At 38.7% G+C, this 72,089-nt stretch overlaps 3 protein-coding genes and 2 long non-coding RNA genes across 6 annotated transcripts; 3 read left to right on the top strand and 2 right to left on the bottom strand.

Annotated features, from left to right (window-relative positions):
* The first annotated feature begins 10,643 nt into the window (after positions 1-10,643).
* LOC126621813 (glycolipid transfer protein 3-like) lies at positions 10,644-15,904 on the top strand. 2 transcript variants are annotated; one of them, XM_050290405.1, is made up of 6 exons: positions 10,644-10,975; positions 11,216-11,271; positions 11,697-11,827; positions 14,970-15,105; positions 15,418-15,561; positions 15,665-15,904. In XM_050290405.1, exons 1-6 carry the CDS (start codon positions 10,777-10,779, stop codon positions 15,698-15,700), a joined length of 702 nt encoding a protein of 233 aa, XP_050146362.1. In that variant the 5' UTR covers positions 10,644-10,776; the 3' UTR covers positions 15,701-15,904. The 2 variants fall into 2 exon arrangements, with proteins under 2 accessions (XP_050146362.1, XP_050146361.1); XM_050290404.1 differs by lacking the exon at positions 15,665-15,904 and having other exon boundaries at positions 15,418-15,624.
* An 18,984-nt stretch (positions 15,905-34,888) lies between these two features.
* LOC126621820 (uncharacterized) lies at positions 34,889-36,441 on the bottom strand. Its single transcript, XR_007623201.1, has 3 exons — positions 36,398-36,441; positions 36,142-36,263; positions 34,889-35,375 (listed from the first exon to the last, which is right to left on the bottom strand). It is a non-coding gene; the product is annotated as an uncharacterized LOC126621820 (long non-coding RNA).
* A 9,190-nt stretch (positions 36,442-45,631) lies between these two features.
* LOC126621818 (uncharacterized) lies at positions 45,632-46,336 on the top strand. Its single transcript, XR_007623200.1, has 2 exons — positions 45,632-45,732; positions 46,201-46,336. It is a non-coding gene; the product is annotated as an uncharacterized LOC126621818 (long non-coding RNA).
* Positions 46,337-50,284: 3,948 nt separating this feature from the next.
* LOC126621814 (pathogen-related protein-like) lies at positions 50,285-59,130 on the bottom strand. Its single transcript, XM_050290406.1, has 4 exons — positions 58,917-59,130; positions 58,576-58,708; positions 58,168-58,469; positions 50,285-50,627 (listed from the first exon to the last, which is right to left on the bottom strand). The coding sequence occupies exons 1-4, from the start codon at positions 59,049-59,051 to the stop codon at positions 50,484-50,486; spliced, it is 714 nt and encodes a 237-aa protein (XP_050146363.1). The 5' UTR covers positions 59,052-59,130; the 3' UTR covers positions 50,285-50,483.
* Positions 59,131-60,516: 1,386 nt separating this feature from the next.
* LOC126621817 (pentatricopeptide repeat-containing protein At1g18485-like) lies at positions 60,517-61,283 on the top strand. Its single transcript, XM_050290409.1, has 2 exons — positions 60,517-60,959; positions 61,048-61,283. Exons 1-2 carry the CDS (start codon positions 60,739-60,741, stop codon positions 61,088-61,090), a joined length of 264 nt encoding a protein of 87 aa, XP_050146366.1. The 5' UTR covers positions 60,517-60,738; the 3' UTR covers positions 61,091-61,283.
* The last annotated feature ends 10,806 nt before the right edge of the window (positions 61,284-72,089 follow it).

Below are 72,089 nucleotides of genomic sequence, written 5' to 3'. Positions count from 1 at the left end.
GCCCCAACCACTAGTTAGGTCCTGTTCCTGGGTCCAAGGGAAGTTGACTAAGGGTGATGGTTAATGGTGATACTCTCCGGAACGACAATTCGTTGTCGAGAACCCCTCGGGTTCTCCTATGGAGTTCTACCCGAATTTGGCTTTAAAACCCTTGATTTTTGGTGGAGATGGAAGATGGAAATTCTAGGGATGGGATTTCACAAATGTAGAGGGAATTGCACATATAGAAATTCAAAAAAGAATCAATTTGATTCAGGTCATAATATATATGGGATTCCCAAGTTATGATGAAATTAGGGTTTCACTATAAAACTAATTGGCAATATGAGGAGTAACCCAAGACCATATAAACCCATAACAAACTTTATCCCTCACCAATGTGGGACAACTTGTCTCTTACATTTCAACTTTCAACACGCCCCCGCACGTGTGGCTGATTTTCAAGCCTACACGTGGACAACAACTGGGTGAAGCGTGAGCATATGTGGCCCTTAGGTTTTCACACGAGGGACAACCTGCTCTAATACCATGATGAAATTGGGATTCCACCATAAAACCAATTAACAATATGAAAAGTAGCTCAATACCATATAAGCCCATAGCAAACTTTATCCCTCATTGATGTGGGACAACTTGTCTGTTACATTTCAACTTTCAACAGTTATCCCCTTGAAATTATGAACTTGCCATTAGAAAGTACTTTTTCTCTGTGAACCTCAACCGAACATTCTTTCTTCTGTGTGAAAGAGGGTTTTAACGCCCAGGTTTGCCACTTTATACAGCACTTATAAATTTTGGGTCATGCATGGTTCATTTGCTGCACAAATTAAATACCCATTATGCTTTCAGACAAACTTCAGTTTGTTGGACATTGGGCAGGCCCAACGGTCTATGATTAGTCCAAACAGTTAATATTGGATTATCTTAATTGTCAAATGCTAGCGTAAGGTTTGATTCCCTTCCATTGCTAACCAAAACCAAAAGGACTGGCAGTTTAAATAATGCTAGAGCCTGGGCCGCTAGGGTTAGCTAAGCTTCCAGAAAGAATTGACATGATAGTGATACGCAGAGCAATATACAAATTTATCTAAAGAGAGTGACGCAGCCTGCTGCTTACAAAACCAGCTAGCAAATAGTCCAGCAACCCGCGAAGTTTTAATTCAGCAGCAGGAGGGGAGGCATTATCTGTGGTTGATGAGTACTGCACCAAATAATTAGAAATTTTATTTCTCCAAATTTAGCTATTTTCTTTGGTTTGGAATGGTTCATATATGTTTGTCCTTATCCACGAGTGTTCATATTGCTATTAACAAAAACTAGAGACCCGCATTAATTTAAGTTTCCCAACGATGTCGAAATCCCTATTTTAGAGTCTAAAGTGAGAGTAACCCTCAACCCTACAATCCTAAACTGGTACCAGTTGGATATGGTGCTATAAAACACACACATACACATAGATATGTATGTCTTGTTAGAATTAGAGCTTGATCTTGTAATTTTGTGCTGAAAATAAGAATGAGAATGGTGATTTTACACTGTTTGGATTTTAGGGGAAACAAAGTTGTAGAAAGAGAGGTATCAGAGAGGAATGTTCATTGCATTACTGCACACAAATCGTGTGGAAATATTTCGTTGTTACAAGCTTGGAGAAGGAGTGAGCTTTTGTCTCTTACATCATCACCTGCACCTAACCATTCAAATGATCTATAGGATGATTACATTTGTCAAGAGTTATAACTCATTAGTCACAACAACAACAACAACAACAAAGCCTTTTCCCACTAAGTGGGGTCGGCTATATGAATCCTAGAACGCCATTGCGCTCGGTTTTGTGTCATGCCCTCCGTTAGATCCAAGTACTCTAAGTCTTTTCTTAGAGTCTCTTCCAAAGTTTTCCTAGGTCTTCCTCTACCCCTTCGGCCCTGAACCTCTGTCCCGTAGTCACATCTTCGAACCGGAGCGTCAGTCGGCCTTCTTTGCACATGTCCAAATCACCAGAGCCAATTTTCTCTCATCTTTCCTACAATTTTGGCTACTCCTACTTTACCTCGGATATCCTCATTCCCAATCTTATCCTTTCTCGTGTGCCCACACATCCCACGAAGCATCCTCATCTCCGCTACACCCATTTTGTGTACGTGTTGATGCTTCACCACCTAACATTCTCTGCCATACAACATCGCTGGCCTTATTGCCGTCCTATAAAATTTTCCCTTGAGCTTCAGTGGCCTACGACGGTCACACAACACGCCGGATGCACTCTTTCCATCCAGCTCGTATTCTATGGTTGAGATCTCCATCTAATTCTCCGTTCTCTTGCAAGATAGATCCTAGGTAACGAAAACGGTCGCTTTTTGTGATCTTCGCTAGATTGCTCCGGTCATTAGTGTGGATAAGTATATAAATGGATAGAGATAGGAAAGCAAACACAAGATGTACGTGGTTCACCCAGATTGGCTACGTCCACGGAATAGAAGAGTTCTCATTAATTGTGAAGGGTTTACACAAGTACATAGGTTCAAGCTCTCCTTTAGTGAGTACGAGTGAATGATTTAGTACAAATGACATTAGGAAATATTGTGGGAGAATGATCTCGTAATCACGAAACTTCTAAGTATCGGAGTGTGGTGTCGTCTTGACTTGCCTTATCTGTCTCATAGGTAGATGTGGCATCTTCTCTGGAAGTACTCTTCCTCCATCCAGGGGTGGTATCTTTAACTGGTGGAGATGCACAAGGTAATGTATCAATTTCACTTGAAGCTTACTTGTAGTTTCAGGCTTGGTCAAGCGCGATACAAACCATGTAGTAGGAGTCCCCCAAGTCGCCGAGCTAGGGGGTCTGCTGAAAGAGGTGACAGACAAGGTAAGCAATCAGAGCTCCGACTGATTGTTCACCTTCTCCCCATCTTGCAGCAGCATGAAGGATAAAGAGAAGAAAAATGAGAAGAGATGATATGAGATACTTTTGCTTTTGAAGAAGTAACTTTCCACAGGCTTATTCTTGAACTGAGCTGGAGGGTTTTCTGGTTTCCTCCAGAGTATAAGGCCGACTGAAGAATTTGAGGGTCAAAACAAGTCCATCAAATCTAGAGTACGTTCCACCCTGCTGATATGGGATACTTTTGCTTTTGACAGAGTAATGGATGTATCGGCACGTGTGCTGTTACGCTTGTCTCCACATGCTTCCTTGTATCCTTCGCACTTGCCCTATCTGTTCCTCAAGCAGATGCGGAATCTTCCCTGGAAACATAAGATGATGAAGATGAGTACTCGAGAGCAATGCCAGGTAAGTAATCAGGTAAGGGGTTCCAGGCAGTCAGTTCCTGGCTGGAAGCTTGATTCCAAGTGCTGACTGATTGCTCTCTTTCTCCTTGTCTTGCAGGTAAAAACAAGGCCAAAAGAAAAAACAGGGAAAAAGCATGATATGGGATACTCTTGCTTTTAACCCTGATGATATGAGATATTCTTGCTCTAGTATAGCTTGTTTGCAGAGGTATTATCGGGGGGAAAGAAAGCTGAATATTTCGAAAGGCTTTGTTGGGAGTGCCCTCTCAGATATGATGAAGGGTTGAGCATTTTTGCAGGTCTGCCTGTCCGTTGGGGATGGAGGTCGACATATATAGGAGTCTCCCTAACAACAAGTAGTAATGCTATTCCTTTACCCTGCTTGGTCATAGCACGGTAGTGGGAGCTGCCAGTTTCACATGTTTTAACTCTGTCAGAGCACTTTGAAAAAGTGGTCTGTGGTATCTGGCTCTCGAGATTCGGAGAACGATGCCTCTTCGATTTTTGAGAAAGCAATCATGCTGGGGGTCTGACTCTCGAGATTCGGAGAGCAGTGTCTCTTCGATTTTTGAGGAAGTAATCATGTTGGGAGTCTGGCTCTCGAGATTCGGAAGGCGGTGCCTCTTCGATTTTGGAGCAAGCAATCTTGTTGGGATTGTTGTCTCGAATGTGAGTAAAGGTTGGACATGTTTGCTAGTCTACCTTGCCACGAAGCACAAAGGTTGACACACAGGGACTTTCCAATTATCCAGCAATGGTACTGTTCCTTTACCCTCTCTTCGATTTTGAGAAAGTAGTCACGTTGGGAGTCTGGCTCTCGAGATTCGGAGGACGGTGCCTCTTCGATTTTGGAGCAAGCAATCTTGTTGGGACTGTTTTCTCGAATGTGAGTAAAGGTTGGGCATGTTTGCTAGTCTACCTTGCCACGAAGCACAGAGGTTTACACACAGGGACTTTCCAATTATCCAGCAGTGGTACTGTTCCTTTACCCTTGTGGGTAATAATATGGTAGCTAGACCTTCAAAATTTATGTGTCTAAACTTTGTTAGTGCTGTTTCTTTGCTATTCTTTTACCTTTCTTGGTCAGAGCGATGTAGTGGGAGCTGCAAGCTTCACGTGCTCAACTTTGGCAGAGAACTTTGGCAAAGTGATCTGTGGTACCCATGAGTTATTGTTGCGTGTGGGAAGTGGGTGATTGAACAGTAAGATTCATGTGCTTTCTACTTCACCAGAAGTCTTCGACAGAATGCCCATAATTTCTGCAAAGCTGAGTGTGCGTGTGACAGGTGCTGACAAGGCTAGAAAAGTAGATGCCTCTTCGATTTCTGAGATCGGCCCTCGTGGTCTCTGAGCAGCCCAGCTTTTGAGAAAGCGAGCGCCTCTTCGATTGATTCGGAGAACGGTGCCTCACCGATTTTTGAGAAAGCAATCATGCTGGGGGTCTGGCTCTCGAGATTCGGGGAGCAGTGTCTCTTCGATTTTTGAGAAAGTAATCATGTTGGGAGAGTGGCTCTCGAGATTCGGAGGGCGGTGCCTCTTCGATTTTGGAGCAAGCAATCTTGTTGGGAGTGTTTTCTCGAATGTGAGTAAAGGTTGGGCATGTTTGCTAGTCTACCTTGCCACGAAGCACAGAGGTTGACACACAGGGACTTTCCAATTATCCAGCAATGGTACTGTTCCTTTACCCTCTCTTCGATTTTTAAGAAAGTAGTCATGTTGGGAGTCTGGCTCTTTAGATTCGGAGGACGGTGCCTCTTCGATTTTGGAGCAAGCAATCTTATTGGGAGTGTTTTCTCGAATGTGAGTAAAGGTTGGGCATGTTTGCTAGTCTACCTTGCCACGAAGCATAGAGGTTGACATACATGGACTTTCCAATTATCCAGCAGTGGTACTGTTCCTTTACCCTTGTGGGTAATAATATGGTCAGAGCGATGTAGTGGGAGCTGCAAGCTTCACGTGCTCAACTTTGGCAGAGAACTTTGGCAAAGTTATCTGTGGTACCCATGAGCTATTGTTGCGTGTGGGAAGTGGGTGATTGAACAGTAAGATTCATGTGTTTTCTACTTCCCCAGAAGTCTTTGACAGAATGCCCATAATTTCCGCAAAGCTGAGTGTGCGTGTGACAGGTGCTGACAAGGCTAGAAAAGTAGGTGCCTCTTCGATTTCTGAGATCGGCCCTCGTGGTCTCTAGGGAGCCCAGCTTTTGAGAAAGCGAGCGCCTCTTCGATTTCTGAGATCGGCCTTCGTGGTCTTTGAGCAGCCCAACTTTTGAGAAAGCAAACGGCTCTTCGATTTCTGAGATCAACCCTCGTGATCTCTAAGCAGCCCAACTTTTGAGAAAGCAAACGCCTCTTCGATTTCTGAGCAGGCGCCTCTTTGATTTCTGAAGCTCCGTCGAGTGCAGATTTTTATAGAGGCTGGCATTAAGTTCCAAAGCACACTTGAATCTCCACCAGTAGAAGCTTCATTCTTGCACTTCTAAGATCTTGATTTGTCCGACCTCTTCTCTCTTCAACACCTTTGAAAATGTCTGGCCCCTCCGACCGTCGTTTTGACTTGAACCTTGTTGAAGAGGCAGCCCCGCCTTCTCCAGACAACATATGGCGCCCATCCTTCGTCTCCCCAACTGGTCCTCTTACCGTTGGGGATTCCGTGATGAAGAATGATATGACCGCTGCGGTGGTGGCCAGGAACCTTCTCACTCCCAAAGATAACAGACTACTTTCCAAACGGTCTGATGAGTTAGCTGTTAAGGATTCGCTGGCTCTCAGTGTTCAGTGTGCAGGTTCTGTGTCTAATATGGCCCAACGCCTATTTGCTCGAACCCGCCAAGTTGAATCATTGGCGGCTGAAGTGATGAGTCTCAAACAAGAGATTAGAGGGCTCAAGCATGAGAATAAACAGTTGCACCGGCTCGCACATGACTATGCTACAAACATGAAGAGGAAGCTTGACCAGATGAAGGAAACTGATGGTCAGGTTTTACTTGATCATCAGAGATTTGTGGGTTTGTTCCAAAGGCATTTATTGCCTTCGTCTTCTGGGGCTGTACCGCGTAATGAAGCTCCAAATGATCAACCTCTGATGCCTCCTCCTTCTAGGGTTCTGTCCAGTACTGAGGCTCCAAATGATCCCCCTCCGGTGCCTTCTCTTTCTGGGGCTCTACCGACTGCTGAGACTTCTCCTAAGCAACCTTTGTGAAGGCTCCCTCTTGTGTGTTTATTTTGACTCATGTATATGTACATATTTGTAGCTTATCGGGGATATCAATAAATAAGCTTTCCTTCATTTCAACGTATTGTGTTAAATACACCAAAGCCTTCTTCGCTAAGTTCTTTGAATTTTCTTTTGTTAAAGCTTGTATGTTGAAGCTTTCTGAGTGGAGCATGTAGGTTGGGGTAGTGTTCCCTTAATTTCCCGAGTGAGGAAAACTTCTTGGTTGGAGACTTGGAAAATCCAAGTCACTGAGTGGGATCGGCTATATGAATCTTAGAACGCCATTGTGCTCGATCCTGTGTCCTGTCCTTCGTTAGATCCAAGTACTCTAAGTCTTTTCTTAGAGTCTCTTCCAAAGTTTTCCTAGGTCTTCCTCTACCCCTTCGGCCCTGAACCTCTGTCCCATAGTCGCATCTTCTAATCGGAGCGTCAGTAGGCCTTCTTTGCACATGTCCAAACCACCGTAACCGATTTTCTCTCATCTTTCCTTCAATTTCGGCTACTCCTACTTTACCCCGGATATCCTCATTCCTAATCTTATCCTTTCTCGTGTGCCCACACATCCAACGAAGCATCCTCATCTCCGCTACACCCATTTTGTGTACGTGTTGATGTTTCACCGCCCAACATTCTGTGCCATACAGCATCGCCGGCCTTATTGCCGTCCTATAAAATTTTCCCTTGAGCTTCAGTGGCATACGGCGGTCACACAACACGCCGGATGCACTCTTCCACTTCATCCATCCAGCTTGTATTCTATGGTTGAGATCTCCATCTAATTCTCCGTTCTTTTGCAAGATAGATCCTAGGTAACGAAAACGGTCGCTCTTTGGTATTTCTTGATCTCCGATCCTCACCCTTAACTCGTTTTGGCCTCCATTTGCACTGAACTTGCACTCCATATATTCTGTCTTTGATCGGCTTAGGCGAAGACCTTTAGATTCCAACACTTCTCTCCAAAGGTTAAGCTTTGCATTTACCCCTTCCTGAGTTTCATCTATCAACACTATATCGTCTGCGAAAAGCATACACCAAGGAATATCATCTTGAATATGTCCTGTTAACTCATCCATTACCAACGCAAAAAGGTAAGGACTTAAGGATGAGCCTTGATGTAATCCTACAGTTATGGGAAAGCTTTCGGTTTGTCCTTCATGAGTTCTTACGGCAGTCTTTGCTCCTTCATACATATCCTTTATAGCTTGGATATATGCTACTCGTACTCCTTTCTTCTCTAAAATCCTCCAAAGAATGTCTCTTGGGACCCTATCATACGCTTTTTCCAAATCTATAAAGACCATGTGTAAATCCTTTTTCCCATCTCTATATCTTTCCATCAATCTTCGTAAGAGATAGATTGCCTCCATGGTTGAGCGCTCTGGCATGAACCCGAATTGGTTGTCCGAAACCCGTGTTTCTTGCCTCAATCTATGCTCAATGACTCTCTCCCAGAGCTTCATTGTATGACTCATTAGCTTAATACCCCTATAGTTCATGCAATTTTGTACGTCGCCCTTATTCTTGTAGATAGGCACCAAAGTGCTCATTCGCCACTCATTTGGCATCTTCTTCGTTTTCAAAATCCTATTGAAAAGGTCAGTGAGCCATGTTATACCTGTCTCTCCCAAAACTTTCCACACTTCGATTGGTATATCGTCTGGGCCTATTGCTTTTCTATGCTTCATCTTCTTCAAAGCTACAACCACTTCTTCCTTCCGGATTCGACGATAAAAGGAGTAGTTTCTACACTATTCTGAGTTACTCAACTCCCCTAAAGAAACACTCCTTTCATGTCCTTCATTGAAAAGATTATGAAAATAACCTCTCCATCTGTCTTTAACCGCGTTCTCTGTAGCAAGAACCTTTCCATCCTCATCCTTGATGCACCTCACTTGGTTTAGGTCCCTTGTCTTCTTTTCCCTTGCTCTAGCTAGTTTATAGATATCCAACTCTCCTTCTTTGGTATCTAGTCGTTTATACATATCGTCGTAAGCCGCTAACTTAGCTTCTCTGACAGCTTTCTTCGCCTCTTGCTTCGCTTTTCTATACCTTTCACCATTTTCATCGGTCATCTCCTTGTATAAGGCTTTACAACATTCCTTCTTAGCCTTCACCTTTGTTTGTACCTCCTCATTCCACCACCAAGATTCCTTTTGGTGTGGGGCAAAGCCCTTGGACTCTCCTAATACCTCTTTTGCTACTTTTCGGATACAACTAGCCATGGAATCCCACATTTGGCTAGCTTCCCCCTCTCTATCCCACACACATTGGGTGATTACCTTCTCTTTGAAAATGGCTTGTTTTTCTTCTTTTAGATTCCACCATCTAGTTCTTGGGCACTTCCAAGTCTTGTTCTTTTGTCTTACTCTTTTGATATGTACATCCATCACCAACAAGCGATGTTGATTAGCCACGCTCTCTCCTGGTATAACTTTGCAATCCTTACAAGTTATACGATCCCCTTTCCTCATTAGAAGAAAATCTATTTGTGTTTTTGACGACCCACTCTTGTAGGTGATCACATGTTCTTCTCTCTTCTTAAAGAAGGTGTTGGCTAAGAAGAGATCATATGCCATTGCAAAATCCAAGATAGCTTCCCCATCCTCGTTTCTCTCCCCAAAACCATGGCCACCATGAAAACCTCCATAGTTGCCTGTCTCCCTGCCCACGTGTCCATTTAAATCTCCTCCTATAAATAACTTCTCCGTCTGAGCAATTCCTTGCACCAAGTCTCCAAGATCTTCCCAAAATTTCTCCTTCGAACTCGTATCCAACCCTACTTGAGGTGCGTACGCACTAATCACATTGATAAGTTCTTGTCCTATTACAATCTTGATTGCCATGATTCTATCTCCTACCCTCTTGACATCTACAACATCTTGTACCAAGGTCTTGTCCACGATGATGCCAACACCGTTTCTCGTTCTATTTGTGCCCGAATACCAAAGTTTAAACCCTGAGTTTTCTAGATCATTTGCCTTACTACCAACCCACTTAGTTTCTTGTAGGCACATAATATTTATCCTTCTCCTCACCATAACTTCCACTACTTCCATAGATTTTCCCGTTAAGGTTCCTATATTCCACGTTCCTAAACGCATTTTGCTCTCTTGAACTCTACCCTTATGTCCTAGCTTCTTCACCCTCCCCCGTCTAATAGGATCAAAGTACTTCTTTTGTGTGTCCCGGGTAAAGTTGATAGGAGCATATGCTCCCAAACAACTTTGAGTGGAGTCGTTCGAAAAGAAGTTTCTATGGCCCCCTTGCTCATTTAACACTGTATCCGGGTGCCGATGGAGATACAGCGACCCTTGCTCACTTATCACTGTGCTCGGGCCACACAGCGCGCCACTTACGGGTGACGCCCTAGCTTTAGCGCGATTTTGTTCTGGATTCATTTTCATAAGGATTCGACGTGATCATGGAGTGCCGGCTGTACACATCAACACTCCCTTCTAAATGTTTTGCCAATTTCACTCCCAAGGCCATCCTCAGATTACTCAAATCAATCCCTTGCTAAAGCCTTTGTAAAAAATGTATGCAATCTGTTCTTCAATTTTGCAATAAATAAGGTCAATTCACCTTCTTCCAGAGCATCCTCTATTATCATCACTATAAAAATTAAACAAATTCAAAATCATTAACATATCCATTGTAATGAAGAATATAGACGAATATCATGCTGCTAAGAACCACTAAAATAACTGCCATTTAAATCAAATTGATTTTGTGATTTTAGCAATTTTTTTGTAAGAGTTATCTATGAGGGAGGACTTAAAATAGATTGGTTAAAATATAATTTGGAATAAGCAGTATAAGAGAGTCAGAAGCTCATTTGAGGAATCACTTGGTTTTATATATAGGGTTTAAGGTATAGGATAACTACAAAGATCAAGCGATGAATAAAATGTTATTTCACAGTCACAGGTCAAAATTAAGGTCGCCATCAATGAGTAATCCATATAAGAGGAGCAATTCAATACACAGAAATACATCTGATACCATAGGATATATAGAAACAAATTAATAATAACAATTATCAATGAAAGCTGGTCATGCTCTCATCAACACTAGTCTATATCCAGTAACAATTAATTAACAAATAATTGGGGGGCATATATGGCGTGACCCATCACCAAGTCCTAATTAAACAAGAAGATTACGTCGACAATGATGCAAACATATAGTTCGAAGCTCTCTCTCTCTCTCTCTCTCTCTATAAATCCAAGATTTCGGCAGCCACTGTGAAGTTGGAACCAAGAAAACCTAATTAGAATGAAAAGGAAGTTAATGGATCAGAATATGGGATCAGAGATTAGATGTGCCATTGAAGAACTCTCCGTTATGGTCAAAGTTAAAGGTGGTATACTGGTCCCAGCGGCTGAAAATGGTGGTGGTGATCATGCTCACGAGGCTGCCCATATTCCCACCAGGCCTTTTCTTTCTCTCTGCACCTTGATTCTTCAAGTTCTTGGTCTCTCTCTCTCTCTCTCTCTCTCTCTCTCTCTCTCTCTCTCTCTCTCTCGTATGATCGGATCAAAGAATATTTGTTCTCTCCTCTTTAGGTTCTAGGGTTTACTTTTAACTTTGAGAATGTATATTCAGTCAGTATAACTTCAATGGAGATTGTCTTTGATGCTTTGAAAAACGCGATCGCACACACGCAACCTGCCATAATCAAATACCACTTACGGTTGTTTTTGCCCTTTTGCAGATAAAATAGGACCAACAATGGCTGTTCTAAGCCAAGATGTCCATCAAAATATTCGGGTAATAATTACAAAGAAAACCAATCTTAGCATTTATATATGTGCATATGTATTGTAGTAAGTGTATTCAGTCAGTATCTATTTACGAACAATTTATACACACGTATAGAATATTGTTCTTATATATGCATTGCAAGAAAACGTGATTTTGTTCCTTCTAGGACCTTCATGTAGTAATAATTACAAAGAAAACCAAGATGCTTCACATGCTTCAAGTGTCTGAATAAAGCATTCTTATCCAATAGCAATGGATTTCCAATGTGAAAATTTCTTTCTTAAGTCCACTCTACCTCCCTTTGACTTTTCATGTAATATTGCTCTCGATTATATCATTACATAATTAATTGGCAATTTGAACTAATTAATCAATCAAGGGATTGATTAATCTTTTTTTAGTAACCATTTTACCAATTCTTATCTGTGTAGAGGTTGGAAACGAAACATGAATCAGATCCTCCAACATATTCAAATATGGTTGACATGTTGAAAAACGAGGCGACAGAAGGCATTGCTAGAAACGTTACCAGTTGTAGTAGAGCCTTTGTTTGGCTCACCAGGTAATTATTTAATTGGCTCATCACCAGGTAATTAAACAAATATATTTAATTACTTTGTTTGCCCTTGACTATGTGAGACATGAATGATATTATTGTTGAGTTTTACAAACACCGAGAACCTTCTCCATTTGGAAGGAGGAATTTAAAAGATATAGTTTCGATTTAACCATAAAGCTAAATGTTTCCCAAAATTTTGAAATTATATAGAATGCAGTTAAAATGACTGTATGAAGGGAATCATTTTGAAATTCATTTTTGTTCTTTATTTCCTTCTTGTCCCAATCTCCATGGATTATATAATCTAAAAAAAATATTATCTTATAACGTCATATATATAATCCCTAGATTTGAAATCGTAAATCCAAATGGGCCCTTATTTATTCCAAATTTAATAGTTCATACCAAGATTTTAGAGAGTTGACTAATAATTAACTCATCGGTAATCAATATTAATATTGTCCTGATCAACTTAAACACATGTGTGATTCAGTATGTGTGAAGTTTTATGATACAAAACCTTTAAGTATTTAAAAATAGAACTACTTGATATAAGTTGTATTACCTACCCTACCGTCTTCCCAACCTGACGATCTTGGATTTCCCGGTTGGTGATATGGTGTTGCTCTGCTGTTGCCTGCCTGATTATTATGTGATAAACAAAACTTATAAGTTGTATTTAATTTTAAGATTAATCTCAGTTTACTATTACGAGGTTTCTTGGTTTTCAACATTTAATACATGAAACTTTTTTTATCTCAGAGTAGTACATATAGTCATAATTTTGAAACATTTTTATACATCCGTTAAGTTTGCTGTTAAATTAACTGTTAAGTGGTGACGTAGCGTTCATGTGGACAGTGACTAGGCGCTACGTGTAATGAAGCCCACATAAATATTAAAAAAATTAAAAAAATTATAAAAAAATTAAAAAAAAAAAAAAAAAAAAGTTTCTGGGCTGTGCTAGACTTCCCGGCGGTGGCGACTCAAATCCCGACAACCCCGAAAGTCTCACCTCCCAGAAACTGTCACTCACCAGTCCTCCCCCAAACCCACAGCCGCTGCCCACCACAACAGCCACCATCACCACCACCTCCACCACCAAGATCCAACAATTTTGCCACCCTCCAACAAAAACTTCAACATCCCACCAATCAAAACCGCCCCACCAACTCGCAACTTCAGTCAACCCTTAGGAAGCGTAGCTCAGATCAGCGGTGCTCATGACCATGAATGGGTATTTGTCGTGTGTTCCTCTGCCCCGTCGGAAATCACAGAGGAGCAATGCTCAGATTCTTCACCCATTCGCAGCTTTCTTTGACTTCCGAGCCCAAACCTTTGCTCAATTCAACAAAATTGGAAATTGATTAAAAAATGGAAATTGAAAGATGGAAGATGGAAATTGATTCAAAAGGTTAGTCTTTTATTATAGATGAACTCCACTTGATTGGCGGTCAGGGTTGTTCCATCTTGGAGGCAAATACAAAGGATCTTGGAGAATGGATATGGCTAGCTTTCATGGCCTTTTCAATTTTCCTCCTGGTGTGCCCGGTGCTCCTGGAATTACACATTCAGAGGGTGGATTTGGCTAACTTCGAAGCCAGGATGCAAGCAAGGGCAAAACCCACATACACTGCAATTGACGGCGATGAAATCCGCCAGGAGGATTATGAGTTAGCGTATTTCGACGGTGAAGAAGAACTGAACGTTGGCTTGGAGGGTGAGGTCGAGTTCTGAGCTGGTGCAGAGGACGAGGTTGGTGAAATCTAGGGCTTGGAGCTTGCGGACGATGATGGAGCCAACGATGCCGTTGTTGCAGCGTGAAATGATGAAAGAGAGAGAAGACATGAGGGGCAGAGAGAGAGAGGGTAAGGAAGAGAGAGAATTAGTGGGTATACAACCCTGAAGTGGGCGCCGGTTGCAGAGGGAAGAAGGAGGGGAGGGGGTTGGGGAGGTAGAAGACGGGGTGGGTTTTTTCTTATTTTGTATTTTTTTAATTTTTTAATATTGAAGTGGGTTCATATTGACATGTAGCTTTCAATTATTGTTTACGTGAGCGTCACGTTATCAGTTAACATAATTTCTAATAGAAAACTTAACGGATGTATGAAACTGTCTCAAAATTAAAACTTGAGATATGACTTTGGAATGAAAAAAATTTCATGTACCAAATATTGAAAGCCATGATATTAACTGAGATTAACCTTTAATTTTAACTTTACTTTACTACTAGCCATTAGATTTTCGGTGATAGGTAAATCAAAATCAACTTAATTTTAACACAAACATCTATTAGTTTCTTACATAAATAAAACTTGTTTGGTAATTGCTTTTAGTTTTTAAATAAAATGAAAACTGAAAACGAAAATCATGTCAACTTTTGGTAACTCACAAAAGAGGATGTCAGTTTTTTGTTTTTATTAAAACTGAAAACAATTACAAAACAAGTTTAATTTTCACAAAAAGAAAAACTAAAACTAAAAATTAAATACAAATTTATTATCAAACTGCTCAATACACACAAATATTGGCTAGTTCTTTTTCTTTCAGAAATAAACAACGATTGGTCTATATAGCTTTAGGTTACATCCATAATATATTTCGCATTGAACATGCTCTCTGCTTTTTGTTCGTAAGTTTATATCAATTACGTGTACGCTTCCAAACTTTAAAGTTAACAATGGTACAAACTATCTCAGCCTCAATGCTCACACTACCCCGGGAACTAAACAACCCCAATAACTTATGTCATTCAGTTGTACAGTTATTTTTTTCTAATACAACAATATATTTATATTAAGTGGTGGAGGAATTAATTGGTTATGAACACGCTATTCACGAGATTTAAATCTTAAATATATTTATTACAAGTGAAGGAATACCACTAAACTTTAATAGTAAACGAGGAATTGTATAAGTATTCAATTATTTAGAATTCACCAAGCGGCCCCACTTTTACATTTTTGAGTTAGACTTTACTTATGCCATCAAAGTTCGCTTTCATTGCTAATGCTAATAACCTTATAGTACCTAAACCCTTGTTTAGGTGCATAATTGGCACTATATATTTCTTGGATGTATCAACTACTTGTTGTATAAGATGCTTCATTTTCGTTATAAATTAATTGGTTTGTTCTACATTCAGATCCCTAGATTTTACAGTGGCCTTATTGCAAAATTTAGTAAGAGATCCCGGGAAAAATATGAAGCAGGCAGTGGAAGAGTCTTATACCATTACTTTGAAGCCATGGCATAGATGGATTTCATCAGCTGCTTCTAAAGTATTATTCTCTTCTTTTTTTTCAAAAGCTAGATAGCTATTCATTATTTATTCCACTATTATTGTCCCAAACTTAAGCAACTTATCTAGCTATTCATTAGGTTCAACAAAAGGATGTTAACACCGCGTGATGCGTTGATGTCTTGTATTAAGTCTAAGACCATGCTTGCCACATGATATAAGCTTGTTTCTTTTAGAAGGACCATGAATAGTTGAAACTTAAAATTTAACAAACCCATGGCACATACGTTATGTTATCACATGGAGCAATATCAAATTCTACTTGGAGTACTAACAAATATACTGTATGCAGGTAGCTCTAATGCTAGTGCCAGACAATGAAACATTCATTAGTAGCCTCATGGCAAAAGATGAAAACTATGACGACTTGAAGCTGGAAATAGAGACCTTAGTTTCCTTACTTGTGCCCTATCTGGAACAAATCCACTCGATTCTGGTAAACTATTCGACAACCCAACGCTTACCCAATGCTGCTGCTTTTTTTCCCTTCTTTGGCTAACGTGTGTGTTTTACATGTTTGATTATACTTTGTTTTGCAGAAAATTTATCACTTGGATAGGTTGAAATCTAACTGAGGTACACACGTAAACAAAGCAGAATTAATGTGTACAGCCATAAGTCAAAGATTCCAGTATTCCTATTTATGTAAATATGTGCAAATTGTATTTGGTTGTTATGATAAGCAAAATTGTCTTCGTGATTCGTATAATTAATTAAGTATTATCTAATGTATCTCAACATGAAGGAACATCTATGATCTATCTAGCTATGTTCTCCTCTGTACAGTTTTAATGGAAAATACTCGTAAATCATAAATATTAGGCTTGACTTCAAGGGCGTGTGGTTTGAAAACTAAGGACCCACAAGTTTAGCAAGAGATCGTATGCATGAAACTCCCTTGTATTTGATTAAAGTTTGGGCTTTAAGAGGCGTTTTGGTGATGTTTCTGTAGTGGTTGTTAAGGCTATGAATATGGTAGTTCAAGCAGCTGCTCATGGTGGTTTTAAAAGTGGTTGTACCAAAGGGAATGGCTCGAGGCTTACAGTGGAAAATGCTTCCAACAACTCGAAAATGGTTGGACTTAAAAAATGGAAAACAAAAAAAACTCCAAACAATATGATGTGGACTCCTCTCCAAACAAATTAACTATATAAAAATAAACTTTGATAGGAATGTTAGACCTAATGGCTATGCTGCTTCTGAAGGAAATTCTAATGTTCATACCTTTAGATAATCGGTTCGTTCCTCTTGGTTTTTATTTCTATTTTGAAGGTTGAGACATTTGCTTTAAGACTACCTCATACGATTCATCATGTTAATTTTGAAGGGAGATATTCAAACGCAGCGATCCAACAGTTAATCATCAAAGTCTAAATAGCTTGGCGTAGTCTCTCAATTATTCAAGATAAAGAGGGCATACATAGCAGGTTACACCATCACGATGGCTTCCCACGCTAATGAAGTAGAGACAAGTATAAGTTTTCATCTTGACCCTAAAAACTACCAAGCCTACGTGGCGTGCAGACCGAGTAATTTATAAGCTAACTACGTCATTTGGTTGAATGCGGGGCGTGCCAACTCGTCAGCCGAGCACGGCCAAGGAGTAAAATTTGTTGATGTTGCGTTGGGTGCTCTGCTGACTTCTAAATCTCGCGACTGCGGCCGAGGAAGGAACACTCTCGGCCTTCAGGTTCTAGAACCTGAAGACAAGGTTACTATTCTTACGAAGCTCACAAATCGTCGTCGTCGGATTCGGTCACAGTGATGGTATTCGTCAGAGTAAACTCACGCCGAATCGACACCAAAGTGTAAGGGCACAAATACTCAAAACGGATATATGTCTTAACAATAAACGTGGTTCGGCCGTCAGAATGCCGAACTCTAAATCCCACTTGAGAGTATCCAATCATAAACTAACTCGGCGTGCAATGTGCCGAGCCTAATAAAATGTAACACCTCACTTCGCCGAGAAGGCTAATAAGATGACCTCAACCAATAAGGATTCGGGAATCCTTTTCGACCGAGACTTGGATAGATAACTAGTCACCCTCGACGTAGTGCTATCTATGCCGACTGAAGATGCTGCGAGACTGGCTGGTTTTACGGTGACAGTGCTATCTATGCCGACTGAAGATATCACCGGTTGCCTTCACAGTGCTGTTTATCCAAACTGAAGGTGTGTTGGCGAAAGAAGAAAAGGAAAAAAAGTCTCAAGGTTGTTGAGAGAATTTGCGCAGGGCAGTTGTGTGTTGAATTGAAGGGGGTTTGAATGATGTATAGCCTCCTCTATTTATAGCATCAGGTATTGTCTAGATCGAGTTAAAACCCTACTTGGATTAGGATTTCTTCTTCTAATCAAACACCATCCTGACCAGTCCTATTTTCACTATGACTTTGAACCCAGTCCTTTATCAAGCCAGATTTACTTCCGGGTTATCAATATCCATATATCGCTGAGACTCCTTATTGCGCCAGGATTCGATTACTCGTCTCGCAGCATGACTTGACTGACCTAGATTAGGAAGCCCATGAATTAAACGATCCACGGTAACCGTTTCGTAAGGCCTTCCGGGCCGAAAATAAATCTCGGCCCAAACAATATCATTGTTTTATTGACATGGAAGGCAGCATGATAGTTTACTCATCCTATTCAAGTTCTTCTCTACTAATTTATATAAGATTCCTTAGTACACTATTGACCATATTAATCTGGCGGTAGATTGATTTTACAAACATAGGTCATAATTATATATGATCATGTTTGTATTTAGTTAGATCATTATATATGGTCATGTTTAGATTTGGTTAACTAACTTTGAACTTTCTTCTTTAAGATTGAGCAGTCTGATTTCTACATGGCATGTTTTTTGTACTGTTATTTTCAGGTTCTTTTTTATTTTCTAAATTTAAAAAAAAAAAAAAAAAAAAAGAAAGAAAGAAAGAAGCAGCACCCAATCTTAATGTTTTTCATGAGCTGAGTCTATTCGAAAGACTTCATTTCAAATAAGGAAACGAAGGTCAGACTGAGAACATTCCAAGTCTATTTGAAAGATTTCATTTCTTCAGCAAGCCAATGTTAACAGAATGGTTAATAGTTCCCCACCGCTGGATTAGTGATCTATCATCTCGCCCTCTTTCAAATGTCTTGTACTTCATGTAATACTTAACTATTCGACCCCAATATGTAGTCTTTCGTTGGTCATTTCCATGCACAACATCGATGCTAGTTGCAAGCCAAGCTTGTATAAGAAGAATATCTTCTAGTGAAACTCTCTCCTCGTTTTTTCTTTGCAGTTTCTGGTTCTCAATAGGAATTTGGGATGAATTCGCAGGTAGGACTTTCTTGCATAGGAAATGGTTGCCTCATGGTGACATTATTGTTTGGGGAATAAGAGCTAGTGTAATGAAGTAGGCTGGCCAAGTTGGGGTGGAGAATTCATGCTAAGGAGTCTTTGGTCTCAAATTTATCAAGTCAAGTATTTGAAAGGTTCTTCCATTTTAAACCTCAAAATTCATCAAAGAACTGAGTGTTCTTATATTTGGAAAGAGATTCTGTATGGAGCTAATCTTCTTAAAAATGCCTGATTTGCAGAATGGTAATGGTGAGAGAGTGAAGTTTTGGAAGGATATATGGATTTTAAATGTCCCTTTAATTGAAACTATTGATGCTGCTAATGTCTCCAATGGTGATTGTGTTGTCTCAGAGTTTTTAAATAATGGTTGGTGGAATTTTAATAACTCAGATATATGTTGCCATAGGATATGGTTCAAAAAATTATGTGTTAGTCTGCTAGTACTACTGGTGCAGGTGTGGATAAAGTTATTTGGATATGTGCTTTTAATGGAATTTCCACAGGCAAGTCAACTTATAACATTTTTCGTAATGGAGAGGATTGGTCTGATACTTGTGGATTCTATTTGGAAAATTAATGTTCGACCTAAGCTAAAAGTTTTTCTTTGGTTGATGAGTAAAGGGAAATTGCTTTATCTTTGAGCAGTAAGTTAGAAGAAATTTAATATCTAATCCTTCTTGTAATACTTGTTGCGGACCAATTGAATCCATTGCTCATATTTTCAAAGGTTGTCCCATACCTGTGTATTTGGAAAGTTATGAGAGTTTCAAGGCAACCGAGGAAAGCCCAGAATCTTGATTTTAGAGCAAGTCCACCCCTAAGGACTTTGTGCCAGCACCCAGCGCATTTATCCACTCAATTAAACAGTAATAGACCCCAGTAAACAGTAATAGGCCAAAGCATCTCCACCCCTAAAAATACGCTGGCACCCAGTCTATCTAATATTATATTATTTTATTCATATCAATTAATATTTTATCATTTTTTTTATTTTTTATTTTTTCTTCTTTCTTCCTTTCCCTCTTCGATCCTTTCTTTCTCTCTCTCTCTCTCTCTCTCTCTCTCCCTCCCTCTCTCTCTCTTTTCCAGCTCACTCCCGTGAGCTCACCTTCTCCTTCCTCTTCAAAACCTTCCATTTCTGCACGCCATCCACCCTTGCATCTCCGACGCCATCCCCCTGCATTTCCGACGCCGTCCACCCCTGCATCTCCGACGCCGTCCACCCCTGCATCTCCGACGCCGTCGACGCCGTCCTCCTGCATCTCCACACCTCCGACGCCGTCGCTTCGTCCTCCCGTCGTTCTCCCTCCGTGGTTCCTTCCCTCGCGACATCCTCTCCCACCTCGACCAGCTCCGCTCCTCAGCCTCCACAACAACTCCCTCTCTGACGTCATATGCCCTCCGACGTCACACTGACGTCAGATAGGCCGGTCCCAAGGTTTGTCGATTTTAGGCCGGCCTGTGGACTGGCTTGGGCTGGGTGCCAGTCGATTTCACAGGCTGGAGTGAATTGACAGGGTGCCAGCCTGGTTTTTTGACTGGGTGCTGGGCTCTCTTCTTCCCGGTGGAATTGCTCTTAAGGACTGGATGCTGGCATATTTGGAAATGGAGAAGTAAGCAAATTTTTTATGTCAATTTTGTCATGCCTGTTGATCCAAAAAAGCGATCATTGTAGGAGATGTGGCTGAATGGATGAAGGCTTTTGTAAATTCTTTCGTTAAACATGTGAAGAGACAAATTTCTCTTTCTTAGTATCATCTTAATATAGGTTGTTGTAAACTTGTAAGCTAAACGTGGATGGATCATAATGGCTTTGGTTAGGAGGCTTTGCTGTTCATTTGGAGCAAGGGCGGGTTTGTGATGTTGAACTATGGAGTTTATACTTTGGTTTACAACTTGCTTTTGATAAGTGTTACTGATCTTAGCATTGAGATGGATTTCAAGGCTATTGTTGTGTTGTTGAAACAAACCCAAGTTGATAATTTTCATTCTCTGGACACAGTTAAGCATATATAGCTTCAAATTAATGATGAGACAATTGAGAAGGTGTGAGTTGAAACACATTTACAGAGAGAAAAATATTGTGGTGGATTCGTCAGGCTAACTGAAATTTTAATATGAATATTAGCGGTTTTGTATTTGATAAGCCTCCTGTTTGGATTAGATTAGCTCTCGTTGAAGACACTGTTAGAGTTTCTCGAACTTGTTTTGTGTCTCTTGCTGTTTTGTGGTTTGCATTTTGGCTTGTATTCCCCGTTCTTGAAGAAAAAAAAAGAACTAACAAGAATCAAGAATTTGTTGTGAAATTGAGGATATGTGTGCAGAGGAACATAAAGTAAATAAGATACAATATTTATGAGGTTTGGCAAGTGTGCCTGCATCCTCAGGGCAACAATAGTATTTTCTCTCATTATCTAAAATAATAGGAGTACAAAGATAACATTCACTATTTTTCTCTCCTCTCTAGCCTTATAGCTTATTGTTATATTTCTCTTTTTTTTTTCTTCCCTTTTCTCTCAATTCTTTCCTGTTCTCTTTTCCGTTTCTTTTTTTTGCTGGTGGCATTGGCCTTCATTATATAGGCAAATGAATAGGTAATGACATCATTGCTTACACATGCATGATGCTATTGCTTGCACATGCATGAAGTCATCTACTCAAACCAAATAATGGACATCCATATTTACACCCTTGGATGACCATATATCAATATCGATCCTCGTTAAAATCTTGATCTGTTTTGGATGCTCCCCCTGATGGGTATCTCCTTCTGATTTCGAATTCTTCAATTTGACTGATTAAAAGGTTGATATAATCTGATACCATGCATGATAGGTGGAGCGTTTTCTTTTGAAAGTGGATCACATGCGCTCCAAATTTTAATGAGTCACAGGTCTTTATCAAACACATGTATTTCGAAGAGATATGAAGATGTAGCAATGAATGCTTGCTTTCTTGATCGTTGTAGGATCAATCTGTTTCCATTTGTAAATACAAATCTTTTCTGAAAGCGATTTGAATGTAGGCTAGAGAGATTTTAAATTTTGTTTGCCCAATAAGACCATGGCTATTAGCAAGTTCTTTGAATACAACAAGCACATTTCCATAATTTCTTAGAGATATCAATAGATAAACTTTACTTCATTCTTAAAACTCATATGTTGGTATTGTGCTTCATTGGAAATATAACATCTCATTTAGTGTACTGTACTAGATATAGTAAGGCACACACTTCACTAAGATGTGGTACTTCTGGATCAAATATCAACTCATCGTTTCCCTCACGAGAATGAATGATCTTTCATAGTGTCTAAATATTGGTTAATCATTTGAGTGTTCAACTTATAATCTTCAATCCATATGGTCCTTTAATATCACAAACATTTTGATTGATATGAATTGAGTTGGGCTTTTTATTCAAAATGGTTCCTGAGATTTGCATCATCCATAAGTTTGGTCCCTGAGATTTAAAATCAATAGAAGTAGTCCCTGAGATTGTCCACCATCCATGATTTTGGTCCTTCCACTGAAACTTTTGGCCAAAAGTTTGGGCAATTTTCAAAGCTTCGTAACTCAATCGTTTTTTAACCAAATTCGACCCGTAATATATCAAAATGAAGATAGGAAAGCATAGAATAAGATTATATTTATTTGGAAGCCTAATGGTTGCCAGAGATGGTCATAAAATAGCCTCAAAATTGACAGGTCCGAGGGAAAACTGGAAAACTCACTAGAAACTGGGTAAACTTTAAACATTTATAACTTCTTCAATACTCAACAAAATTAAGTGATTCAAAAACAAAAATCATACTTCTTGACGAGACGAAGAGAATGATACCTTTTTTCAATAAATCGTCGTGGTTTGGCCGGAAAATGGCTCGAAAGTTGCTGCACTTTCGAGCCATTTTACGGCCAAACCATGGTGAGTTAGCTGTTGAAAAAGGTACCATTCTCTTCTTCTCGTTGAGAAGTATGATTTTTGTTTTTGAATCACTTAATTTCGTTGAGTATTGAAGAAGTTATAAACATTTAAACTTTACTCAATTTTCGGCGAGTTTCCGATAAATTTTCCAGTTTTCCCTCGGATCAGTCAACTTTGAGACTAGTTTCTGACGATCTCCGGCAATCATTGGGCTTCCAAATAGATATAATCTTATTCTACACTTTCCTATCTTCATTTTGATATATTACAAGTCGAATTTGGTTAAGAAACGATTGAGTTACGAAGCTTTGAAAATTGTCCAAACTTCCGGTCAAAAGCTTCAGCAGAAGGACCAAAATCATGGATGGTGGACAATTTCAAGGACTACTTCTATTGATTTTAAATCTCAGGGACCAAACTTATGGATGATGCAAATCTCATGGACCATTTTGAATAAAAAGCCAATCGAGTTGGTATATGGTTCGATCTAAAGCACGAGACAATATTCCTTTCAACACTTTATATTTTTCTAGACTCTTCAGGAGTCTTATCTTAATAGCAACTCTTGCAAGATATTTAGTATGTTGCCACAATATCATAATGATGGTACTTAATAAGACAATTTATACCATCCATTGCTATTGAGTACATAATTTTTGCTTTACCCTTTCAGTGCTTACTTTAAGCAATTTAAATCCTTCAGAGATTTCCTACACTTCATGACATATTCTCCTTTGGAATTTATACAAAGCAATTTGCTTCTATGTATACTTGAGGAATTTGCTTATGGAAATATGCTTATGGTATTTCATAAGCCTTTGTATAATATATAGTTCTCCTCTGAAATGAACAAGTTTTACAATGAAAAATCATGTTTACAAGAGTATTAAGATTTTAGATTTCAACTAGGAACCTTGTGTCATATCATGTGAATGAATTTCACTGTGTTACAAATACCTATATATAACCTTTTGGGTTCAACATCATTTGACGATTTGTACTATAGGTCCATTTTTTCACATTCTTATTAAATAGTAATGGAGTTGTCTCTCCGCATTTTGTCCAGTAATTTACCATAATCCCTGCACAAGCTTGTTTAGTTCCAGCTTGCATCAACATGTACTTTAAAGGAAGGATGTTCAGGAGGTGACCAACCTTTTCTTTGTGTCCCAATATTTTGATTTGATGATTCTCTTCTTAGCCTTCAAATATGTTCCATAAGCACAAGATATAGCCTGTATAACCTGCATTGGCAAAATAGCTTTATGATTGAAAATTAAATTACATCTAGTTTTCCATATTTGCGAACAAGTACAAGCAATTTGGGCCATAATATTTGCTTTCTCCTTTTTGTTTCTCATATCAGCACATAATAAAGTATTTAACCATTCCCCAAAAGTTGTAATCTCATTTTTATTCACCTTATAATTAAGTTGTCCCCAGAACTAGATCTGATCCACTCATGGACAAAGCAGGAACATGTGTTCAACGACCTCCTCCTGCTTATTGCAAGAGGACATATTGGAGCGTTTGATAAGTGTTTTTTTTTTATATTTTTTTTTAAGATTTGCTCTTGTAGCAATAGCCCCTCTCATAACCCTCCAAGTGAAGTTTCTAATTTTGGGGGAGCCTTTAATTTTCAAATTAATTTCCATACTTGATTGCTTATCAGCAATTATGAAGGATGGCGGGGTTTATTCCTGATTTCGTTGTCATGTAGCCATGATACCCCGACTTCACATTCTAATTTTCTTTTTATCTGTAGGCCAGATTAGCCTATCTTCGCTTTGGGTATTCCAATTTGCAGCTCCTTTATCATCACCTGCTTATGGTCTGGAATTTAAGATCTTATTGATTCCAATTGCCACTCTCCCATGTCTTGGCATATTATAGAATTCACTCTGTGGTTTATGTCAATTTCAGTATCTTCAATTGGGGTTGGATGTCTCATTGGTAATGAGGGCAGCCACCAATCTTTCCATAATCTGATTGAATTACCATTCTTCACCTGCCAATTAGCACATTTCAATAATACCTCTTTTCCTTCCATAATGCTTGCCCACTCCTATGATGCATTGCTTCATTTTTTAGCTTTCAAGAATGAGGTATTAGGAAACTATCTATCCTTTAGTACTTTGACCCATAGCGATTCATGTTTATGAATTATACGCCAACATTGCTTTGCAAGCAAAGCAAAATTAAACTCCTGAAGATTTCTGGGGCCATTCCACCTTGTTGTTTAGGTAAGTCCAGAGATTTCCAGCTCACCCAATGAACTTTCCTTTCTTCATCTTTCTGTTCCCACCAAAATTTAGCTAGCATTGATTCAAAATCTCTACATAATTACAATGAGAACTTGAAACTATTCATCGAATACACTGGTACTGTTTGCACTACCGCTTTTATGAGAACCTCCCTTCTTGCTTGTGAGAGCAAATCTTGTTTCTAACTCTGAATTTTCCTCAACATCTTTTCTTTTATCTTTATATATAAGGCGAGAGCACCACAATGGTGAATCATACCAAAATATCAAGAATATCCCTATGTTTCCTTTACAATCAAAATCCAAAAAATGAGGACAAAAATGTAAAAAAGAACTTAACTTATCAGAAATTGCATTGGAAAAAAAAAACATGGTAATTAAAATAAAAAAATCATGATAATTATCCTCTAAAAGTAAGCAGTTGTGGAGAGGAGAGAGAGATAAATGATAAAGCAACAAAAACAAATTAAAAATAAAACAAATAGATAATCCAAACTAAAATGGCAAAACCGTTCGGAATGAGAGAGGATGAATGTGGCGTCATTTTTGAAATTGCTATGAGCAGTTATCGTGTGGTTTTTTAAAGGGTAAATTACACTTTACCACCTTAGGTTTGGGGTCTATTACAATCACATACAATATCTTCAAAACATTTCACTTTCATACCTCACCTACTATTTTATTTCAATATAGTACATCTGTTACATTTTCTATCCATAAATACGTTAAGAGTTGACATGGCTGCCACAGTTGTGCCACGTGGCAAAAAAATAATTTTTTTATTCATTTAAATATTAAAAAAAAAAAACAGAACCCATCTTCCTCCCCTACCCCACCTTCCCTGCAACCTAAACCTCCCATCCCACCCCTGTGACGACCCGTCCCTAATTTTACGTTTTTATTAATTTTAAAAGCATGAATTTACGAAAATGCCCTAGAGGCAAGGACTTTGACTTCCGTTTACCAACGTCTAGAGGAGTGTATGACTTATTCTTTTAGCGTATCCTCGTAGTACTCGTTGGTATGAACACATAGGTGAAAGCCGTTTGCGAGTCAAGATTATAACTGTATAGTTACATACGTTCGAAATTGGTTAAAAAAGTTTAGTTTTAATTAAATTAAACTCCCACCTTGTGGGAAGACTGACCAATCAAGTTAAAAGGTTAAAGGACCAATCAAATTAAAGGACAAGCAACCAATCAAAATTGGAGAAAGAAGGCAGCATCCAATCAGGAAAAAGAAGGATTTCTCCCCTCCATTCCCTTTAGCCTTTCAACCCAAAACAACCTGCGTGATCACCCATTTTCCAAGGCCGATTTCGACCAACTCTGGTGGAGTTTTTCGACGCCACCACCACCATCTTGAAGCTCCTATTCCCCTCTACAAAACCCACCTAAGAACCACCTTGATTAACCACAGTATATGGTGGTTTGAGGCCATGAAATTTGGCGGCTCTCGCGGTGCTCCGACCACCCTTTTCAATTTTCCGGCGAATCGACAAAGCGATAGCCGATGCCACCACTTGGGCTTTGTAGCCCATCATCCCAGGAGAAAATTCTGACCAACCTTGACCCTGTTGGATCACCGTAGACGACTAATCAACGCTGGGAAGCTGTAGGCACCCGCTGGCTTCGTGGGAAAAATTGACCATCTTTCGTCCATTTTTGGACTTCGTGGCAGGTATGAAAGTTGTTCCTCTCTTTGAGATCTTCATTCCTATAAATCTTGGTAATTTTTAGAAATAGTTGGCAAGTCGGGGCGGCCGATCGCCACCTGTGGAGTGGTGGCGCATAGGCCGAGGTACCCCTTGACATTCCTAGGCTAAATTTGATACTCCAATTTCATGTGTAAAGTCCGATTGATGAAATTCAGTCATGTGAACCTAGTTCCATTAAGGTCCACCACTTGAATATTATAGCAACCAACGATCCAACCGTTGGATCGTCACCAAACTTTATTACATTATTGTACGTAATATTTGAGGAGCATAGAAACTTACGGATCAAGAATCCGATGTACGGATATTCCCGAATTAGATTTCTAAGTTAGTAAAATTAATTGTTAACCGCCACCTAATTCTAGCATTTGGCGGAGATCCGACCGTCGGATCACGATGAGATTTTAGTATGTTGTTCTTTGAGCATAATATGGATTTTTAGAAGTTACGAATATGAAATCGTAGATGCAGATCTTCCGGATCGAGTTACGTAGGGTTGTGGACCCTACCCGTTGATCTTTGACCAACGGTTGACTTTTGGTTAATGGGTCTCAAACCATTCTAAAACGTCCTTGGAATGTGTTTTATGTAAGTAACGTGTTCTATTGATAAGAGTTCTGAGACGTGACTGAATATTTGTTCCAGGTGATGATTGTTCGTGACGTCTCAATAGTCGTACTAGGGAGTCATAATGTGGATCTCAGGTGAGTGGGTCTCTTCCTTTTTATCGTGTATATATATATATAATTGATAGTTCCACAAACACTTTTAAATTAATTTATGCAATTTATGCCATGTCGAATATAAAATTTATATATTCTAAAATAATATAATATGGTTGAGTTTTAGATTGCATCATGGCATATCCATATGCATATTACCTACATATAATTGTTGTGAGTGCTTTGAAGTGCTAAGGTGAACGAGGGACGTGCAGGTAAGTTCAGGTGAGTGTATGGTGTTATTTGAAATGATTGAGTTATGGCATGACTATATTTGTGTTTTAGGCAACTCCGACATTGTCGTACATGTTGGAATAATAGGCAACTCCGACACTGTCGTATATGTTGCAATAATAGGCAACTCCGACATTGTGGTACAAATTGTAATAATAGGTAACTTTGACATTGTCGTACAGGTTGCAATAACAGGCAACTTCAACAACTTCGACACTGTCGTACACGTTGCCTATGAGTTGTACAGGTTGCGTTAGGCAACTCTAACTCATGTGTTACCATGGATTGATGAGCACTTGATTTTATTATGCTGCTACCGATATGTAGTGATTAGAATATTCCTGGATTTACTGTTGAATTACATTTGATTTCATACTTATACGTGGTATGATTTTATGGAAACTAAATAGGTATTACCGTGAGGGGTTATAATGTTTAGAAGGTCTTTATTAAAGCTTTATTTTCAGGCCCACTCACTCTTATTTTTTATCCCTCTAGGTTCTAGTAGCAGAGTTTTCGTATCGATGAGGATTTGTGGCAAACCTTGGTATTGGAGATTACCTTCGATGGTATGATTTTCAATCCAATCTACTGTACTTTACTTATGCTCTGACGTTACGTGTGAAATGGATTCATTCTCGCTCACAGTGCACTCTAGTATTTAGGCACTTTTAGGTTTAAATTTATTCACATATTCCACATCAATACACTTTATGGCTTCGTCATCTTCTAGGTGTCGGCCAACACAACTCGATTCGGAGTCCTAGTGGACAATCTGGGTCGGGATATGTAAACCCCACCCCTACCTCCCTCGCAACCCCCCTACCCCACCCAAAACCCATCTTCTTCCCCACGTTTTTTATGATGGGCATGGTAGATTGGCACTATTGGGTTCCTCAGTGCACTTGAAGGGCGTTGCACGGCGAAGCATAGGTGCTTCAGCAATGGAGGGCACGACAAGTGCTGGCAGGGGAAAGCAATGGCTGCAGGTTTGATAGGCTTGGGTCCAGCTCGTTCCAGTCAAAGGAGGTTAAGGCTCTCTTGGAGACACGAGTTATGGCTACCATTAAAGAAGAGCAAAGTGAGAGAACCGGGGTGGGCTCATGGTGGAGAATCCGAGAGATGAGTAGTGCAGCCTTAGACGGAGAAGGTTGCTGCTGCAGTCAGGGGAGGGGGGTTGCGGGGGAGGTGGGGGTGGGGTGGGATGGGGGGTTAGGAAAATGGTCGAGGAAGAAGATGGGTTCTAGGTTTTTTTTTTTAAAATTTATTTTAACTTTTCTTTAATGAATTATTTTTAAATGAATAAAAAATTATTATTTGTGCCATGTGGCACAAATTTGGCAACCGCGTGCCACAACTGTGGCAGCCACGTCAGCTCGTAACGGATCAATGGATGGAAAATGTAACGAAGGTACTATATTGAAATAAAATAGTTGGTGAGATAAGAAAATGAAATGTTTTGAAGATGTTGTATGCGATTGTAATAGACCTCAAACCTGAGGTGGTAGAGTGTAATTTACTGTTTTTTAAATGGATATCCATGGGAAAGCGCCTCAAAAAAATTTTGACTGGCCGGGTTTCTTTTTTAGTTATTTTTCTCTTTTATCCACCTTAATTTCTTGATGCATGATTTTTAACAAATATTACATAGAATGTTTATGCTTCCAATTTGATTAGTACGGTTATTGCTATATTTTAGATTATTAAACAAACAAAAAACAAATAAAAGCAAAGGGACGTGATGGATAACTCCTCCATTTTAGGATGAGATATTAATATCTCACAAAATTATATTAAACACAAAGAAACAAATAAAAGTAAAGGGAAGTGATGAATAACTCTTCCATTTTAAGATGAGATATTAAAGTCAGAGATAATTGTATTGAACATCATTTTAGAAGAGAAATATTAAAAAATTAAGTAAAAACAAGTGACATGGTGAAAAAGTGCTCTCCATTTTAGGAGAGAGAGATATTAAACAGAAAAATTAAACTTTGTTATATTGGAAAAAAAAAAAGGAAACGAAAAAACAAATAAAACAACAGGAACATTGGGAATAACTTATCCTCCATTTTAGGAGGAATTATTAATATCTAACAAAATTATATTAAACAAAAACAACGTAACTGCTCTCCATTTTAGGAGACAGATATTAAATTGAAAATTAAAATTTGTTTTATTGGAAAAAAGGAAAAAAAAGTTAAAAAAAAAAGAACAGTATATTAAAAAAAAAAAACAAAGTGGGAGAAAAGGGATAGAGGTTGTTGTCAGTTAAAAAAAAATGGTGAAGTTCTTCCTCTACCAAGCAGTAATTTCCCAGTTCCCACGTACATTCCCATTTTTTCCGTTTCGGCTACAATATTATTATATGTACTCCCCATCTCCTTGATTATGTGGCCAAATCTTATACTACCCATTTTTTTTGCTCCGCCTTCACTTCTCTAAGTTGTTCTTTTTCTTTGATCTTTTTTATTTTGTGTTTGTAAATGATATGAGCTCAATCCCCATCTCCTTCAATTTTTAGCATGCATGGTGTCATTAATTGACACACTCCGTCCCGAAGGAGGGCATGCTGGCCGTCACGTGAGAGTGACGTAACCATTTACACAGTTCGGAAGCTTTAAAAATATAATTACTAAGATGAAACACCTGAGGGTGAGTCCTACATTTGTGAATTCTGTCAGAACACCGCTGGATTTCCTCGTGGCCACCAAAGCTCTGCAATCTAGAACCTGGAGGGGCGCAAAACAAAATTGAGTGGGTCAGTAAAACATAGTTTTTTTTTTTTTCAAAAACATTTCGCCAAAAATAATTCTAACCCCTCTCTGTAAAACTTGTATACTTTTCCTAGAAAATAGTATAATATCATAATACTTTTCATAAATCTCGAATCATCAATTTTTCTTTAAAACCCGAAAGTATGCCATGTTTTAATTTCGAAAACAAAATGAATGATGCATCAATGTAACAGGTGAAAAGATGAATTAACCGGAGACCCTACAGTTGGTCCTGTACAGTTAATTCCATAGCTCAACATCCAATCCAACCGGAGTCACCTCGGTGACCTGTACGACACTACACTGCAGATAAGTCGGAACTACCTGAAGTAGTCTGTACGACATGAATGGTGTAATAATACGCTCTAGTGCTTCTCTCATCAATCATCTGCGCGCATAACTAAGGTCAACCACTAGTCGGAATCACATCTAGTGATCTATACGACTAGCATGTCGGAACCCTCACATGGTCTGTACGACATCCACCTACTTGGATCCAAGACGAGCGTGCGGTGTGGTGAATAATATAAGCACTAACACCATGATTGCAGGTTATGAGCTATCAACAATATACACATCAATTTAGAAGTAAACCTTGGATCTCGATCAAAAATAATATTCACTGGAACTCTATGATACTTCACAATCTTCGTGATGAACAACTTAGCCAATTTATTCAGAGGATACTTTTCCCTTACCGGAATGAAGTGCGCTGACTTGGTAAGTCGATCCACAATCACCCAAATACCATCGAATCCATTTCGTGTACGAGGAAGTTTATACACGAAATCCATGGTTATATTTTCCCATTTCCACTGGGGAATGGGAAGTGGCTGCATCCGTCCAAAAGGCTTCTTTCTTTCAGCTTTGACTTGCTGGCAAACAATACACCTACTTACGTACTCAGCAATCTCCCTCTTCATACCCGGCCAATAATAAAATGGGCGAATGGTATGATACATCTTGGTTCCTCCTGGGTGCATCGCATAAGCCGAACAATGTGCTTCATCCAAAATTTCCTTCTTTAATTCCTCATTATTCGGCACATACATCTTGTTCTCCTGCATAAGCATGCCATCTGATTCTCGAATCCGGAGGTCTTTCTTTTTCCCTTCATTTCTTAATTGAACCATTTCTTGAATTTCCTCATCCACCATCTGAGCTTCGAGTATACTATCCACCAGCCTGACTTGAAAACTAGCAAGAAAGGCTTCGCTTCGATCTTCCAACTCCAACTTCACTCCAGTTGTCATCAGTTCAGCAAGAAGAGGAACACGGCTAGCATATAAGGCATTGAGTCGACCCTGAAGTTTCCTACTTAGTGCATCAGCTACCACATTAGCATGACCCGGATGATACTCAATAGTGCATTCATAATCACTTAATAATTCCATCCATCTTCGTTGACGAAGATTAAGATCATGCTGAGTAAATAGATACTGAAGACTCTTGTGATCAGTGAAGATCGTACACTTCTCGCCATATAAATAATGCCTCCAAATCTTCAAAGCAAAGACAATGGCTGCCAATTCAAGATCGTGAGTAGGATAATTCCTTTCATGATTTTTCAACTGTCGAGAAGTATAAGCAATCACTCTATTATGCTGCATCAAAACACATCCCAAACCATTCAAGGAAGCATCACTATAAATCTCAAAATTACCACTATCATCAGGAAGTACCAAAACTGGAGCATAAGTGAGGCAATATTTCAACTGCTGGAAACTTTGCTCACAATTCTCATCCCACTCAAATTTAACATCCTTCCTGGTCAACTTCGTTAGTGGTAAGGCAATCATAAAAAAATCTTGAACTAACCGTCGATAATAACCTGCCAAACCAAGAAAACTTCGTACCTCAGTGACGGTTCGAGGTTGTTCCCAATTCTCCACTGCTGCTATCTTTTGAGGATCTACCTGAATTCCTTGTGCCGATACCACATGCCCCAAAAATGCCACTTCAGTCAACCAAAACTGACATTTACTAAACTTGGCATACAACTGATGCTCCCTCAATTTCTTTAATACCAAGTTAAGATGTCGAATATGGTCTGATTTCGACTTAGAGTATACCAGAATATCATCGATAAAAACAATGACAAATCTATCAAGATATTACTGGAATACTTCGTTCATCAGCCTCATGAAAGCTGCAGGTGCATTAGTAAACCCAAATGGCATAACCAGAAATTCATAATGTCCGTAACGGGTTCGGAAAGCCGTCTTAGGTACATCATCCTCTTTAATCTTCAACTGATAATAACCAGACCTCAAGTCAATCTTAGAGAACACACGTGCACCTTTAAGTTGATCAAACAAATCATCGATGCGAGGCAATGGATAACGGTTTTTAATCGTTACCCGGTTCAATTGCCTATAATCAATACACAATCTCAGGGTTCCATCTTTCTTTCTCACAAATAATACTGGGGCTCCCCAAGGTGACGAACTAGGTTGAATGAAACATTTATCAAGTAATTCATGTAACCGAATTTCCGATTCCCTTAACTCATCATAAACCAATCTCTAACATAAAATTTGTACCTGGAGACCAATCAACATTGAACTCCATAACTCCGCCCGACGGCAATCCAGGTAATTCCTCAGGGAAAACATCAAGAAAATGTCTAACCACCTTTACATTTTCCAAAATACTAGAAGCAACATCATTTAGCACCACTTGAGCTAAGTATCCCTGTGTAGCCTTTCGATGTCTATATCTTGTTCTCCTAGCACAAATAACGGCCTAACTCAATCCACTTTGCATACCCACAAAAGTAACCTCTAGTCAAACAGATTGGTGGAAGGTGACTGGTTTCCGGTAACAATCTATCTTGTCATGATTATAACGCAACAAATCTGTGCCTAAAATCACATCCAAGTCCACGATATCCAACGAAATAAAATTCACTGGTATAACTATATCTTCCACCATCACTGAACACCCTGGATAACACCAAACCAAGGTAGGGCAACTTACCTGTTTACTTGCTTAACGAATCCAACAAATAAGTTATAAATATTACTGTCTGCAGCCCGCAATTCTAATAAATCATCATTGTCTCGATAAGTAAGCAACAATTCCAAAGAGTGTAACATTACCATCTTACTCCTCACAAGAGCAAATACATATTCACGCCTCAATCTGTCCACATGAACACATTCACTGTTTCCCACACTCTCCAAAGTGTCTAATATGGTACCTACTGCGCAAAGGTACATTCCCTCATTCAAATCACCTTGTCTCTGAGATTTGGGATTCACCAATAAATCTATCATTTCGCCTCTGATCGTTGGCATTACAACCTCAGCTGGAAGAATTAGTTCTAACTTCACTTCTTTTGAAGCTCTGAGTCTTTCGATGTCCCTAACATGACTGATCTTAAACTTTATCGTCTTTCTTCTGATTCCTATTCTTTTCTTATTCTTCTTTACTCTTGCGAATCATGTTCTCAGAGTCCTCAATTCTCAACAACATCTCGTAAATTCTTGGTAAATAGTACAATGGGTAGTGGTCGCCAAAGAACGCCACCTCTACTTAACACCCAACTTAAAATGACTTAACATTCCCACCGGATTAGCAACAACATCCGATTAGCAACGAGGCAAATTTGTAAACTTTCTATAATACTCATTCACCGTCATTTTCCTTGTTTCACCTGAGCAAATTCTTGCTTACTACCATCACAATATGCCAGAGGAATGAACTTTTTCTTAAACGATTCTTTACACAACTTCCAAATAGCTGTTCCTCCGATAACATCGGATAACATTCCTATTTCCATCAAAATGCATATTCGACACTCAGAAACTAGGTAGTCATCTCGACCCACATATCGGGAGGAAGATTCCCTTGATTTGCATAATCCGAAACGCCTTTTCCCAAATGATTAAGCCATTAATCTGCTCCCTTAGGTCCTTCATATCCCTAAAGTGATTCAAATTTAACTTATAACCAGTCTCAAATGTTCCTTTAGATAATAGACTGAATCACAATGGCAATAATTCCCCCCCAAACTACTATATCAGGGAAATTAGGTTCATCCGAACTACGTGGCTCGCTACGAGGCGGTATAGTTCTGACAGAAAACACTAGGAAATTCTCAAGATGTCCAGAATTGCAACCTAGGCTCTGATACCAACTGACACACTCCGTCCCGAAGGAGGGCATGCTGGACGTCACGTGAGAGTGACGTAACCATTTACACAGTTCGGAAGCTTTAAATATATAATTACTAAGATGAAACACCCGAGAGTGAGTCCTACATTTGTGAATTCTGTCAGAACACCGCTGGATTTCCTCGTGGCCACCAAAGCTCTGCAATCTAGAACCTGGAGGGGCGCAAAACAAAATTGAGTGGGTCAGTAAAACATAGTTTTTTTTTTTTTTTTTCAAAAACATTTCGCCAAAAATAATTCTAACCCCTCTCTGTAAAACTTGTATACTTTTCCCAGAAAATAGTATAATATCATAATACTTTTCATAAATCTCGAATCATCAATTTTTCTTTAAAACCCGAAAGTATGCCATGTTTTAATTTCGAAAACAAAATGAATGATGCATCAATGTAACAGGTGAAAAGATGAATTAACCAGAGACCCTGCAGTTGGTCCTGTACAGTTAATTCCATAGCTCATCATCCAATCCAACCGGAGTCACCTCAGTGACCTGTACGGCACTACACTGCAGATAAGTCGGAACTACCTGAAGTAGTCTGTACGACATGAATGGTGTAATAATACGCTCTAGTGCTTCTCTCATCAATCATCTGCGCGCATAACTAAGGTCACCCACTAGTCGGAATCACATCTAGTGATCTATACGACTAGCATGTCGGAACCCTCACATGGTCTGTACGACATCCACCTACTTGGATCCAAGACGAGCGTGCGGTGTGGTGAATAATATAAGCACTAACACCATGATTGCAGGTTATGAGCTATCAACAATATACACATCAACAATGCACATGAATAACATAAAACTCACCTGATACTTACCTGTGCGTCCACAGCACCAATTCACATATATATATGCATCAATATCAATTCATGCTTTTCATATACTTCTATGCATGGCATTTCAAATCATACTTTTCATATAAATCTATCCATGGCATTTTAAAGCATACTATCATTTAAATTTGATTTCTGGGAAAACGTCAAGTATATAAATATATACTGAAAAATAACTGCCCACTCACCTGGAGTTCGCCCTACAACTCCCTAGCACAATACGTCAAGGCGTCATGACGATCGGCGCCTAAAACAATAATCAAATCCAATCTCAGAATTCATATCGATAAAATATAACTTATATAAAATACGTCACTACGTAGTTCGATCCGGAAGATCTGCAACTCAGATTTTAAATCCATAACTTCCAGAGGTCCACAATATATCTCTAGGACAACATCCTAAAATTTCATTACCATCCAACGGTCGGATCTCCGTCAATTTCCAAAACCAAGCGACGGTTAACATTCTAGTTTATGAACTTACAACTCCAATTCCGGAAGATCTGTAAATCGGATTACCTATCCGTAAGTCCCTATAATCCTCAAATATTACGTATTACAACGTATCAAAGTTTGATGACGATCCAACGGTCGGATCGTCAATTCACATTTTCACCTATATGCAAAATAACTATAAAACGTTATTTAAAGCACCTAACCAACAATTCTTAATAACTTTCTCATACGGTGCTCAATTGGGTATATGAATATACCACAGTGATCTACTCGACGTCATGGACGTCGACATATTTTTAGATTATTTTTTTTGATGTGCCACGCGCCTCCACGCGCCAGGGCAAGCACGGGCACACGTGTGCCCACGCGCACCTTCTTCCTCGCGAGCTCGCCGGACTGGTTTTTCTCCGGTGGCCGGAAAACTGGGCATTTTTCAAATGCCTTGTTCTCCTTCGTTTCTCAACCATTTTCTTCGTATAATATATCAAATTGAAGCCCCAAACATGTAGAATCACAATATACTACTTTAAAACTCTAAAAACCAGGAAATCTCACCGGAAAAATTCCAAGAAAACCGGCCAAAGATGAACCACGTGATCCCGGCGTCCAAATCCTTCAAACGAAGTACTCCAAGCCTCCTTGGGACCTCACTAAGCTTGCTACAAGCTTAGAATTCCCTGAAAATCAACATTTTACGTTTGCATGAACAGTGCCCAAAAATGGAGGTTCGGGTTTCACGTGAAATCGAGCGTTTCCCTTCCTAAAACTAGTACCATTGAACTCAGAACGTCAAAAGGATGAAGATGCATACCTTGGTTGCCTCGATCCGTCGAGTTTGGAAGGTTTTTGGTCTCGTCCGTACACTTCGAGAGTGAGAGAGAAAGAGGAAGTCGTGAGGGAGGAGAGAGAGAGAGTGTTACGGGGGAAGGAGAGAGGGAGAGGTCCTGCGTGTGGTCCAACCAAATCCTCACCATCCAATTTGATCCTAATTCCCTAACCACACAAACCTTCCAACATTTTTAATCTCATTTAAATTATTTTCCAAAACTTAGGAATTAGAACAAAATCAAAACATGTCACAACACTTACCTTAGTAACGCTAAGGGTAATCCTATCATTTCACGTCCTCGATAAGAAAATCTCGGGACGGGCTGTGACATTAATTGTATAGTAGAAGCATGGTGATGGAAGCACAATCGTATGAGATTGGTGGGTTTTCACTTCCTTTCCCTGCATGGTTGTACTCATTTTACACATTTCCATGTAAGTATAATATGTAATTGTATAAATTTCTAGGTTTAGCTTCATTTGGATTTTTTAACTTCTTCCTTTGAAATATTCATTGTGCGTCTTTTAAATTTTGGTCAGATTGTGAGTTTAAATTCTGAATATCTTAATGTGCTATACGTGTAAAATGGTAATTTAAAAATAATTTGTTTTCAATCTCAAGATATTTACAAAAATACCCACAAAAAAAATGAAGAAGGAATGTAAAATTTGGTGATATCCCAAGTCAAATTTTGAGAAATGACGCCAAAGGTATACGCCCACGAAACGTATCATACTACTTCCTTTCACAGCGCCACGTGCTAATAGGTCTTCACAACTTCCTCAATACTCAATTCGCTCTTACAGCGGGAAACTAATTTGTGTTTCAAACTGATATTTGCTTGTGGAGGTGATCGGAAAGATGGCTGGTCAAAGTTGTTTTGCTTACCTAAGTGGAAAATATGGTTAAAACAACAACAAGTTTGTTGTTCTCCAACAAAGTTTACTCCTAACTTTCCAAGATTTAGTTTCTTCGGCCCACGTAGTCACTGTTAATCAATCTATTAGTCGCACTGCTAATTAACGCATATATGATACTTTTGATGTTGTTCGTTACCCTGAAACTGTGAACCAGCGTTCTGGCATAAAGGTATCACTCCCAAATACTAGCATGCGTCCGGTATCAGAAATCATACCGCCTGAATACTAGTTGACAATTCCGAGATATCAGATGATATCGTCAATTAGTAGCGCCACCATAGGCTAATTACAGGTTAGAGCCCACTCGGGTGGATGGTTTCAGACTATTGGTTAGGAATTGGTCCTATGAGGTGGTTTCATAATTCGAGGGAAAATACTTACTACTTCGGGGATTTCTAATAACCGTAGGTATAACAACTTGTACACCTGTGCATATGCTCATTGAAATGACGAGTACAACACCAAAAGAAATTCTGGAAGCTAGTATTGGTTAGAATGTCCTAAGGCCGGAAAAGGGAATTTGCTAATAATCTACTTTAGAACTAACTTAAACGGAAGTCGATCTTCCTCTTGAAGATCCGGAATGATCACTAGTGCGTTTGAAAAGATTAGTGCTATCGGGGACCAAAAGTGATTGTCCCCTAAATGTTCTTCCGTTAAATGCTTCCACTGTAGCACCAGATTGTTGCTCAAGACACTTCTGGAATCTCGACGAAAGTAAACTTCGTAGGAATTCTGATAGATGACATACTAACGGATACTGCCAAGGAATCAAAGCTATAATTGGTTCCTAACTTGGAAGAGTTGGTTGAAATGACTAGATGGTAGTGGAATTGATTGGTAAATCTCTGGTGGCACACAATTATCGATACGTTAGCCCTGTTTCAAGGTCATAAACTTGTCTCAATTCGGGATTTTTCCTTGGCATGGAGGTTCTTTGTTTAAGTATAGAGGTATCCACCACAATGATGTTCTAGAATGTCGACAAGTCATCTAAGTCACTCAAAACTTAGAAAAAGTTAACACATTTTTCGTGCTCGATGAGGTGGCAAGATTCGAAAATTAGGCTTAAGAACCGAGAATGCTTACATCACGCGTATGATGAACGCAATACTGCCCAAACTTATGCTTTGATATCAAACTGACACACCCCGACCCGGAATGTCCACTTGGACTCTAAATCAAGCTATGCTGGCCGACATCCGGAGGGTGACGAAGCCATAAAGTGTAGTGATGTGAAAAATGTGAATAAATTTAAACCTAAAAGTGTCTAAATATAAGAATGCACTTGTGAGCAGGAATGAACAATTTCACACGTGATGTCAGAGTATAAGCAAAGTACAGTAAAATTAGAATAAGACTTATACCATTAGGAAGAATCTCCGATATCAGCGTTTGCCAGAAATCCTCGTCGACACGAACATTGTCACTAAAACCTGGAGAGGCGAAAAACAAGGGTGAGTGGGCCTAAAAATAAAGTTTTATAAAAAAACTTTTTGAAAACATTATAACCCCTCTTCGTAAAATAAGTATAGTTTCCAAAATATACATACTATGTATAGTATGAAATACTTACTGTAGCTTGCAATATCTCAAGAATATAATACGTCACAAAATTCGTAAATAAATACATGACGTCCGTAATCACATAATCTCGCATAAGCAAACATATCATATCGAGTGCTCATTAACACATGCTGACACACAAGTTTATGCAGAGATATTCTGACATGAACATGACTGGGTGTAACAATGATATACGCTCTAGTACTACAATCACATGAAGACTAGCGCTATGCCCATCACATATGAGTCTTAATTGCCTATAGCAATCTAGGATAGGACTGGCACCTATAATGGATCCAAAGTGAGCGTATGATGCGATGTGCACATACACGTGAAAGACTGGTCCTGGCCCGGGCGAGTACTAACACCGATGCAGTAAAAGATGAGCATATAACATAAATATAGTCATGCCACAATGATTAGATAATTCTAGTCAACGTAACATTCATCATAGCCGTAAATTTAATTTAATAGTATGCATAGATGTGCATCCTGCAAGACTCGAAATAATTTCATAAATTTCGTCATTTCGCTAATTCTTATAAACATTAGTCTAACCATAGGCATGCGTAGGAAATTCTTTTTCAATGTATAAATGGAAACTAAATAAATATATACTATTTAAAAGCAAAAACCCACTCATAGTTACTTGCGGTGTCACATCCGTTCAAGCTAGAAAGCTGGAGTCTCCAATAGTAATTGCACCTAAGCATAATATTAGGGCCCATTAGTAAACTCCACTAAGACAATTAAATTTGGAAAAACAGAGCGTGGGTTTGGAACCAAGGCGTCGAAATACGCTAAGGAGGGTCCGCAACAAATTTTGTAAAAAGTCAACGGTCAATCCTAAAAAGCCAACCGAGATGCCCCGGCGGTCAACTACGTTAAAACTTTAGAATTTCACTAAATGGATGTCAAAAACGGACTCGGGGCGTCAAAATTAGCCTAGGAGGGTTTCCGAGAAAATTTCATAAAAGTCAACATAGAGAATATTCCAAGAATATTCTTCTCCAATTTCAAAATGAATTTGGGCCAGATCTGGGCTTTGGAGGGATCTCGGGTTCGGATTCAGATCTTGGTTGGTTTTTTTTATTTTTTTTTTGTTTGGGTAGGGTCAACCCGGTCCCCGTAAAATCTACTGGAAACTGGGTTTTTGGCCGAAAATCTGGGCAATTTTCAAAGCTTCATAACTTCTTCATTTCTTAACCAAATTCAACCCATAATACATCAAAACGAAGCTAGGAAAGTGTAGAACAAGATTATACCTATTTGGAAGTTCAATGATGGCTGGAAATGGCCTGAATATTTCTTGAAAGGTGACTGGTATGTCGAAAACTAGGTAATTGGTCGAAAAACTAGATAAACTTTAAACGTCTATAACTTTGTCAATACTGAGACGAACAGATTCATACCCTTCTCGATGGCTGACTAGCCGTGATTTGGTCATAAAAAGCCTCGAAGGTCGTCAAAAACTGGGTAAACTTTAAACGTTCATAACTTCTTCAATACTCAAAGAAATCGAGTGATTCAAATACGAAAAGTATACTTCTCAACGAGACGAAGAGAATGGTACCTTTTTCGCCTGCTAGCTCTATGGTTTGGCTAGAAAATGGCCTAAAAGGTCATGGCTCGCTTGGGTTTTGATCTCGACGATCCAAAAGGAAGTTCGAGGTAAGGTTAGGTGTTATGGGTTTGTGAGGACGAGACGAAGCTCATGGTGCTCTTGGTTTGGGTGGTGGTGATGGTGATGCTCCGGTCTTAGCACCGGTGGTTTTATAGAGAGAGGAAAGTGCTAGAGTGAGAGACACGGGAGAGAATAGAGAGGAGAAAGAGTCCCGGTTTGTGGTGGAAGAGAGGAAACTTGGCAAGGAGAGAGTGGGGAGTTTCGGGATGTGTGGGCCCCACGGGCCAAATATAAATTAATAAATATTCAAAATATCCAAACCTAAAATGTTAAAATAATAAAATAATAATATGATAATTTCAAAAAAAAAATATATAATATAAAATAGTATTTTTTCCCAATGGTATTTCTCGGATTCGTAGTTTTGTAAAATCTTCATCGTAGCTCCAATTTTGATTCTACTTGCTCCTACATGTTCGTACCGTCAAGTACTTCGGGAGTACAGTAAAGTAATAGCTCATACGCGTCATGAACTAAAGGTCAATGAAAGTCAATAATCTTGCATATAGGGCATTTTCGCCAATTCATGCTTTTAAATTTTATAAAATCGTAAAATTAGGGACGGGTTGTCATAATCTACCAACCTTAAAAAAATTTCATCCCCAAAATTTCAAATAGTATTATAGCCAAACCAGAATAATAACTATCGTCATACGCAACATAAGCGGAGATAGGTGTCTACATAACCGGCTAAAACTATAAAACATACAAAAGCAATATGTTCTCTAAGGTCCGGATAGTTTATTCAGACTGACCGTTAGTCTAAGGGTGAAATGTAGTATGTGACAAAATTTAATACACATGGCCTTCAAGAAGGCTTCCAAAGACTTGGAAGTGAAACACGCATCACAGTGAGATACAGTAGTGTCATGCACAATATGCAACCGAACATTGTAATTCACATATGCCTTGGCTAGTAGATTCATTATGAATTTCTCTCGAATGAGTGAAAAACTATGTCGAGAAGGCTAAAAGAACAATCTGGAATTTGAGAGTCAAAACAAGTCCAACAATCTAGAATACAAAGTAACTAGATTAATGTATAACATCTTGCTACAACGGTAGCTTCTAGAATATTCAATCACCAACATAAAAGATTCGTTTAGCAGAGTATTTGTTGGGTGATTGAAGCATTAATGGTCAAAACTAATAATTAGACATCCGAGCGATTTTCCTAAACAGTATGTCCGCCCCAGAAATAATATGAAGTACTATAGGGTAGACACGTACCCAAGGCTGATTGGAATGCCTTCTGACACAAAGAGGTGAATATGGAATCATAATCAGAGTAGATGTTGGTCGAAACATCAGAAAATCTAATAATTTCAAGATTGATGAATTTTACCAAGCGGTCTAAACGTAGTCCCTCTAGACCAACGAAAAGTGAGTTAGCTTATCAAGCCGGTTGATAGCCACCGAAACATCACCATAATCTCCACATGGGCAAGATATCTCATACAAGGAGCTTAGGGTGATATTTTCCCATCTCCATTTGGATACAGGAAGTGATTATAACCACTCGAATGATTTCTTGATGGTTTGTAGGTAACGTCATATCTACTCTCATGAATTCTAATTATAATGAGGTAGAACATGCTGAAAGTGTTCCAAGGGTAGGTATGTCTTTAGTTGTGGTAACTGATAATTATGTTTGCACAATCAGGATAACACATGATGGTGCAATTGTAGACATTGATTTGGCTTTTCCATCGCCACAGTTAGAAATCTAGTTCCTTTTAAATGAAGATGTATTTGAGAAGTTTGTGAGGTTGGTAAAGATTTTGGACATGTTTCTCCACAGAGAAGTGTCATCTGGTTTTTCAAGTAAGAATGATAATTGTTAACTCAAGGTCATGAGTAAGATGGTTCATTTCATATGGTTCCAACTGTTGAAAACACAAGCGATACTCCGCCATGTTGCAATAGTACACAACCAAAATATACAGAAATACGTCATCGTGGATTTCAAAATTCTTGATGTTATCGAAAGGTGTACGAACAAGGGTAGTTAATAGACAACACCTCAGTTGTCACAACTTAAATCATATTCCACGTCTTAGCTAAATTGATTATTCCTCAGCCAACATGAAAGGAAATACACCACTACTGAAAAGTCACTAACAAACTATTGATAAAATCAACAAGGCAAAGGATATTGCATATTTCACAACGATTTGTGGAATATGAAATTTTCTACATTTGGAACCTTTTCGGAAATTGACAAGAATGTCGTCTGTAGAGATCACGTCTTCCAAGAAAAGTACTTATCTAAACAAAGGTAATATTTGAGGAATTTAGTATAAAGCTGGCTATTGGTGTTTTGAAAATTTAATCTTGTCGCTAAGGTAGGTGAGAAAATCATCTATAAGACTACTATGAATTCATCAGGCTATAGAAGAAAACTGGGCTCAAAAGGTTGGTAAGGTAGACCATCAATTCGAAGTTGAGGTTAACGATTTTAGTCGTCACCCCATTGAGTTGCTAAAATCTAGATATGAACTAAGGTTCGGCCTTTTACCTTCGCGGGTAGGTTTGAGGTTCCCTTGGTAAGGTGTTTGCTTGGGTAATTTCCTAAGTGGTAAATTCTCGCAACTAAGTTTCCTCAATGTCAAAGGAGTCGTTCGAAAAGGCGTAAGGAAAACTGGTGTAGTACAAGAAAGTAGATCAATGGTGTACTTCACTCCACCATTTGGTGATATCCTAAGTAAAATTTTGAGAAATGACGCCAAAGGTATACGCCCTCGAAACGTATCATACTACTTCCTTTCATAGCGCCACGTGTTAATAGGTCTTCACAGCTTCCTCAATACTCAACTCGCTCTTACAGCAGGAAACTAATTTGTGCTTCAAACTAATATTTGCTTATGGAGGTGATCAGAAAGATGGCTGGTCGAAGTGGTTATGGTTACCTAAGTGGAAAATATGGTTAAAACAACTAGAAGTTTATTGTTCTCCAACAAAGTTTACTCCTAAGTTTCCAAGATTTAGTTTCTTCAGCCTAAGTAGTCACTGTTAATCAATCTATCAATCGCACTACTAATTAACGCATATATCATACTTTTGATATTTTTGATATTGTTCGTTACCCTGAAACTGTGAACCGGTGTTCTGGCATAAAGGTGTCACTCCCAGACACACGAGTTCATGCAGAGGTACTCTGACATGAACATGATTGGGTGTAATAATGATTTACGCTCTAGTACTACAATCACGTGAAGACTGACGTTATGCAAAACACATACAAGTCCTAATTGCCTATAGCAATCTAGGACAAGACTAGCACCTACAATGGATCCAAATGAGCGTATGATGCGATGTGCACATACACGTGAAAGACTGGCCCTGGCCCAGGCAAGTACCAACACTGGTGCAGCAAACGATGAACATATAACATAAATATAGTCATGCCACAATGATTCGATAATTATAGTCAACACAACATTCATTGTAGCCATAAATTTAATTAAGGCATCCCATAATAGTATGCATAGTTGTGCATCCCGCATGATTCAGAATAATTTCGTAAATTCCATCAATTCGCTAATTCTTATAAACATTAGTCTAACCATAGGCATGTGTAGGAAATTCTTTTTCAATGTATAAATGGAAACTAAATAAATATATTCTATTTAAAAGCAAAGACCCACTCACAGTTACTTGCGATGTCACATCTATTCAAGCTAGAAAGCTGGAGTCTCTAATAGTAATTGCACCTAAGCATAATATTGGGACCCATTAGTAAACTCCACTAAGACAATTAAAATTTCAGAAAACAAAGTGCGGATTTGGAATCAAGGCGTTGAAATACGCTAAGGAGGGTCCTCGACAAATTTTGTAAAAAATCAACGGAAAAGTCAACGGTTAACCCTAAAAAGTCAACCGAGATGCCCCTACAGTCAACTACGTTAAAACTTTAGAATTTCACTAAATGGATGTCAAAAACGGACACGAGACATCGAAATTAGCTTAGAAGGGTTTCCGAGAAAATTTCATAAAAGTGAACACAAAATATTCCAAAGAATATTCCCTCCAATTTCATAAATGAATCTGGGCCGGATCTCGGGTTGGATTTTTTTTTTTGGTTTGGGTCGGGTCCACCCAGTCGCCGATTGGCCGGAAATCTGGGAATTTTCAAAACTTCGTAACTTCTTTGTTTCTTAACCAAATTCAACCCATAAATATCAAAACGAAGCTAGGAAAGTATAGAACAAGATTATACATATTTGAAAGTCCAATGGTGGTCGGAGATGGCCTGAATCTCGCCTGAAAGGTGATTGGTTCGTTGGAAACTGGGTAATTGGCCCAAAAATTGGACAAACTTTAAACGTCCATAACTTTGTCAATACTTAACGAAATTGAGTGATTCAATTACGAAAATCATACCTCAGGACGAAACGAACAGATTGGTACCCTCCTCGATGGCTAACTTACTGTGATTTGATCGAAAAATGTCTTGAAAGCCTCGAAGGTCACCAAAAACTTGGTAAACTTTAAACGTTCAACTTCTTCAATACTCAACGAAATCGAGTGATTTAAAAATGAAAATCATACTTCTCGACGAGATGAAGAGAATTGTTCCTTTCTCGATGGCTAGCTTGCCATGATTTGGCTAAAAAATGGCTTGAAATGTGTGAGATCCCATAATTTTATATATTGTTTAGAGTTATTAGGATGAACTATAGTTAGACATTATGCAGGTAGCGATCAATTATCATATAATATGTCCCATTTTAAATTATTATCTTTTTTTCTTTAGCAGCCACGTAGGTTACAGGAGGTGGCTTAAAAAGGCCATGCAATATGAGGTAGTGTGATGTATTAGAAGTGAATAAGAAATCCAGTTGCTGAGTGTTCCAAGATATAACTTGGATGTGGCTTCAAATAGCCTTAGGTGGATGCACTGTATCATTTCCTCCTTATTTGGTTGACACCTTGCATGCCACCATTGTCTAGCCGCCAAACCAACCAATTAGAGTCTTGTGCTAACCGTTTCCTACTAGTATAAATAGGAGCTTCACTCCATTTTTTATGGAAATAAGGCAGGATGCAGTGTTGGTGTTCATGTAGAAAGAAAGAGAGTTTAAGTTGGACTTTGATGTGTTGATCTTGTTAGTTAGGTTGTCTTGCCAAAGATTCGAGTTATCGAGGTGAGTGGTTTATGTAATGTGTTTAAAATATTCTCATTTTCTGATAAATGAAAACCATGAGATATCATGGGTTTTGAGCTATTTTTAAATATATCTCTATTTCAAGTTAAGCATGTTGGATTTTGTGAAGTACTTTCAGAGTTATTATATATCTGATCAGTGAATTGTTTGAGATGTTCATGGAGCATAAGAACTTTGGTGTTGCATTAATCCGAGGGATAAATGTAAACTACACACGGGGACATTAGGGCAGAATGACCATTAGGGGTCATGTGGTGAGTTACAATTTATGAAGGATATAATGGACACGTGAAGGGACGATGTGATATGGAATTATGTGGCTAAAGCTTTGATATTATTATTTTATTTTATAGTGTGATTAAAATGGCAAGCTTGACTGGCATATTACATATTCTACACACTGAGCGACGGTGGTTGTTGCTCACCCCTCACCTATTATTTTTTCAGATGAGTTATTTGGCAAGACAGGTGATAGACGAGCTGAGGTTGTGTTAGATAAGGGTTTTAAAGATTTTAATCTATTATTTTTGTACACCCTGTAAGAATTTTAGAGTTATTTTAATAAGAGGAGTTCATTTTCCAACCCGTGTCAATTTTCTTTTATTTATTTTTACTTTTATTCGCGTTCCGGGCGCGAGGTCTTATTTTTTTTCACCGACCCTGGGTCCGGGGCCTGACAAAAGGTCACAACTCAACTTGGGTTTCGATCCTGACAATCCAGAAGGAAGTTCGAGGTAAGGTTGGGTGTTCTAGGTTCGTGAGGACAAGACGAAACTCGTGGTGCTCTTGGTTTGGGTGATGGTGATGGTGGAGCTCCAATCTCGGTGCTGGTGGTTGTATAAAGAAATGATAGTGCTAGAGTGAGAAAGATAGAGAGAGAATAGAAAGGAGAGAGAGTCCCGGTTTGTGGTGGAGGAGAGGAAACATGGCAAGGAGAGAGTGGGGAGTTTTGGCATGTGTGGGCCCCACGAGTCAAATATAAATTAATAAATATTCAAAATATCCAAACAGAAAATGTTAAAATAATAATATAATAATATAATAATTTCAAAAAATATATATACAATAGTAAATATTAATTTTTCACAAAAGTATTTCTCGGATTCGTAGTCGTGTAAAATCTTCATCGTGGCTCTAATTTCGATTCTGGTTGCACCTACGCGTTAGTACCGTTGAGTACTTCAAGAGTACGGTAAAGTAATAACTCATCTAGCATCTAGGGCATTTTTGTCAATTCATGGTTTTAAAATTTATAAAATTGTAAAAATTAAAGACGGATTGTCACAGTTTCTGTTTTACTATTTTATCTTCGTTGTTGTTTTAAAGGAAAATTAGTAAAAATTGTATGAGAGATTACTCACATCTATGCAAATTGGATGCTAAATTCTTCAACGAACGTGGCAATATGCCAATATGGCATGCATAACGATAACACCATTATCATGGTAAACGAAAATGAAATCCACCATTTTTAATCTCTTATTGACTAAGGAACCCAACTCTTGATTTTAAGGAACCTAACTCTTGATTTTCTTCCTGTACAATATATATGGGTAAAACGATACTGATGGATATAAAAGAATTTTAACTACACTGATTAACTTTTTTTTTTCTTAATCAGAAATTACCAAAGTGATAATAATGACCAAGCATAGTTCAGTTCTTGAAACCAAATTCTATCAGCCAAAAAAAAAATGTGGAGTGGGTAGTGTGCAATTTATAAATTTCATTTTTTGTGTACAGTGGGCGGGTGCAAAAAGACCTTGTGATTGAAAATAATAAGAAATTGTTGTGATGGACACACACCCACAATTTATAAAATAATCACTTAAGAAATATGAGAATATCTAAAACAACACATCTGTGAAGCGTGTAGCGCATGTGATGCAAAAATGCCTCTCGTATGCGCGTGCAGAGTGACTAGTACAATTTAAGTGAACTTTCATGAAAATGGCTTGGACTAAGTTTATTTTAATAAAAAAAAAAAAAAAACCATGCTATAACTTTATTTAATGGAAAAGACTTAAATTTTAATGAAAAACTCTTAAATTTTTATAAAAGGACAAAAAAACTTAAATATTAATGAAAAAGACATAATTTTAAAAAATTTTAAAAAATTAACACAAGGACCCGCGCGCCCCTCACACAAACTGTTTATGAAACTTAATGGTACTATATTGTTTATGAAACTTAATACACTATTTATGAAACTTAACGATACTACGTTGTTTATGAAACTTAATGGTACGACACTGTTTATGAAATTTGCTACACTGTTTATGAAACTTACTGCACTGTTTATGAAACTTAACGGTACGACATTTTTTATGAAATTTTCTACACTGTTTATGAAACTTACTACGTACGCTGTTTATGAAACTTACTACGCTGTTTATGAAACTTAACGGTACGAAATTGTTTCTGAAATTTTTTACACTATTAATGAAATTTAATGATACTACATTGTGTATGAAATTTAGCGGTAGATGCTTGTCCCGGATTTTCAAGTTCTTTCACTATAATGCAATAAAAAGATTAAAAAAATATATACATATAAAAAAAAAAAAATGAATAAAAAGATGATAGAGATTAATGTCCACGCCATTAAAGTCATGCATGGCTAATAGCTCAATACCATTACTAGAAAAATGGGTAATGAGTCCAACAATGTTGTCAATGATGTTGCTCCACCCCTAACCCCCAACCATCCTAACCTACACCTGACTGACTCCCTCCCAACTATACCACCCCAAATGTGGTTCTGAATCGAACGAAACCCACTTCAATTTGAATTTTTAATTTTAGAGAAATAAAATATGCTTAGATTATGTAAAAGGGTTATGCAACTGAAAGACTGGTTGGATGCTCTTTGCACTCTCCTTTAGTTAGGTTTTTTCTTTTTCTTTTTCTTGTCCTTATCATGAAATAAAGTTATAGGATAATTTTTTATTAAAACTCAAAATTTTGAAGCTCTTTTTATTAGTTTTCTTATAATTTAAAGCTTCTTTCTTTGACTTCTCCCAAATTGTTAGCATGAATTTATTTTCTTTATGGATTTAACCTTACGTACATATAAAAAAGCGTAATTTTGTATAAAATCAATAAAAAGTTACAATATTGACAATAGATCAACAATATTTATGTTAATTATAAATACGTCAATCATGTATTATGATACTTAAATGCATTTAAAATAAACAACAATTATAAAATCTGCCACTACAGTTGTCACCCACTTGAACTGACACACTCTTTCTCATATTTTTATAGTTTTGGAATAGGTCAATACGAATTCAGACACTGCAATGCAATGTCTGTTTCCTTATTCTGTTTTTCACATTTGGATTCAGACGTTGTGTTGCAGTGTCCATTTCCTAGTTCTATTTTTATATTTTTTTACATTTGGATTCAGACACGGCACTGCAGTGTTCATTTCATGACTCAGTTTTTTTTTTTTTTTTGACATTTTGATTCAGACACTAAAATGCAATGTCCGTTTTCTAGTTATGTTTTTTATGCAGTATTTGATTTGGGCTTCAATTAAACCATGTCGAAAACCAATTTGTCTTTCGTTCTCCATCCCAAACCTCTAACCCAACAAAAAAACCCAAAAAATCAACTTGAACGTTGATGGCCTGTCAAGTATAGATTCATGGCTTGTATTGATTCATATATCAATGAGAGAGAAAGAGAGATGGAGAGATTTTTATTGCTAGGTTTCAGTTATGGATTCATGGTTTGTATTGATTCATCAACGAGAGAGAGAGAGAGATTTGGGTTATTTTCACGTACAGAAAAGAGAAGATTTTTTAGAGGAATGATCATAAACCTTTTTATGATTTAATTTGGGGCAAAAAAGTAATTTTATAACTATTTATATGGGCTTGAAACCCATGTAACATTCCTCATTGACCTATGTCTAATTAACAAAAATATTTCATTGATTAAGTTCAAAATAAAAATTAACTATTGATATATGATTCATTAATAAAAAATTTATTGACCGTTTACTAAATTTCCTTATAAAAAAACTGTTCTGACATATTGATTAAAAAACTATACATACGGAGTGTTTCCTCTCTCTCTTTCATACATTTCTTCTTATTAATTCTTACTTCTTTGACTATCCAAGTAAATAACAAAGTCGGTTCCTTTTTTTAGTCCGTCCTGCGTTACTGAGCAAAGAAAAGATCCGCTGCTCGTCAACGTGCCCTCTTGGCATCAGCACAGATAGTTATCTTAACTATAGGTGGCAAAACCACCACCCTTGCTTCTGCATGTCCTAGGTACAGTGAAAGCAATTACATAAAACAATTTCACTGTTATGAGACACCTTGATTCAATAATATATTTTTATTTAGAGAAAAACTTGTATATACTATAGCATTAGTAGATAAAAAAAAAGTCAAGTAATAATAAACACGTTTTATATAAATCTTTCTCGTATCACAAAGAGGATAATTATAGAGCAATGTTTTGGTCAATCTGTAGACGTGTGAGTATGCAGCTGCTATCGCTCGGTTGATGCATATAAAATCAAAAAAAGCATTAGCATTCATGCAGAGCTTCTTTATTTTTCTTTGAAACATTGCACAAGTACTTCACTGATATTTCCATATAAAACAGCTTAATAAAAATTCGAAATATATATAGCTAGGCTTTGTCCTAATAAGGGCATAAATTATTGATTGGCTAGCAATACAATTATCTTTTATGGATGAGTTACTAAGCTACCCTGTGCTCCTCAGGACCGGGCAGCTTGAAGCTGTCTCTTCGGAAGAAGTACCCAATTTCGCACCCTTCAAAAGACCTCCAAGAAGTTGTCCAGGGTCATAGAAAAACTCCACCTTAACAATTTTGTTGTGCTCGTCCACCTGTTTGTTTGGCGAGTTAGGAGAAATAATTAATTAATATGAAGAAATATTTTTAAGCCATGTGAGTCTGTGATATTACGTGACGCAATAATGAGAAACTTTTCTAGTAAGACTAGTGTAATTACCACATCAGATATCCACTTATGTTATAGCTGTTGAAAATGCCAGTGGGTAATGAATGCCCACAGTCCATTGGTAGAAGTTTTCCAGTATTGGTAGAAGTTTTCAATGTCCATACAAATTGAAAACTGACTTTGGGGGATGCAGGATATCATATTGTCAAAAGGGTGTTGTAGATTTCAAATGTAGTAATACGAGTTGCTCTATAAATAGAGCACTCGACTGCAATCAAAATATAAGGAGAAAACAAAGAGAAAGAAATCTCTTCCTCCATCTTTTATTATTCTCTTGTGCTATCGTTTTTCAGTGTGACATTTTACACCTACTTCATTCCATTCACTAAAAAGGTTATATCTCTAACTTTGACATATTTATAACACGTTATCAGCATGAGTTTCTAAATATAACTATTACTCATTCCTCTTTGCCGAAAGAAAAAATGTTTCCTCTAAGGTTTTTACTGTTCATCTTCTTCCTTTGCCTCAACTGTGCGATATACCCTCGCGACGAACTATTTGCTCCATGTCTGCTTCTAGTTCTCAACCTAACAGTTACATACATCTTTGATTTCTTATTTGGTATAGATATTGATTACTAACCCAATATTTATTTATGTTGATTTTATTGCAATCCAAGATGGTGCGGTACAATCGCCCATCTTGAACTGCAAATTTAATCTTACTGCGATCCAAGATGGTGCGGTATCATCGCCTATCTTGGACTACAGATTTAATTTTACTGCAAATTTTAGGTGGAGCGGTATAATCGTCCGCCCTACCCTACATATTTAATTTGCCTGCAGTTTAATTTCATTGCAATTTTAGGTGGTGTAGTATAATCGCCCACACTGCTATGCGTATTTAAATTTTTCCTGCTACTTGAGTGGTGCGGAATAATCGCCCATCCTATGTTATATTATTTCAATGAGAATGGTGCGGTACAATTGCCCTCCTTATTCATCTTGAAAATCTCGAGCCTGAAGTTTCGAGTGCTTATCATTTTGGCCTGAAGATTAAAATGAAAAATTTGTAAGAACCAGAAGTTCTAACACTATATTCCTCCAGGAATACATATTATTTCAAGTTCTTACACATCTCATTTTCTTTCAGAAAATGGCGAACTTGGCAAAGCTTGATTTTGCTGCCCTGGACATTACAGGGAAGAATTACCTTACCTGGGTACTGGTACTACTGGATACCAAGATCCATCTGGAAGTAGGGAATCTTAGAGATATCATCAGGGAAGAGAGCAACTCATCCTCTCAAGATCGGGTGAAGGCTATGATATTTATTCATCGCCATCTTGATGAGGCACTAAAGAGCGAGTACTTAACGGTTGAAGATCCGTTAGCTCTCTGGCAGGCCTTGAGAAGCAGATACAATCACCAGACAATGGTGATTCTTCCAAGAGCTCGCTATGAATGGACTCACCCAAGGATCCAGGATTTCAAGTCAGTGGCAGAGTATAATTCTGCATTGTTTAGAATTACCTCTCAGATGAAGCTATGTAGGGATACTATTACTGAGGAAATGTTGCCGGAAAAGACTTTCAACACATTTCATGTCTCTAACGTGCTCCTGCAACAGCAGTATAGAGTGCGAGGCTACACTGAATACAACCAGCTGATATCTGTACTCTTGATAGCTAAACAAAACAATGAGCTCCTAATGAAAAACCATAATTCCCGACCTACTGGATCTGCACCATTCCCAGAAATGAATGTTACATCCCTCGAAGTGAACGCCACATCCTCTGGTGCCGATAATCATAAACGAGGACGTGGCCACAAGCAAGATCGGTGGAACAGGAAAGGCAAGAACCATGGTGGTCAGTTTCACAACCAGGTTCTAAGGCATAATTCAGGCCTAAGCTTTAAAAGTGTGAATCACCACAAAGGCAAAGCTCACATGAACAATGCTCCTAGAAACTCTGAAAGAGCCTGCCATAGGTGTGGTGGTAATGGGCATTTGGCGCGTACTATTGTTTAAATCATATATGTTTGATGTACTTTTATTATGCTAAACTTGTTGTTTAAAACTAGTTTTTCAGATTCAATAAAAGTGGCATGTAAATTTCCTGTTATAACTTGCTTTTAACTCTGATTCCCTTACTCAGAAAGCATGGATAAAAACTGTGGTTATTCTCAAAATATGAGAAATGGCGGAGACATTTGTCTTGCAAACTACGCAACAACGCATACAATACTTCGAGGTCGAAAGTATTTCTCAAGCTTGATGCTTACAAAAGTAAAGGTAACAACAATATCAGGCCAATCAGATGTGATTGAAGGCTCAGGGAAAGCCTAGATTATGTTACCAAATGGAACAATATTGTCCATACATAATGCGTTGTATGCTACTCGATCTACTCGAAACTTGTTGAGTTTCAAAGACATACGTTTAAATGGATACCACATTGAAACGAAAAGTGCAGAAAATGTAGAGTATCTATGCATTACCTCCAATGATACCCAGAAGCGTATATTGGAGAAGTTGCATGGTTTGTCGAGTGGATTGTATTATACATACATAAAGACAGTTGAATCACATATTGTTATGAACCAGAAGTTCATTGATTCAAAAATTTACATGCTTTGGCATGACTGTCTGGGTCATCCAGGATCCACCATGATGCGTAGGATCATTACCAACTCTAATGGACATCCATTATTGAGCAGAGACATTGCTCTCTCAAATGATAACCCTTGCAAGGCTTGTTCTGAAGGGAAGTTGGTAATTAGACCAGGCTTGTTCTAAAGGTTGATGTTGAATCCCCATCATTTCTGCAAAGAATTCAGGGGATATTTGTGGACCTATCCAACCATCTTGTGGACCATTCCGATATTTTATGGTTTTGGTTGATGCATCTACTAGATGGTCACATGTTTGTCTCTTGTCTACTCAAAATATAGCTTTTGCGAGACTTATTGCTCATATAATTAAATTACGAGCACAATTCCCAGATTATCCCATTAAGTCAATCCGACTTGATAACGCTGGTGAATTTACGTGTCAAACTTTTGATGATTACTGTATGACATTGGGCATTGATGTTGAACACCATGTTCCTCATATCCATACTAAAAAATGGTTTGGCAGAAGCATTGATAAAGCGGCTTCAGTTAATAGCTCGCACTCTGCTTATGAAAACCAAATTTCCAATCTCTAGATAGGGACATGCCATTTTACATGCTGCATCATTGGTTCGATTGAAACCTATAGCCAACCACCAATACTCTTCAGTACAACTCGTGTTTGGGCATCAGCCAAACATTTCATAATTACGAGTTTTTGGTTGTGCTGTTTATGTGCCTGTTACACCCCCGCAACGCACTAAAATAGGACCTCAGCGTAAACTAGGAATTTATGTGGATTTTGATTCACCATCTATCATCAGATATTTGGAACCCTTGACAGGTGATATGTTTACAGCACGTTTTGCTGATTGTCACTTTGATGAGACAGTCTTCCCGTCGTTAGGGGGAGAAAAGACCGTTCCAGAAGAATAGAAAAAGCTGACATGGGTTGTTCCCACCTTGTCTCATTTTGATCCTCGAAGCACTCAATGTGAGAATGAAGTGAAAAGGATCATTCATCTTCAAAGCATTGTCAATCAAATGCCAGATGCATTTAATGATGCTATGAAAGTGACAAAATCACATATACCAGCTGCAAATGCACCTACAAGAATTGATTTCCCTGTTGGACAAAATAAAGTGACAGCGAATGATTCATCTGGTGTACACCTGAAGAATGGTAGACCCTTAAGTTCAAAAGATTCAGCCCCTCGAAAGAGAAAGACAAGGGCACAGCTGAATCCAAATGAAATCATTCAGGAAGAGAGAATGAATGATAAATCCACAATTCATGATTCTGGACTACCAGTAAAAGAAAATGTCATTGATGAGACACATGTCCCTGAAGAGATAGAAGTACATGAAAGCAAAGAAATCTCCATAAATTATGCTTGTACTAATGAATTGTGGGATCAGAATGAAATAATTATTGATGATATGTTCGCATTCGCAGTAGCCACTGAAATCATCTTAAGTGATGATATTGAGCCCCACTCTATTGATGAATGCAAACAGAGACAGGATTGGCCTAAGTGGAAAAATGCAATCCAGGCAGAATTAAATTCCTTGGAAAAGCGATGTGTTTTTGGACCAGTAGTCCAAACCCCACCTGATGTAAATCCTGTGGGTTACAAATGGGTATTCACAAGGAAACGCAATAAGAAAAACGAGATTGCAAGATATATAGCACGACTCGTTGCACAAGGTTTTTCGCAAAGACCTGGAATTGATTATGAGGAGACATACTCTCCTGTAATGGACGCAATTACGTTCCGTTACTTAATAAGTTTAATTGTTTCAGAAAAACTTGACATGCGACTTATGGATGTCATCACTGCGTATCTATATGGAGAATTAGATACTGACATATACATGAAAGTCCCAGAAGGACTTAAGTCGCCTGAAATAGCTAAAATACCATGAGGTATGCTCTCGATCAAATTAAGGCGCTTATTGTATGGGCTGAAACAATCTGGACGAATGTGGTATAATCGTCTCAGGGAATATTTGATCAAAGAAGGATACATCAACAATGTCATTTGCTCTTGTGTGTTCATTAAGAAATCCAATTCTAGATTTGCTATAGTGGCAGTATACGTTGATGATATGAACCTAGTTGGAACTCCTGAAGAGCTCAATAAAACTGCTGAATATCTGAAAAACGAGTTTGAAATGAAAGACCTTGGAAAAAAGAAATTTTTTCTCGGCCTACAGATCGAGCATTATGCTCGCGGAATTTTGGTCCACCAATCAGCTTATATTGAAAAAAATCCTGAAACGATTTGGTATGGACAAGGCTTATCTACTCAGCATGCCAATGGTCGTTTGTTCTCTGGACGGTAAGAAAGATCCATTTCGCCAAAAGAAGATGATGAACTAGTCCTTGGTCTAGAAGTACCATATCTTAGTGTAGTTGGTGCTTTGTTGTATTTAGCACAATGTACTAGACCAGATATAACTTTTTCAGTTAACTTGTTAGCAAGGTTTAGCTCTGCTCCAACAATTCGTCATTGGAAGGGTGTCAAAGATGTATTGCGATACCTTTGTGGGACAACAGACATGTGTCTCTTTTACTCAAAGAACTCCACAAATGACCAGATCCTTGCTGGATATGTAGATGTTGGTTTTCTCTCTTATCCGCATAAAGCCCGCTCACAAACTGGATATGTGCTCAAGAATGGAGATACAGCAATCTCATGGCGCTCAACAAAGCAAACATTAGTTGTTACATCTTCAAATCATTCAGAAATACTTGCTTTACATGAAGCAAGTCATGAATGTTCTTGGTTAAGATCAATAATCCATCATATCCGGAATTCATGTGGTCTAACTTCGAAGACAGACACTCCAACTGTCTTTCATAAAGATAATGCAGCATGTGTTGCCCAAATGAAGGAAGGATTCATCAAGGGCGATAAAACTAAACACATATCTCCAAAGTTTTTCAGTGCACATGAGCTTCAGAAGGCTAAAGTTATTGAAGTCAGATAAATTTGTTCCAATGAAAACTTGGAAGATTTGTTCATCAAATCTCTACCAAAATGCACGTTTCAGAAGTTAGTGCAAAGTATCGGATTACGTCGACTTACCAAACAACCAAATTTGGAGAATACGGAATCAGGGGGAGATACATATCAGGAAGAGCATCCATGATACATGCATGTTGTACTCTTTTTCCTTCGATTAGAATTTTTCCCACTAGGTTTTTCCTATCAAGGTTTTAACGAGGCAACATAAGCTTATTTAACACTATATCAACAATCCAGGTAAAGTTGTACTCTTTTTCCTTTGTTATGGTTTTTTCCCACTGGGTTTTTCCAAGCAAGGTTTTAACGAGGCAAATGATGTTGATATGTGGGCATCCAAGGGGGAGTGTTGAAAATGCCAATAGGTAATGAATGCCAACAGTGCATTGGTAGAAGTTTTCCAACATTGGTAGAAGTTTTCAATGTCCATACAAATTGAAAACTGACTTTGGGGGATGCAGGATATCATATTGTCAAAAAGGGTGTTGTAGATTTCAAATGTAGTAATACGAGTTGCTCTATAAATAGAGCACTCGACTGCAATTAAAATACAAGGAGAAAACAGAGAGAAAGAAATCTCTTCCTGCATCTTTTATTATTCTCTTGTGCTATCGTTTTTCAGTGTGACATTTTACATCTGCTTTGTTCCATTCACTAAAAAGGTTATATCTCTAACTTTGACATATTTATAACAATAGCATATATATATATATATATATATATATATATATATATACAGACTTATAAATACGATATCCTAAAATACAAAAAGTTCATTTGTGTTATAACTGGTGAATTAATAACACCGCGTAATTATTACGTTCCGGTTAATGAAAAATTTCTTCTTTTTGGTGGGGTTTTAGGAGTCCACCAAGATTGTTAAACTTGTACACTTGTTAATACTTCTTTAATTCTAAAACTAGATCTAGCTAATACGTGTGTTAAAATTTATAGAAAACTAGATTTTAATCTCTAAATAAGATGAAATTTAGAAAAATGTCTTATACAAGGTTAAAAATTGATTTTAGCCTCTAGACTCCATTTAAGGCCACCATATGTATTCAATGTCTTTTTTTTATTTATAATTTTATGAATTTAAATTTTAAGAAAATATTATAAATTTTAATTCTCATTATGGTAAGCATCTTATATAAGAAAATATTTTCATAGAGACTTTTCGGTGCACTTATGTTTTTACATATTTTCTTATCTGTCACTAATTCATTACAATATATTTAGGTACGAACTTTTAGGTACACTGGGTTAGTATAATATGTTTAGGTGCATACATTTCAGTACATTAGTTTAGTATAATATATTTAGATACCGACATTTCGGTACACTAGTTTAGTATCATATAGTTAGGTATGGATTTTTCGGTACACTTATAGTTTTACATATTTTTTTATGTGTCACTAATTCACTATAATATATTTAAGTACGGACATTTAGGTACACTAATTTAGTAAAATATATTATGATATGGACGTTTAGGTACACTAATTAGAGAAAGTTAAATAAAATTAATGAATTAAAACGTGTGTAATAATAAATTTTAATTTTAATGTAATAACATTAAGTAAGTTATCTATTGAATATTAAAAATAAAAATATAATTTGAATTTGAATTAAGTACACATTAAGGGAGTAAAATTATTATTCAATCTAACACCAAGTTTTTATTAAATTTTAATCTTCTTGATTTATCCCCAAGATGAAACCCTCGTTAAGCTAGAGATTTCGGTTCGAAACCCTCCTTTGTAGACAAAAATAAAAGTGAGAGCATCGTTGGATTGGCCGAGTAGGGTTAGAGATTTACCGTAAAAATGGCCATTCCGAAGACTTCAACCATTTCTCCAGTGGGAGCATGGCCCTTGAAAGGGCCCTCCATATAACCCCAGTGCCTGAATTTGTAGATAATCTCTGGTGGCCCTGAATAAACTTGGAGGACCTCCAACGCAAACCCACGAGGGAATGTTGTTGTGAAAGCCTTGTGGGATGATTCTGCTGTTTCCTCATCTGGATTATATCCCCTGAGTTTCTCAGGCAGTGAGGTCTGAAGCAAAGGGTTATATCCTCCTCCAAGTTTCCCTATTTCTTCAATATTTATGCCTTTCCTTCCTGATCAAATCATAAAAGTACTAATACTTAATAATTATATACTGAAAACATCAAGTACCTAATTAATAAGAATATTGGATTGCACTAGCTACTGGTTAATTATTACCATTTAGACTGAAAGTGTACTTGTTGGGATCAATTGATTTGATATCATCAAGGTTGGACTTATGGAAAAGCTCCATTTCCCATGTCTTTACAAGGTTCTGCACCTCTTCTTCTAGTGACCTGGGTGGCCATATCTGAATTTGACACAGATTTTAATTGATCCATCAAAGGAAATGGTACACCTCTTGTACAAAAATAGAAAGGGAATGATGAAAATCAAACACACGCCACAAAATTAATTAGTAGATTGTTAATTATCACTAGAATTGATAGCAAGCAGTCACACACACGCATATATACAGAGAGAGAGAGAGAGAGAGAGAGAGAGAGAGAGAGAGAGACCTTGGTTCTGCCTTCCTCAAAGAGCTTGTTAACAACATCATAGGTAGGGGCACCAAACTTCCATTGGGTGTTCTTTTCTCCTTCTCCAGTCAAATACGAACGGTACTTGTCTCCCTCAACACCTGAAGATGCCATGTTCAGTATAGGGTAGAAGCAAAGACTACTGCTGGATATAATGTTTCACTTGTAATTTATTTCAACAGGGGTCCAATTATATAGGCAAAAAATAGTGATGAAGATATATAATAGTTAGAAAATAAAAAAAAGTTAATAACTTATGACCAGCTAGCTGAATTATCATTTTTCGGTGGGGTAATGCTAGAGAAACTAAATTTGAAAACTTTTTCTTTTTAAGGTTACAGTCGGTTTAAATAAAAATTATTTTCAAACAGGATATATGCTTAAATGCTAAAAAATGTGTAATTATTATTTATTAGCTTCCAACCGGATAAGTCATCAATGACATAATTGTAGAGGGATGGTACATGAATCTATAGGTCTGCGTTTAAACAATATGGCCGGTGCTTTTATTATGTCATCAATGACATACTGTAGTTATGTAGTACCAATTTATCGAACTACATGGCGGCTCTCAGTATTTATCTCATGTGCTTACATATGATGGACAAAATAATGTGCTTACTTGAAAAGTTCTTCTAAATTTCAACGTCTATTTCTTGGATTTTAACAGCGTCTCCCTAAGTTTGAGAGGAGTTGTAAAGTTTGTTGGAAAGCAGAGAGGTGTGTAAAAAGTTTCTTTTCAAAAATCAAGCTCCTAATATCATATTGCACTAGAAGAGAGCATATATTTTTTGTGTGTGAACAATTTCTCTTAATAAGTGCATATTTTTTTTAATATTACATAATTACTGTTTTGTTATCCTTATGTAAATATTGTGTATCAAAAGTGAGGGTAAAATTGGAAAAAGAAATATAAAAAAAAGAGGGTAAAGTAGGAAAAATAAGGATATGATTGTTATTTTGTCAAAAGGTACAAAATTACTATTTTGCCCTCCTTTTTGTCAATAGTGTGTATCAAAAGTAAGGGCAAAATAGAAAAAAAAAGGGAAAAAAAGTTGACAAAAAGGGTTTTCTTAATAATAGTATAGATATTAAGAATTTTTTAGACAAGTTCGTCCGGTACGCGGTCTACCAAGAAATAGAGTCGTCGTTTGAGATTCTAAGAAAGCGCTGCAAGTGGTTCTCTATCACAGTAGTGAATATGAGTGTTATTTTTGCACTATGATGTTGGTTTGAACTCTGTTGATTCCTTAATTTAACATCTAATCTAACAAATCTATCATTTGACACACAAAAAAGGCCAAAAGAAAAGAGATTCTAAGGAAGTGCTATGTAGGGTTGTAGTTGCTAAGAATGAAATACATATTGACGAAATAAGGGATCTTGCATGGGCTTATAACTAAGTTTGGAAATTCCCCATATTGATTTTATAATAGAACCTTAACTATTTTTTTGATATCATAGCAGATTATCTGGTCCCCTTGTGACGCCCAACAATCACAAATGCTCTCACGTGTTAACAGTGGCGAAGCCACGTGAGGGCAAGGAGTGGCGGCCGCCACTCCCTCGTCCAGGAAACACCACTGGAGAGCTGGGTTCGCCACTCCCCTAGCCGGAAAACCCACTGGTTCATCTCCTCTGTTTGCTAGGCGATCTGTTCTGCTGCGCGCAGCAGCAGCAGATTGCTATTTTTTTTTTTAAATCCAGGCCGTGGGAAGGACAGAAACCTCTCGGAGGCTCTGACCTTTTTCAAGTACACTCTCACGATGCAGTTTCCAGCTCACAGCAAGGGAAGGACGCCATGGGAGCCTCTTTACAGGCCCGCGGGCGCCAAAATGACGTCGAAACCGGACGCAAAGTCCACAACTTGGTCTCTGCGCTGACCGTTTTCAACTGTGATTTTGTTCTCAACACACGCATCATTACCATGTATGCAATGTGCGGTTCTCCTTTGGATTCCCACTCAGTTTTCGACGGGCTGAAGAGGAAGAACTTGTTCCAGTGGAATGCGCTTGTTAGTGGGTATGCAAGAAACGAGCTTTTTGTTGATGCCATTGATGTGTTTGTGGATTTGATCAATAGATGGGACTGATTTCGGATGTGTTTGTAGGCAATGCGTTGATTGCAATGTATGGGAAATGCGGGTCGGTTGAGGATGCAGCTAAAGTGTTCAAGATAATGCCTGACAAGAATTGTAATTTGTTTGAATTGTAATTTGCTTTTATTGATAATAAACCTATTATACAACGTTTTTATAACATGAAATATCGTTGGCAATAATTGTAATTTGTTTGTATTGATTAATTATGGAAGATATTACTATATTAAAAAATTTAATTGTTGCCATTTTTCTTTAACTTTGTATTCTTTTAAGTTCGCCCCTTCCCCAGAAAAATTCTGACTTCGCCACTGCGTGTTAAGTCCAACAGCCACATACCTTTTACGTCACCTCATGTGGATGTGATTAAAGCTTTCTTATGTGGCCAGCTTGTGGTGAGACATGTACTGAGAGATATGAATGTGGTGGCTCATCAGTTAGCTCGCCATAATTTACAATGTCGGGGTCTGTCATTTCGGCTTGGCTCTGGCCTCTATAGCTTATGCGATGTGTTTACGATGAGTCTGTGCCCCTGGTGTATCCAATCAATTATTCAAGATATTTGGCTTTTTTTTTTTTTCAACATACTCCTAGTCTCATTTCAACATAATTTAGAAAAAAAAAACATGGTAGCAAAAGGATTTGCCTAACATTATAATCATGCTTTTGTTTGGTTTAGTAGCTAATTAAGTTACAGTTTGATATGTATAGTTTAAAGGCAAGGTGGTCTACTTTCAGTCTCTTAAGGGTTGATCATTTTACTTAGTAATATGGTTTGGTTATTCACCTTCATTTATAAGTGAATGGTCTTAGATTCAAATATAATTGATGGCGAGTTCAAAATTGATTTATTCTCCCAACCCTTAATGTAAATATTTCATTGTATAAAAAACAATAACAAGGGTTGATCATTGCCATTAATTAGTACTATGATCTAGTAGTTTTCTTTTTCACTTATATGTAAAAGGTCCTAAGTTCAAAATCAATGTATTCTCTCACCCCTTTATGTAAATATATCGGTGTATAAAAAAATAAGAGTTGATCATTACCGTAATGAAATGTGTTTGTACCATACTTAGGGCCTCCATATTTAGATCTCGTATAAATACTCGGGAGACTTAAATGTAATTATGTAATAAATGAAGGGGCAAATATGTAAAAAGGGGAGGAGCCCTTAGTCTATAAAAGGGCCTCTTCACCCTCACAATCAGGGGGCTCTCACCCTCACAATCCTCTCACAAACAGAGAAATACAATATCAGTGTGGACGTAGCCCAAACATTGGGGTGAACCACGATACCTCTTGTGTTCTTTACTTTCTTGCAGATTCACGGTCGGATTTACGTTGTTCCAAGACCCCTCCGGTTTTGTGCATCAACATTTGGCGCCGTCTATGGGAAACGATACGAAAAGTTGTGTCGGTTCTCTTTCATTTTTTCACCTCCACCGTGAATCTGCAGAAACCCAGAACCTCCCTCCTTGGGCTGTTCCAGGAAAACCTTCGCAGATCTCTCTCTCATTCAGACTTTCCAGTTCAGCATCTTCCCAACCCATCTTCTGCAGAAGCACACGCAAAACCCACAACTTGGTTTCTTCTGATAATATCATATCAGTAGAAGAAGGAGATTGTTATAGAGAGAATCTGCCTGCCATGAGGAAGAAGAGGAAGGCGATAGCCTCCAGACTCGACAAGGTGGATTGAAGTATGTATACCTCATTCTGCAGCACTACTAATTCCCTCTCTCAGCTCTACACTCAAGCCATCGCGGACCTACATGGACGAGGACGAGGACGCCCTCATAGAGCTCAACCACAATTCTCAAAAGCTTCACACACTCTTGATCAAGACAGTGTGAAGCAAAACCAATTTATGGTGCCAACAAAAGCTTCATCAATAAAGGGCAACTACAATTCTCAAACCTTCAAAGCAAATTCAAGACTGTTCGAAGCAAATTCATTATATGATCCATCCAAACCTTCGACTACTATAAGGTGTGGCTTGCATCACAATCTCTTGCTCAACAGTGTGGAACCAAAATTTGTATATGTTGTCTCTCCCACATTTTCAAATTTCTAGTTTCCTTAAAAAAAAAACAATAAAAAAACAATAAAAAAAGGAAATTGGGAAATTCAACAAATTTCTAGTTTTCCAGGAAAAAAAAAAAGAAGGGAAATTCAACAAAGCTTCATTAATGGAGGACAACTGCAAATTCTCAAAAGCTTCACACTATCTTGATCAAGATGGTGTGAAGCAAAATCAATTCATGGTACCCAACAAAAGCTTCAACTCCAAAGCTTCACCTACAAAGCTTCAACTCCAAACCTTCACCCACAGTAGCTTCACATACAAAAGCTTCACCCATAAAAGCTTCACCAACAAAAGCGTCACCCATAAAAGCTTCACCCACCACAAAAGCTTCACCAACCCCAAAAGTTTCAACTCCAAAGCTTCACCTACAAAGCTTCAACACAAAAACTTCACCCACAAAAGCATCAACAAAAGCTTCACCCATAAAAGCTTCACCCACAAAACCTACAAAGCTTCAACACAAAAACTTCACCCACAAAAGCATCAACAAAAGCTTCACCCACACCCACAAAAGCTTCACCCACAATAGCTTCACCAACAAAAGCTTCACCACCTCAAAAAAGCTTCACCTACAAAAGCTTCACCCACCACAAAAGCTTTACCCATAAAAGTTTTACCCACAAAAGATTCACCCACCACAAAAGCTTCACCTACAAAAGCTTCACCCATAAAAGCTTCACCAACAAAAGCTTCACCCACAAAAGCTTCACCCACTACAAAAGCTTCACCCATAAAAGCTTCACCAACAAAAGCTTCACCCATAAAAGCTTCACCAACAAAAGCTTCACCCACCACAAAAGCTTCTCCTACAAAAGCTTCACCAACAAAGCTTCAACACAAAAGCTTCACACTATCTTAATCAAGATAGTGTGAAGCAAAATCAATTCATGGTACCCAACAAAGCTTTACCTACAAAGATTCAACACCAAAGCTTCACCTACAAAGCTTTAAAATATATAAATATATAAATATATATATATTTTCGGAAATTCGAAAATTCAAAAATTCAAAAATTCGAAAAAAAATTAAAAACAAATTGCCTAGGCCTCCTCTTCTTTGGGCCTAACAACTTTTATAACAAATATATATGAAGGAGGAGTTTTGGGCTACCACTTAGAAAGGAAATGCCTCATTCGTCAACTCCCTCGACCGGAGACTTGGAGGACTCTTACCATATGCTACTGCACCTTGATACTCGGAAGTCTCACGACCACTCAGTGACTTGGATTTTTTCAAGTCTCCAACCGAGAAGTTTTCCTCAGTCGGGAAATTAAGGGAGCAATACCTCACCCTACATGCTTCAGTCACAAAGCTTCAGCATACAAGCTTCAACAAAAGGAAAAATTCAAATAACTTAGTGAAGAAGGCCTTGGTGTATTTAACACAATACGTTGAAATGAAGCAAAGCTTGTGTATTGATATCTCCGATAAGTTACAAATATGAACATATACATGAATCAAAATAAACAAACAAGAGGGAGCCTTCACAAAGGTTGCTCAGGAGAAGTCTCAGTAGTCGGCAGAGCCCTAGAAAAAGGAAGCACCAGAGGGTGATTATTCGGAGTCTCAGTACTAGGTAGAACCCCAGAAGGAGGAGACACCGAAGGTTGATCATTTGGAGCTTCATTACGCGGTACAGCCCTAGAAGATGAAGGCAATAAATGCCTTTGGAACAAACCCACAAACCTATGATGATCAAGTAAAATCTGACCATCAGATTCCTGCAACTGGTCGAGCTTCCTCTTCATGTTTGTAGCATAGTCATGTGCGAGCCTGTACAACTGTTTATTCTCATGCTTGAGCCATCTGATCTCCTGTTTGAGACTTATCACTTCAGCCGCCAATAATTCAACTTGGTGGGTTCGAGCAAATAGGCGTTGGGCCATATTAGACATAGAACCTGCACACTAAACACTGAGAGCCAGAAAATCCTTAACAGCCAACTCATTAGACTGTTTGGAAAGTGGTCTGTTATCTTTGGGAGTGAGAAGGTTCATGGCCACCACAGCAGCGGTTATATCATTCTTCATCGTAAAGTCCCTAACAGTAAGAAGACCAGTATGGGATAAGAAGGATGGGCGCCATATGTTGTCTTAAGAAGGCATGGCTGCCTCTTCACCAAAGTTCAAGTCAAAACGACGGTTGGATGGGCCAGACATTCTTAGAAATGATGAAGGAGAAATAAGGTGCAATAAATCTCTGAAGTAAGGGGAAAATTCCTACAAGCAATAACTCTCTAAATGTACTTTTTGCACATAACAGCCAACTCATCAGACTGTTTGGAAAGTAGTCTGTTATCTTTGAGAGTGAGAAGTTTCCTAGCCACCACCGCAGCGGTTATATCATTCTTCATCACAGAGTCCCTAACGGTAAGAGGACAAGTAGTGGGATAAGAAGGATGGGCGTCATATGTTGTCTTGAGAAGGCATGGCTGCCTTTTCACCAAAGTTTAAGTCAAAATGACGATCGGATGGGTCATACATTCTCAGAAATGATGAAGAAGAAATGAGGTACAATAAATCTCTGAAGTAAAGGGAAAATTCCTACAAGCAATAACTCTCTGAATGTACTTCTTGCACATAATTGGTGCTCTTATAAAAGAAAGGGCAACAGGGCCATTGGTTCAAAAATTGAAGAGGCACCACTCTCCGAATTCCGAAGAGGCACCACTTTCCACACGCAACATCAGCCCATCGGGGTACCACAGATAACTTTACCAAAAATCTCTGACAAAATTTAGACACATAAATTTTGAAGGTCCAGCTACCCTACTATTACCCATAAGGGTAAAGGAACAGCACCACTGCTTGATAAATAGAAGGTCCCAATGTGTGTCAACCTCCGTGCTTCGTGGCAAGGCAGACTGGCAAAAATGCCCAACCTTTACTCACATTCAAGAAAACGCTCCCAACAAGATTGCTTACTCAAAAATCGAAGAGGCACCGCTCTTCGAATCTTGAGAGTTAGACTCCCAACAGGATTACGTGCTCAAAAACCGAAGAAGCACCGCCCTCCGAATCCGAGAGCCAGACTCCCAACAGAATTACTTTCTCAAAAATCGAAGAGACACTGCTCTCCGAATCTCAAGAGTCAGACTCCCAACAGTATTGCTTTCTCAAAAATCGAAGAGGCACCATTCTCTGAATCTCGAGAGCCAGATCCTCGACAGGATTGCTTGTTCAAAAATCGAAAAGGCACCGCTCTCCGAACTTCGAGAGCCAGATTTCCTTGGATAAAGCTTGTTTGCAATCTTCCTACGCAATATCAGTTTTCCAGATACCACAAACGACTTTTTTCAAAGTGGTCTGACAAAGTTAAAACACGTGAAGCTTGCAGCTCCCACTACATTGCTATGACCAAAAAGGGTAAAGAAATAACACTACTACTTGTTGTTAGAGAGACTCCTATATATGTCGACCTCCATCCTCCACAGCCAGGTAGACCTGCAAATAAAAAAAATGCTCAACTTTTCTTCACATCCGAGAGGGCACTCTCAACAGAGTCTCTCGAAATACTCAGCTTCTTTTCCCCCCGATAATACCTCTACAAACAAGCCACACCAGAGCAAGAGTATCTCATATTATCAGGGTTAAAAGCAAGAGTATCCCATATCATGTTTTTTCCCTGTCTTTTCCTTTGGCCTTGTTCTTACGTGCAAGACAAGGAGAAAGATAGCAATCAGTCAGCACTTCGAATCAAGCTTCTAGTCAGTAACTGACTGCCTGGAACCCCTTACCTGATTACTTACCTGGCATTGCTCTCGAGTACTCATCTTCAACATCTTATGCTTTCAGAGAAGATACCACATCTGCATGAGGAATAGATAGGGCAAGTGAGAAAGTGTTGACCCTAAAAACTACCAAGCCTACGTGGCGCGCAGGCCGAGTAATTAGTAAGTTAACTACGTCATTCGATTGTATGCGGGGCGTGCCAACTCATCATTCGAGCTCGGTCGAGGAGTAAAATTTGTTGATATTACTTTGAGTGCGCTGCTGACTTCTGAATCTCGTGACTGCGGCCGAGGATGGAACTTATCTCGGCCTTCGGGTTCTAGAGCTTGAAGACAAGGCTGCTAACTTAGCGAAGTTCAATATCAAATTCGGCTTTCAATGTGCCGAATATAGTAACTTGTAACACCTCACTTTGCCGAAAAGGCTAATGAGATGACCTCGACCAATAAGGATTCGAAAATCCTTTTCGACCGAGACTTGGATAGGTAACCAACCGCCCTCGCCGCAGTGCTGTTGATGCCAACGGAAGATGCTGCGAGATCAGCTGATTCTACGGTGACAGAGCTATCTATGCCGGCTGAAGATATCATCGGTTGCTTTCACAGTGCTGTTGATGCCAAAGGAAGATGTGTCAGCGAAAAGAGAAAATAAAAAATCTCAAAGTTGTTGAGAGAGTTTGCGCAAGGCAGTTGTGTGTTGAATTGGAGGTCCTTTTTCTGTTGTAAAATGCCTTATATTTATAGAAAACTTGCGATCGTGTCGTATTATCGTAAGATCTGACTTTAAAGATTGGATACCCGTTTACAGGCATGATATTGACAATGGCTCCACAGTCGACAAAAACTTTAAAGATTGGATACCCTTCGATATGGGCCGTTACGTACAATGGCTTCAAATGATGAAGTTTGGCCGATAAGGAGCGAGGAAACAATTCAGCCAAAGCTGCCTTGAGATTGTCATCTTTTGTTGTCGACTCGACTTCAGCAATGGTTACACAATCAATGTGATCGACTTCCTCGGCAACTACGTCGCCATCGAGGAAATTCGGTTGAGCTGTGCTCGACTGAAAATCAGCGGGCAAAACATGGACCATACTGATTTCCATGTTATCCAGGACTGACGAGCCCATCGGGTTACGATCATCTTCTTCAGCCTCTTCTCTTTCCTGGTCACCGACTGCGGCATCCGCTTCCGTTAAAGTTGTACCAAGAGACTCCTCTACTCCTTCTTTAATAGTTTGTTCCCTTGGTGTCTCTTCGGCAGCCCGTTGGTTCTGCGTAAGTGCCTCAGGTGGGTCTGAGATCAGAAGTATGCCTGGGATTGGTGCCAGGATAAGAGCTTGCTCTTGGTACATTATACGGGCATCCCTGGTGTCGAGATAGGCATCTAACCGTGTGACTCGTGTTATTTCATCGGTCGTAAGGATGAAAAGGGAAACAGCCGAAAAGATTTCGAAATGGTATCGTAAATACTGAAGGTCCTCCATTGAGAAAGGAAGGTCGGCTGCATCGATATCAGTGTATGGGTCGACTTCAAAACCAAGGACTCGAGCTTCTCGTATGTGCTAGAACCTAGCTTTCAATCCTGGATCTGAGGTCTTCTGAATAATTCGTTCGGCATCCGGGCAAGTTAGGACGAGATCGATTGTATCTTGACATGCTTTCGGCAAACCATATAGATCGTTGGCCGAATGTTTTTTATGAAACTCTCGCATATATTCCAAGGCCTCCCTGAGGAATGGTGGATGTAAATTCCGTCAAATTTTAATCAAAGGTGCTTGTGTGGTTGGTGGGGGCAGTTTGCTTTCAGCTTTTTGCCTGAAATGCTCGAAGCGTGCCTTCATCTCCCCGGGCCGCAGAAGAAGTTTGATTCGTTTATCAACCTCCTCAAACGTGGTTTCGACATCTCAATTGACCAGCCGTTTCCCTGGAACCAACTCTATCATAATCGTTGGAGATGGTCGTTCATCGTTATTGGCAACTGTTTCCTGCGGCCGCCATTTAGGGACCGAAGTTTCTTGGGCTGCCTGTCGGTGAGCCATGCAATCTATTATTTGGTGCCAACATTTCTGGGATTTGGACAGTGCAGTGTAGACACCTTTCGAAGAGTGATATGTATACCAACGCTGGTCTCGAGGTTCAGGAGGTTTGAAAGTTTTTTGGCTCTACGATGATTCCGAGTTGCTAGAATTACGTATGTAATAATCTTCATCATAAAATGGAGCATCAAAATCGAGGCGTCGTCTGACTGAAGGTGTCTCTTCCACCCGTACTTTAGGACCGAGCCTATCAAAAACCTCTTAATGTTGGCCTGCGTTGAGCACATTTTGCTATGTTGCGGCTGTAGGTTGTTCCATTATAGGCGGAGAGGACTTTTCCTTTGGCTCGGTGTTGACATTTGCTTTACATTTGCTGCATAAAACTGCCGACCCACTGTCTTCATCAGTGCTGTAATCTATCATGGGCTTGACAATAGCAGATCCCGTTAGAGCTGTAAGTGGTTTGTTTGAACGAAAATCAGCATTGAAACGTGGCCGAGAATTCTGATTCAGACAACGTTGCGGTGTAACGACCTCTGCTTTCCCTTTTCCTTTGTCCCTAGGTAGGCGAGCATCTACCATATTTACTGTTGCCGTGGGAATGGGTCGGTATCAACACTCATCTTCTTCTCCGAAAATCTGAGTTTGCCGTTATCAATCCAACTTTGGATGTTGTCTCGAAACACAACGCAATTATTTGTCGTATGTTTGCTTGAATTATGGTATTTGCAATGTATCTTTCCTTTAAGCTCGTCGGCCTTGGGAATGGTATGCCCAGGCTGAAGTTTGATGATCTTCGCTGATAGCAATTGATCAAAAATTGCATCGGCCTTTGTAATATCAAAAGTATAGACTTTTGACGTTTTCATTGTTTCTTCAGGGGCCGAGCGGGTTTTGACTTCCTTAGAGTCAATTTGAGTCAGTGCCTTGCAAACATATGGCTTATCTATGACTATCTCGGTTGCGTCCACGCTAACACATTCACCTTCGGCCGATGCATAACTGACAGTGGGATTTTTGTAAATCGTCCCTCTGGACAGAGCTTTCGAGATCTTCTCTTCACGGAGAAAATAATCATATTGCTCGACATGCTAGGCTAGTTCATACATATCCCAAAAGTTTGCCCCCAAGAATTTCTTTTTGTATTCTACGTCAAGATCATTCAGAGCAAGTCTGACGAATTCGACTTCGGGGAAAGGTACTCGGCACCAATTCCTGGCTGATTTAAATCTGGTAAGATAATCCATTGGTGACTCGTCAGATGCTTGAGCCATCCTTGCTAACGAGGATACTGACACTTTCATCCCTGGCCGATAAAACTGCTCATGAAATTTCTCGACCAACTCCTCGCAGCTCTGGACAGAATTCGGTGGGAGGTTGATATACCAAGCAAATGTTGAACCGGTCAGCGAAAAGTTGAACAGTCGTAGCTTGTGAAAGTCATTATTGATATCTCCACATTGCGCGGTGAAACGAGCCACATGTTCCAACGAGGATAAGGATGATTCTCCGGCGAAAAGGCTAAAATTCGAGATTTTGAAACCTCTAGGGTATTCAAACTATTCCACATAAGCTGGATACGAATCTATAAATTTAGGGAACTTCGGCCCTTTCTTTATGGCCGAATCGATCATCCGTTGGACCTCGGTCATATCGACGGGTGTTGCTTTCACTCTCTGATCGGATCCGTCTGACCTACTATTTGATCCTCCTCCTTTTTCCAAGTTAATTGGTTTGAGCCGAACAGGGGTTGACTCGGCCGGTGCAATTGGTAATAGATTATTTTTTTGTGGCAAGTGTTGGGCAAGATCGAAAGACCTACTGTCGCTAACCTTACTAACCAGTATTTCGAGTAATCTGGTTTGTGCCTCACTGGTATTGTGTATCACGTCATGAAGTTTATCGATTCCTCTACTAAACGTCTATTCAACCGTCCGAGATTGCTCGTCAAGTCATTTTCGAAGAAACGATCTTGTTAGTGGATCAGTTCCCTCGCCACCATCCTCGTCACAATCCTCCATTATCCCTTCATTGAGAACGCATGTGTTCCTGTTAGGGACTTCAAGACTGCGAAACTGACCACCGAGATTAACTTCCCTTTCTCAACGAGTCGCGCTTGTGGACTCAGGTGTCACGGCACTAATAGGATTATGCGTCTGCGGCACACTTTGTCCTATGTTCTGAATTGGCAAATCGGCTATTGACTTTCCCATAGCTGTTTTCTTTTTTACCGATCGCGTTTCAATTGGCATGAACTTCGTAGTTTAGCACTGGGTCCCACTGGGCGTGCCAAAATGTTGACCCTAAAAACTACCAAGCCTACGTGGCGCGCAGGTCGAGTAATTAGTAAGTTAACTACGTTCTTCGGTTGTATGCGGGGCGTGCCAACTCGTCGGCCGAGCTCGGCTGAGGAGTAAAATTTGTTGATATTGCGTTGGGTGCGCTGCTGACTTCTGAATCTCACGACTGCGGCCGAGGAATGAACTTGTCTCGGCCTTCGGGTTCTAGAGCCTGAAGACAAGGCTACTAACTTAGCGAAGTTCAATATCAAATTCAGCTTTCAATGTGCCGAATATAGTAACTTGTAACACCTCAGTTTACCGAAAAGGCTAATGAGATAACCTCGACCAATAAGGATTCAGAAATCCTTTTCGACCGAGACTTGGATAGGTAACCAACCGACCTCGTCGCAGTGATGTTGATGCCAACGAAAGATGCTACGAGATCGGTTGATTCTACAGTGACAGAGTTATCTATGCCGACTGAAGATATCACCGGTTGCTTTCACAATGCTATTGATGCCAACGGAAGATGTGTCAGCGAAAAGAGAAAATAAAAAATCTCAAAGTTGTTGAGAGAGTTTGCGCAGGGCAGTTGTGTGTTAAATTGGAGGTCCTTTTCTGTTGTAGAATGCCTTGTATTTATAGAAAACTTGTGGTCTTGTCGTACTATCGTAAAATCTGACTTGTGGACTCAGAATACTGACCTTCTTCCACACGCTGCTATTCTGCATGTATTTGAAATTATCCTTGAGATAATTCTCCAAAATGTCAGTAAGCTTTCACGTGGAGACCATAAAAAGCTCACTTTTTCATGCTTTTCTTATCCATTTGCAAATCAATTGCAAACCCTTCTTTGCTATTATCACAAACTGACCTTGATTCTGATCACCATCAAATCACCTTTATCCAATCCAT

This window comes from Malus sylvestris, chromosome 5 (genome assembly GCF_916048215.2).
Source record: "Malus sylvestris chromosome 5, drMalSylv7.2, whole genome shotgun sequence".
Classification (NCBI taxonomy): Eukaryota; Viridiplantae; Streptophyta; class Magnoliopsida; order Rosales; family Rosaceae; genus Malus; species Malus sylvestris.
Note: the sequence above shows the minus strand (reverse complement) of the source record. Positions and strands in the feature narration are given on the sequence as shown.

Bases quoted from the DNA above. Each gene is read 5' to 3' on its own strand.
- LOC126621814 (XM_050290406.1), bottom strand. From the start codon at position 59,051: ATGGCATCTTCAGGTGTTGAGGGAGACAAGTACCGTTCGTATTTGACT. The intron at 58,470-58,575 runs GTAATAATTAAC...TGATTTGATCAG, and splicing joins GTACACTTTCAGTCTAAATG to GAAGGAAAGGCATAAATATT. The intron at 50,628-58,167 runs GTAAATCTCTAA...CCAAACAAACAG, and splicing joins TCGGAATGGCCATTTTTACG to GTGGACGAGCACAACAAAAT.
- LOC126621813 (XM_050290404.1), top strand. From the start codon at position 10,777: ATGAAAAGGAAGTTAATGGATCAGAATATGGGATCAGAGATTAGATGT. The intron at 10,976-11,215 runs GTCTCTCTCTCT...GCCCTTTTGCAG, and splicing joins CTTGATTCTTCAAGTTCTTG to ATAAAATAGGACCAACAATG. The intron at 11,828-14,969 runs GTAATTATTTAA...TTCTACATTCAG, and splicing joins GCCTTTGTTTGGCTCACCAG to ATCCCTAGATTTTACAGTGG.
- LOC126621817 (XM_050290409.1), top strand. From the start codon at position 60,739: ATGGGAGCCTCTTTACAGGCCCGCGGGCGCCAAAATGACGTCGAAACC. The intron at 60,960-61,047 runs GTATGCAAGAAA...ATGTGTTTGTAG, and splicing joins TGGAATGCGCTTGTTAGTGG to GCAATGCGTTGATTGCAATG.